We start from the raw sequence: 71,474 nt of genomic DNA on the forward strand, positions 1-71,474 counted from the left end.
GCATGTAGGTGTTTATGTGGCAACTGTGGAAAATAAACTCGACTGACGTGTTGGATGGAAACTTCTCTATGACACACGCATGACAGACTGTTTTCATCAGCCTCTTTTTTTGTGACTCAGAGAAGAAGGGAACTTATAAACCTGGAACGTACCAGGCAATCCTGGGTTTGGGCCATCCAGCCACGGTGCAGTGCAACTTGACATCCTTGCCCTCCCAAACAGTCTGTCCACGGGGCTTGACAATGAACTCTGGGCGGTGTGTCAGGCTGTCTGGGTTCATTTTCTTACGGAACTCCGACCATTCCTCCATCTGTAGCGGGAGTGTGTGATATGAAGCCCATCAACGCCTGTATGGGTCATGTGAAAATGGTTAAACCTTTGCATTCACAAAACTATGGAAAGGATTTACCGTCCTGCTCATTTCCAGGCGTTCAGCAGATTCCCTGACATGCTTTGACCTGGTTTTCTTCTCCACTTTCACCTCCATGGCCTCCCTGGCCTCCCTGACAAACAGGTTCCTCATGGCCACATAGTTGATGCCCTCCTCTGTGACCTCCTCCTCCTGGGCCTCCATTAAGCCCCGAACTACATCATGACTAGAACGATACAAACCAACCAAGATGTGAGAACAGAGAGGACACTATGAATCTCAGAAATTATACTGATTACTTGCTAAGAAATATCCACAAACTCAGATTGCATACTCACTTGGCTCTAAACACCGGAATAACATAGCCGATAACTTCTTTGTCCTTGTCCATTGCCAGGTAGGTGCGTTTGGCTCTCTTGGGTAGTGGGCTCAGTTTAACCACCTCCTGCCCCTTCTCTGTCTTCACAGAGATCTTCTTGCTAAGAGGTAAAAGGCATAATTGATCTTACTAAAGCAACAGTGTAGCTCCAAATAAATTGCATGATTATTTTTTTTATTATTATTATTTTATTAAATAATGATGTGCTGAGTGATTGTGGAAGATTCCTTGGCTTTTTTCAAAGAAAAAAATTTTTTTTTCATCTTCAGAAGAAATAAAATGCCAGTTAGCTGAGTGCCAGAGAAACAACCTGAGCCAGAATCAGACTTCTGCATCCGTTTGTTTTCTTGGAACAAACAAACAATAATAGTAAATGTGGTTCTCAGTCTTTTCTTCCAATCACACAAACTTTTATAAAGTTTTCTTTACCCAGTTACAACCAATGCAAAAATATTCTTGGTGGAAAATATTAAGAATCACATTACAATAGAAACACACCAGGATTTTGACAAAGACAGAAGGGCGATATTGTGCTTGTTTTTGATGTTTCTGATGTTTCACTCAAAACTAAACATTTAAATATTACATAAAGACATATTCAGCTGGTGCTATAGTCCAGTTACTCAGAGAGGAAGATGTATTCCGGTCCGCTCCCTAAGATCCTGACCCATTTACAGTCTGTTTCATTAGCCTCTTAGTCCTCGCTATTGTCAGAAGGCTTTGTTTTTAATGGAACTGGGACTGCTGTACATAAGACTTGTTTTAAAGCCTCACTCTCACTCATGATCTCTGCCAAGTCAGCGCTAGTCTATCCATTTGGCATGAAAAGGAAGCAGGAACGCGTGGCTTTGATGAAGTCTGTTATGTACTGGTGAAGCAGGACACAATCTGTGGAAGGTGCTCAATGCACAGCAGAGACAGACAGATGGAGTCTCACAAAAGATGCTGTAATGTCAGGACGTTATTTCTATTGCTGACTCACCAGGTGAGCTGAGAGGATGCCTGCTTCAGTGTGAAACAAAGTCAAAGGTAATAAAGTTTGATGGCTGAAAAAGAGCACTTCTTTTCCGACTGACAAGCTACAGAATGTCAGTCTGAAAATCAGAATCAGTAAAGTACAAATTGATTTATTTTTTTTAGTAAATAAACAAGACACAGATGCTTAAAATCAACAACAGCTATCCTGTACTACTGGCCCACGAGTTAATACCTATCAGACTACTGTGAAAGCCAGCCTGCAACCAGCTACAATATCATCACTTCTTTACAATGTCTTTACAGTTGGCTTATAGGCAACAAGCTCATGTCGCATCTTCAAAAATAGCTTGGCTGTCCAGGAATATAACTGGCAGCCCTTCACTACAGCTGAAATTCTTTCCTTGACCTCATTTAGAAAGTTATCCCAGCTCCAGCATGTACACTGAGCACCACAGCTTAAATGACAAAGAAATGCTAACCAATACTGCATGTTGGTACGGGAAGGTGCATGTTCATAAATTTCAGAGACAAAAGATAAACAAAAACAAGCCCAAGAAAAATCACTGGCTTAAAAATAGAACCTGACTGATATTTCTAATTAGGAGGAATACCGATACATTGGCTAATTCTTTTTTTTTCAGACACATGAAACATATGCAGATTTTCCAGTATTTGATAGGTGTAGTTATTTACGTAGGCTGGTTGTGTTTAAGGGATTTGAAAGACTTGCCTTAACAGAAGTTACAGAGTGCCCTCTGGTGGAGAAACACTGCAACATCAACACTCAAATATGGCTGAAGGGTGTTTCTCCAATCTTCTTTCCCTTTTTTAAATGTTTATTTGTCAGTCATTATAAATGGTGATGCTGACAGAGCAGCAGACAGTTATCATTGTCCAATAGTATCGACCTGTCAATAAATCAGTCAGGCTTTATTTAAATTCCTTACAATATTCACTAATGTGTAGTTTTAAAGATGTCAAGGTAAGGCTGTAAACCTTTTGCCATTATTAACCTTTTTGATCAAATTGAAATCCTTAAATTGCATATTTTATTCAGCTTGTGGCCTAATAACAATAATGTGCAATTTAACAGAACAGAAAACAAATGAACAGAAGAAAAGAAATTATTTCATTGAAGAAATAAATGTCTTAGCAATGTTGTTGTATTCTAATGCTGTTGTTGTATTGTTGCATTCACTGTTTTTCTGTATTACTTCAGTGGGTTAATAGATAAAAGTATGTCAATATATCAGCTCTAACACAGTGGAAATTATTTTATTTAAACATTACAGTCTGATCCAACATTGCAAACATTCTCCCACAATGTTTAACTTGCAAAAGTACATTTATTTGCTGGCAAAATGCCTCATGAAAGTCTAGCGCCAAAGCATCACAAATAAATAGTTTGTCCAAGTTAGATAGTGTGTGGGAGTCTGTGTCAAACATTGGATCAGTTTGTCCCTCTCCTATGCACCTGCCTCCTTAAATAGATGTTATAGCAACAAAACTCATGTATAAACACAAACACATGAGAAAAAGCCTTTGGATATGAACTTAGAAACATTACTTTAAGATATAGACTTTATAAGTGGATTACTCTCATATAACTGGACAATTTAGGAGGTTCGATATTGACATGTCTGCTTTGACACTTAGAGATGAGATTTAAAATAAAAGTCAGTTCACAAATCTGAGCTATAAAAAAACAAGGGAGAGTGGCTGTTGTTTTACATCTATCCTTCTGTTTACCTGGCAGCCATGTGTAATGGTCCCCATGCTATTACGCCAAGACTCCAGGCCCTGAACCCTATTGCTTTCTTGTACTTGTACTTACACACTTCTTCAGCTTTTTCCTATTTGAACAACTATTACAAAACATTTTTTCCTTCAGATTAAATGTCTAATTCCTGATTAAACCTACCGTATGTAGAGAAAGAGCTGGAAGGAAAATACGTTGTCACCCTCATGATTTACCATTTAATACACTTTAAAACTTTAAAGGCCATGCTACAACAGTATGTTAACATTAAAAAGTGCTATATTTTCTTTTTTAAAAATCTATTACCGTAAAAAAGAAAATCAATTAATAAATTATAGCATAAAAAAGCACCTGCTCTCGATGAAAACCCTTTTTGGTATGCACGCACTCTCCTTCCTGCTGCTAAACCCACTTCAGACCACAAGCACAATGCTGAATATTTGAAGGGGAACATTCATCATTTCTGAAGTACTAGGAGTGGCAGGTTACAACCTTGGACTCTGCAACCCCTTCACTCTAATCCTCTTACCGATGCCTGGTGGTCTTGAAAGTTGAGAATGACTGCTTGCTAACAGACGACTTGCTGCTCAGGTAATAGCTGCTCTCATAGAGATGCTGCTGCTGCTTCTCCTCATGTTGATGTTGATGCTGATGCTGCAGCTTCTGCGTCACTTGTAATGATGCTGACATCCTGACGGCCACTCCGCCAACTTATAATGACTGTCCTTTACTTTACCCGCTCTGTGAATCAATCTGACTGTTATTATTAAAGACTGGTTTCTCTACTGGAGGTTAGTCTAGTGCAGAGGCCGGTAATAAGGTAGTAGGAGCAGGGATTAAGGGATAAGAGAATTGGTTGCTTGTTAAAAATATGTTTTTAAACTTGTTATTGTGATTTTTTGTTTGTTTGTTTTGGGCAAGCAGCTTATGTGTTAGCTCTGGTTAAGATCTACTTTTGTGTTAAATGAAGCAGCAGGTGATAAACTGGTGGTTTTGATGATTTTTCAATTCAATTTAATTCAACTTTATTCACGTACTGTGAAATCACAGCAACAGTTGCTTCAAGGCAAAGTGAAGACCCTACAACAGAGAAAACCCCAACAATCATATTACCCCTTTGACCAAGTGCTTTGGCGACAGTGGGAAAGGAAAACTCCCTTTTAACAGGAAGAAACCTGTTAAAAGCCATCTGTCGTGACCGCTTAGGGTGGAGGGAGGAAGAAGACGGAAGGAAGTCTTGAACAATAATATGTAAATTTACAGTCAGATCATTTCCTGCAGTGGGCTTTTTAAATGTTTTGTGATGAACTGGACACCAAGCGTGGACAGATGGCAAGAACAAGTTAAAATATACTTACTGATTTTGCAGGTTTTGTGTAATTAAGCTACCAAATATCTATGTTCAGTACTTGCTTAATTGAGGGTTATTTAGTTATTCATATATCCGAGTTATAAAATGTCAGAATATTGTGACAATGGCAAATTCCTAAAGCCTAGATGGTTGTTTCTTCAAAATAAAAGTCCAACTTCAAAGGTTTTATGTTTATTGTAAGACAACATAAAGCAGATTGGAATGAATGAAATATTGATATTTTGTCTAATAATAATAATGATAATAATAATAATAATAATAATAATATCATCCAGCTGACCTTTCCCCATGTGAGGCCTCTTAAGTTATTTTAGATATGGCTCAGGTTAAAAAGAAGAGCAGCTCCAGCTGGGAGGCAGGCAACAGTAACTATATGATCTGCAGTTTCTCCCAAATTACACAAAACTATTTTCTCCTTTTTATGTGCTTGAGCAACATCTACTACAAGCAGACTAAGCCATCCAGAGTTACACACTGAACTGGACTGTAAGCCATGAAGGCACAGAATGCATTAAAAACATTTTAACAAGGCCAGGTCATAAAAACGTAAAGTTTTGTAAGGTAAGGCTGGTGTTAACTGGAAGATTAGGATGACACTTCACTACAATGACACATGCAGGCTAATATACCAGAGCACTAGTTCTCAAAATGAACAAAACCCTGTTAGTAGGCTATGTAATAAAACTGATTAATTAAAACACATTTATAAACAAACTAAGTAAAAAATAAATAATCATAATCATACAGTGGAAGCCGGCCTAGGGCCTTATGGAGTCATGGTTTTAAATGATAACCAGAGCACATAAGTACTTCAGCTTATTTAAGAAAATATGCACACTCACTCACCACAAATTAAAAATCCACAATCGCTGAAAATAAGAGAAAATGTGTGTTAATCCAGAAGTAGCTAAAGCAAGTTGAGATCCAGGCAAAGCAGCAGGGTGAGGGGCAGTGGACAGGGCGGCAGTCCACAGAACAAAAATAATGCTGCCACTCGGCAGAATGCGCAAGACACCGTCAGGACCTTTTAAGGCTGGGGCAGCTTTAAATTTAGACCATGAGACCATGAGACAGGCCAGCTGAGCTGAGGAGCTTCTTTTTGGCCTGGCCCTCCGCTGTGTACTGTACTTCAGGGGCATATGCAGGACTCCAGTGGTTTCACCCAGTTCACTGTAATAAAAGGCATATGAACTGCACCACAAACCGAAAAAAGAAGAAGAAAAAATGCCACTAATAAAAGAAAATACAATAGAGGACGGGTTCTCAGTCTTAAAAAACAAAAACCTGCTAACCTAGTACAATCATATCATCCATCGACCAAATTTAACACCAATGCTGTTAAGTTTTAAACTTCACTTTCCGTTAGATTATAGTTTAGGTTATTTGTTTGAAATCGATCCGTTATTATTCCGCTGCGCAAAAAAATATTTAGTGGTTCAACTTCCTTATTAAATATTGAAAACAAAGACTCATTAACCATTTTGGCTAATTCAAACAAACGTCTTGGACATGCAAGTAATTGCTGCCACCTAGTGGTGACATATGTTGACTACATTATTAGTCGTCCGGACAAATAAAAAACATGATTCAATTAAGGCTGTACTTATAATCGTATCAGTGTATAAATCATGGATTTATTATTACCACAAGCAGTACGTAGGTCATTTCATCCAAAACAAGAAGAGGAGAGGGACGTAAACAAACCCAAGGCGTGGAATATTCCAGACTGTTGGTTTCTTCCAACTTCACTCTCATTGGTCAGTTTAGGCAAGAGGAAATAAAACATTGATGTTCCTCTTCATCAGCTTGTGGATGCTGTGGTAGCTGTGTGTGCAGCTTTTTGGGCCTAGAAATTATACGTTTTTTCTAAGGTAGGCGATTTATTTTATGTTTATGAAGCTGCAGAGTTTGAGGACTAAGGACTCGTTTTTTTCTTGTGAATAAATCTCTGCTAGCTCGCTAAGGCTAGCCTGGTCAGTCAGTTATTTAGGTCAGCAAGGGGCTAGCTGGCAAAGCTGGCAAATAATTAAGGGGTTTTCTTCGCATTTTGTGTGATTCCTGCATTGCGCTATGTAGTGCGTGTGTGCTACAGCTCAAATATGAGTGATGTAAACAACATGTCAATACCTATATTTGCGTTATTGTTATGTTATTGCGTGACAGGTGAGCATAATTTGAAATTATATTGATCTAATAACATAAATATCCAGTAAACAAATGACAACTTAAGTGCTTTCGTATCACAAAACAAGTACCGAGTGCATATATCCGTTGTAAGTGATCATAGACTGAGCTAAACTCGTCAGACTCTTTAGTTAGGTTCACCCATTACTGGATTGGACCCCCTTTTGTCATAATTCGTTTAAATCTTCAAGGCATAAATTGAATAAGGAACTATATTTGACATTCCTAACCAAGTCTGCTTTGTTAAGAGACTGCACTGAGTTGGTGGCACATGATGTTCTTGTTGACTACGTACTTGTGTTAATGTAAAGTTGTACCTAACAAAGTGGCCACTGAGTGTATAATATTTAGCTGCTTTTTAAAAAAAGGCAAATTAGGAGGCTATATGACAATGTGATAGTAGTGTCAACCAAATTGACTTTAAATTGAATTACCAACATCTTGTAACCATGTTAATAAGTTTTCATTAGTATTAAATGCATTGCCTGAACTCACCTACATTAACCTTCCAGTTCATAGCTTGCACAGTAAATAATCTAAAGACACTTAATAGCCAGTGTAACCAAGGAACTTTCACCAGATGGAGAGCGTCAGTAATGAAGTCAAGATAAGAAAAAAATGTGAATGAATCTTTCATTTGAACGTGTTGCTTGATCCAAGCTGACAACTTTCATGCTCCTGTATTACAGGAGAGGGACTAACAACCTGCCAACATGTCAAGCAAAAGGGCCAAGGGAAAGAACACCAAAAAGCGTCCTCAGCGTGCCACCTCCAATGTGTTTGCCATGTTTGATCAGTCTCAAATCCAGGAGTTCAAAGAGGCTTTCAACATGATCGATCAAAACAGGGACGGCTTCATCGACAAAGAAGACCTTCATGACATGCTGGCCTCATTAGGTAAACTTGATTTATTTACACATATTTAGTTAGTGATAACGTCTTATGGAGTTAAAACTGCATTATTTGGGGCTCGTATTCAGAAGTTAAAAGATTTCAATCTTTTTCTAAAAACAAACCATTAAATGTGGTTAGCAGGTTAGAGTCACTCTGACCTTGAGCTTTTTCCCAGGTAAGAACCCCACAGATGAGTACCTGGAGGCCATGATGAATGAAGCACCTGGCCCAATCAACTTCACCATGTTCCTGACGATGTTCGGAGAGAAGCTGAACGGCACAGATCCAGAGGAAGTGATCCGTAACGCTTTCGCCTGTTTCGACGAGGAGGGCACAGGTGAGCTTATGTGTTCAACTGTTTAAGTTTCGCATCTTTTTATGTGAATTTGTCTCAGACTCTGGCATGTAGAGACATTGTTTTGTAGTAAGTGCTTAATTTGAAGATATCTGCTCAGTGCTAACATCAGGAAGCACCTGCAAGAGTGAAACTGTTTCTTCACACAGGTGTGATTCAGGAGGAGTGCCTGCGGGAGCTGCTCACCACTATGGGTGACAGGTTTACAGATGAAGAAGTGGACGAGCTCTTCCGCGAGGCGCCCATTGATAAAAAAGGAAATTTCAACTATGTAGCATTCACACGTATTCTGAAACACGGTGCAAAGGATAAGGATGACTAGTGGGTTCATTCTTTACTCCATGTCTATGTTTAATGAGTTTCCATTCAAGTTAGGAAAGCTATGTTCTGTAATTTGGCTCATGACAAAGCTTTACTGTGGTCTACTTTACTGAAGCTCATTTGTTTAAGCTGCTTTTTGGACCTCTGGGTCCCTCCAACCAATCCTACTTTGAAAGCTTGTTTGCACATCTGTCATAACACTACTAGGGGGTCTCTATAAGCTAGTGGAGATGTATAAAAAGACCCCCACGGATAAAGCTGGAAATAAACTGACACCAGATGTCTGTTATTGCAAATGAATCAGCTGTATTTTATAGAATAAGCGTGGAGATTAAAATGTATTCTGAGAAGAATCACCAGTGCTCTTTATTTTTTTTAAAGTTTTATTTTAAAACCAAAGAATTCGATGTGATGCATCAGTCTTAGCACAAGATTCAAAGATACATGAACACTCAGGATCAGCCACTGGATTTAGGTGCTTGATTTCTTAGGATTCTTGATGTTGAATATAGTACATGCGATTGCGATATATGGACACTCCTGCAGTACTAACCTTTTCTTTTTTTACTTGTAATTTTGCTGTTATTGCTCTGGGCCAATCAGTTTAAAACCCAAATAAATTTTGCTTATCACATATGATGAAGAAAATTTGCCAGTCTCACAAGTGCCAGACTCATATTGGAAAATCCACTCATCAGTTTTCTTAACCACTTTTCACAATTCATGGTCATGGGGGGTGGGAGGCAGGGTACGCCTTGTACAAGGTCGCTAGTTGATTGCTTGTTCTCAAAAGACAGCATGGCAGGTAAAAGCCAGGGAACAGTGACCCATTCAGACCCATAAGGGCAATAAATGTTTATCCCACAACATAATAAGCCTCTTGTGGCCCAATGGGAACAATCCACTATCCTGAGTGGATATTGCTTTTTGGAACTTCCCCAATTAAACAGTGTCTATATATTTCTGATCATAAATCATTCACTGCAGCTTGTGCACAATGAGGAACAAAACTCATTATGTTTTAGACATACAGGGCAACAAACGGGACATTTTAAGATATTTGGCATTGACAGCTCTTTTAGCTAATTAAAATGGCATGTGATCCATTTCCTGCAAGTTCATGGTCAAAGTTTCTCAGTCGGCACTTTGCATCTGTCTTGAACCAAGAGGATTTGCTTGTGTTATGTATCCAACATCGTTCCTGATAACCACCATCCTTCTTTCCACTTGATCATTTGCTTCACACCAGCAATAAATAAACCAGGATCTGCTTCACACGTGAAGCTTTCTGCACACTTTGCCATTGCTCACAGAGCAATGTATAGAATAAGTGACTAAAGAGACTGCACTATTCTGCCAAAGCCAGGTTTTTTGACTGGATCTTTGATAGATGGTCTGATATACAAGCCTCGATTTTGTCGCACTGGGCGAGGAAATCCTGTGGACATATGGTAAAGATCAGACTTATTTTGATTCTCAATAGTTTTCAAATAAAGCATGATTGTTTTGTCAGAGGGAAAAACAAACACTAACCTGCACTGTTTTTATTAGTCCTTTTTTCTTCATTCTGCAGTCATTGAAATTTTCTGGAACACTCTGTTAAAAGAGGAGCAATTTGATGGTTTGCTATACATGACACACACGATTAAAGCAGACACTCAAAACAGATGCTTACGCTTAAAATAGCATTACCATAGCATCTATCTCCTCCAAGATCTTCATGAACTGCTCAGCTGCTATTTTTACTCTGTGGTCTAGTTTACCCAAGGCCTCTGCCTGGAGATCTTTGGCGAGAAAGCCCTGTGATAGGATAGGATAGGGGTGACAATAATACATTAGAAGATGGGACAAAAGAGAGCTGTGTAATATTTATTTATTTTCCTATATATTATCAAAAAACAAAAAGACCTATGATTGCTTACATTTTTCAGTCCAGTCAACTCCCCGTCTACCTTCTCCAGCTTCTTGGCCATCTGCTCCACACATTTCTCAATGTCTTTGAGTTTCCTCAGTTCAGCTTCTTCCTCTGGGCTGTTCTGTTTAGAGATTATCATCAGTGTTTTGCAAATGCACATATTCAGGCACCAGAGATGTAGCACATGTATAAATGTGCTTTACCCTCTTTCCAATCATCATGAGTTTGCAGCCTTCTTTTATTCCATAGCTGGAAAGGCTCTCTTCCATGTCTTTCAGTGACTTCCCTAAAATTAAAAAAGACAACTTTAAAACCTGATATTTTACATTAGGCCTCATTTGAGTGTGTAAAAAAAGGAAGACTAAAAGTCTACCTTTAAAGATAAGTTTCTGAGAGGCAGGTGGGACTCCGGTGGCTTGAGCGAGAGCATCTGACAGGTCTTTAACAGTGGGTCCTTTTCCATCCTCATGTCCTGTTAGCGTGATGCTGTGCTTAGAGGATCCTGAAATAGGAAAATAAATAAATATTACACAGCTCTCAAGCTATTAAGGATTGGGAGTTATCATTGTCACCCTTTTGTCTTCTATCGGTGTTATTCAGAAAGTAAATGTCACCTACCAGGATTAAAAAAACAATAATAAAAAAAGTCTTTAAAAGTATTTGCACCCATCCAATTACAGAACATGCGGCATATCTCGGAAACTATCGCGCACGTTTGGTTCAGTTTTTAACGATGGGTTTCAAAATTTTGTTTCACTATCGTGTGAGGAAAAATAATTACAAAACATTTAACAAGCGATTGGCAACAATACAATTTCTCTCAGCAGCCCTCCTGTTTCCCAAATGTGCTGTAAAGTGTCTTCAAACGAAACTAATTACAACAGCTACACAATTCTTCATAAACGTGTTTAATAAATGCTGATATTTACAGTAGTTTATATATTTAATTTGTTATTGAAGAACAACACATAACCAGCGGGATTCAAGTAACATAACCACACAGTCTGTGGAGAAGAGCTACCGAAGCTGAGCCGTTTCTAGCTAGCTTTAGCCACAACGAAACCCAATTTTTACTTATATTTTGTGGTGATTAAGGTGTAGTTTAAAGCCGAAATCTTATTACCGTATGCGACTGTCATAGTTATCGTTTGCTCCGACATTTTGCTTCCCGGCGACCTTTAATCACAACATCAAACGCAAAGCTAACTGTTGCTTATTGCTAACTACTTCCGGTGTTACAGTTTAACTGGTGATCGCGTTAAGTGGTGTTATTCCATATGTTCCTCTCGCAGAGAATCCACGAAAAATAGCCCAGGGCTACCAGTGTGTGTAATGTTTGACTGGATTAAAAATGTGGCTTACCAAAAATAATTTATATGTAATAAGTTAATTAACAACAAATAAATAAAATCACCAGTTCATGCAGATACACACGCACATTGCTGTTCTAAATACATCTTTGGGGATCTGCCCGGGGTCATCAGGGATTTGGGGTCTTTCAATATCCTACACCCTCTCTCAGGTGACCAAGGCAAGATTATCTGCTAAAAAATGATTTCTGATATTTAAATTGTTGGCCTATAATCCATTCATGAGAGACATATCTCAAACACGTCTCTCATCAATGGTATCAAGTAATTTTGAGCCTGAAAGAACATTCCTGTCACAACAAAGAAGCTGTAAGTCACTTTTACATATTATTATTTATGCTGGAATAAAGTGTAATTGAGACTCCTAAATGTCTTTTTCAAGAGAAATATGGCCAAGAGTGCATCAGAAATTAATTGGATTAATTATATTCTACCACACAGAGTAGATACAACAATGAGAATATCTTGATGCATGCTCAGTCATCCAGGTAGGTAAATCCCCAAAAGCTTTTCAGTAGGAGAGCCGTTTCGTCACTCATCCAAGTGACTACTTTAGTCTCAGCTGACTTTAGGTTGATCAATGGTCATGAGAATTTACATATTAATGATCAATTAACTGACCTCCTAGCCCATTGTTCCTTCAGTGGTGCTAGTTTCAGTCATTATGCAAATGTACTGTTTATAAGATTGGGGAAACCTAAAATCAGTTGGGACTGAAGAAGTCACTTGGATGAGCGACCTTACAAAACTTTGGTCATTCAAACCTTTTACAACAAGAGGTGTCAATGTATGTGACGAATCTACGACTAGACATATCTGGACCTACTACTTTTGTGGTTCTTCACCGATCAGCACGACCACCAGTTAAGCTTGAACACCGGAAGTACCCCCTTTTTTTCTTTTCTTTCACTTTTTTAAATGCAATTTTACTTATTTAATATTGAATTTATTATTTAAATTATTTGACTTTTTAATTATTTACTTGTTTAAAAAAGCGGAACAGCAAATACAAACACAACAGCTGCACACAAAAGTGTAAAACGCGAGCCGAAGTCTACAGCACAACTTGAAACTCTTCGATGAAACTCTGCTGACAGAGGTAAATACATTTAGCTTAAGTGTGTAGAGTTTTCCTACAGTAAAGCTTTTTAAAGTCTGTATAATTGATGTCTGTATGTATAACATGTCAGGTCATGTTGCGCCAAGGGGGCTCTCCCAACCGGCTCTGTGGCGCAATGGATAGCGCATTGGACTTCTAGTCAAGCTCTTGAGAGGTGATTCAAAGGTTGTGGGTTCGAGTCCCACCAGAGTCGCATTTTTAACTTGACCATCTGTCCTCCGAATCCTCTCAATACCGTTACTAGTCTAAGTCACGGTTACTCGTTAATTGCTGATATCATGCTTACATGATGTTCCTGAATATGTCTTTGGTTATGTGCCCGAGCTCATCGGTGCTTTCGTGTCTTTCACATTATCTCATTCCAGTCTACCACATCTGAGGATCAAGGGCTAAAAACAAAAGTGTCATTGAGATTAAAAAACGTGATGACAGACGTGGCCAGTGGGGGAGCAGACATTGCAACAATTATAACATTACAAGTCTATAATGATTTTTTACATGGCCAAAATAGGTCTGAATTCATGATGTTAAACAACACAAAACAGATAAAATAACGCAGAGTCGTGATATGTTTAGCTGTTTCGCAAATGTAGTTTCTGTATCAGCGCTAACAAAGGTTGTAGGTTCGTGTCCCACAGAGCACATGTGTAACTCGATTGCTGGTAATACCAGGCTGTTTCCAAATCACTTCAATGATGTCCTTATAAGTGAAGAACAGTTACTTGTTAACTGTGATTATTTGTACCAGGGTGAAAATCCTTTGTAAGGCACTTTTAGGGATTTGCTTGAAGTGCTGAGGTTTAAAGTAACTATATAAGATATTTACAATTCAAGTCGATTTAGTTTTATTTACGCATCACTAAACCCAAACAACAGTCGCCTCAAGGCGCTTTATATTGTAAGATAGACCCAATAATACAAACATCCACTGGTCACTTATGTGGTATATATTAGGTATATTAGGCCATTGTTTGTGAATGCAAATATGTAGTCAGCCAATCAAATGGCAGTAATGCGAAAAATGGCCTCAATCTAAAAAAAAAGACTTCAATCTGAAACACAATTGGAAACATAAATACATTTTGGACCTTTAACTGTAATTTCTATTTACATGGCAGTTTGGGCAGAACATTTCCCATAATTAGATTTTTCTTTTTCTTTTTACAATTTAAGCCCAAAGAGTTGTGCTGACACATTTGCTTCATTATGTACAGCAGATTTTCTTTATCATGGAGAGAAAAACAAGACGCATTGTTTAAACTGCACTTCTTATACTGAGATATCTCAGAGAAGTTTAAGTAGTGCACTTAAACTACTTTATACCGAGAGAAAGGGGCGTTTCACTGGTATGGCCCTACTTAAGTAAATTTGAATGTGGTATGTTGTTGCTGCCAGACGGGCTAGTATGAGTATTTCAGAAACTGTTGATTCACTGGGATTTCTCCACACAACCATCAGGGTTTATAGAGAATGGTTCAAAAAAGAGAAAACATCCAGTGAGCGACAATTCTCCAGGTGGAAATTACTCAGTGATGCCAGAGGTCAGAGGAGAATGGCTACACTGATCATAGCATGGCAACAGAAAAAATGAAAGGTCCACTTCTTGCCATCCAGGTATGGCCAAGAGCTCTCAAGCCTGAAGCAGATGGGTTACAGTAACAGAACACCACACCTGGTACCATTCCATGTCACCTAAGAACAGGATAACAAGATATTTTCTTGACACACTTATCGTTTAAACACCTCAGCCTACCTGAGTATTGTTGCTGACCAAATCCATCCCTTTATGACCACACCCACAGAAAAGCATCCATCCTTTGATAGCTGTTTCTCACAAATCATCTCAAACTAGTTTCCTGAACATGACAGCAAGTTCGCTGTACTCAAATGGACTCCAGATGTGGTGGAGCAGGAGACTCACATCATGGATGAACCACATCTTTGAGGAATGTTTCCAGCACCTTGTTCAATCTATGCCATGGAGAATTAAAACAGGCTGACGGCAACGTGGTACTAGCAATGTCTACTTAAGAGCTAAAAACAAGATAGAGGAGGATGAACAAATACGCCATAAATTAAGAACTCACAGCTGATTTAAAACAAACATTTTTATTTTGCATGTTTCAAATAACCCTGCAGATATTTTAAACAGCCCAAGTGTGAATAACCTCCACTTTTGAGAATGCAGACATGATCTTAGTGACTAAAAATCACACAAAATTAATAACAAACAGAAATAAATAAACACTAAGGAACACTAATGAACGACACAGACAAGCTGTTGATGATGAAAGAAAGAGAAGATGAAGGGAATTATGTTAAAAAAAAAAGGTTTAGTATGTTACAAGGCCACATGCCAGCACGGTAGAAGTAACAATACACAACCTGAAACCAGAACAGCCTCCAAATTGTAGTGTTCTCACATCAAATGGTTTTGCATGTATAAATGTTACTCTACATATAAAAGTGTTTTCAGTTCGAGTGCAGCTGTTTTTATTTGCTTCTTGTTTATGTGGCAGGAATCTGAGGGAGGCCGAACTCATCCACGAGCACACCATCCTGAACACAAAAGAAGAAAAAAACATCAGCCACGAGCAAAACACTTACATTTCAAGTGTTACTCACTTAGCAGGTTTGTGTTTAAACAATAGAGTGGACTGGAAAAAACTTAGTTTTGCACATTATAGTTAATCTACCAAACACATACACAGGATTAGAAACTGGCACCAGAATTCGTGGCAGGTTTAATAGTTTGCTTACATACACAGTCACACCCCAAAGGTCCATTTTGAAGTAGGAAAAATTCTTTGTGATTACTTTTTATTTTACTTTCATGTATTTTCCACAACCCTGCCCTTCATGTCATGAAAACTGAGCTCTGTAGACTGTCACCTTATTTGTCTTGCTGTCACTGGGGATTCCCTCAGGGATAGACGGGGCAGCTGAGGCCTCATCCAGGTAAGAGGTGTCATCATCCAGCAGCAGCTCATCACCCAGTGCATCCAGCTCTGAAACCACAGTGGTACTGTCACTGTAATACTCCAGATCATTGCTCAAATTACACACTAGCAAAGAGGTCTTAGCTTCAATAAAAAGAGATCCAAGCTGTCCTGGAAGCTCCACATCGTGGATGCTGAAATCTGAGAAAGAGCCCCAGGAGGCAAAGAAGGCAGAGAATGAGTGTGATATAAAACAGAATTCAAACAACAGTGCCAGTGTATCTCCTGAAAAAGAGATTTTATGTGCCTAAATACAGGATCATAAAATATTGCCTTCCCAGAATGTAACTAAAAGGCATTTTAGATAGGTTCTAGCAACCCTCAAGTGGAAGGAGTTGAATGAATGGGACAATAGAGGAACCCATGGATCCAGAAAGTCCAGACTTTGTTTCCTCTTTTTTCCTTTATATAAGGGAAACTCAGTCCACATAAGCTCCTCAGAGTCACAGAGGAGTCAGATTTCACAACAAGTGACACAGGACAACCATTCACATGTGGCACAATGGCTCGCACATTGGCCTTCTAAGAATACACTTAAGGAGTGATTCAAAGGTTGTGGGTTCAAGTCCCACCAGAGTTGAATCTTTAACTTTCCCTCACTATAGAAGTTAGATGCATCTAACGAAAAGGCATTTTAGTTACTGGGTTAAGCCTCAAATAACAAGTCGGCATAGACAAGGCATGTCTATGCAATAGCTAGCACTTTTAGTAGATTTTTAAATTACTTTAGTCACTATTTACCACATTTTTAATGGACGGATCACAATTGACAAAAAATGGCACAGGGCATCTTCTCGCACCTGGCAATGGGCAGTGCATTGAACTTCTAAGCATACACTTCAGGAGCGATTCAAAGGTTGTGGGTGTGAGTCCCACCAAAGTCAACACTTTTAACCTCTTCTTAATGTAAAAGTTATGTAATTCTTAAGAACGGAACTACAAGGCAACTTCTAACTCAAATAAGAAGTCCTCATCACTATACATGGAAGCTAATAACTTAGCATTGAGCTCTGGGATTTTAGCATACAAGAAGGGATTTCCACTCTCCAGTTGCTTAAAAACCAAATAAGAGATAAGACAGTTTACATGTACATGTTTACATGGGTGCTTGTATGTGGTTGACTGTATCTCTGTGATAAACTGGTGACAGATCCGAGGTGTACCCTGTGTCTTCCCCTATCACAGCTGGGCTAGGTTCTAGCAACAATCCAGAAAGTCTAAACTATATTCCCTCTTTTTTTTATAAGGGAAAATTATGGAGGAGCTGCTTCAAATTGACAGAGGAATTAGATTTATGAACATATGACACAGTACAACCTTTCACATCTGGACCGTGCATTGGACTTCGAAACAAGCACTTCAGGAGTGATTCAAAGGTTGTGGGTTTGAGTCCCACCAGAGTTGAACGTTTAAATTCTTAATGTAGAAGTTACATGCATCATCAGAAAGTAGTATTGGCTTTTTAGGCCCAATATAAGGAGTCTGAATATATAAGGTGTGTCATTGACAAGCCAACACTTTTAGTAGATATTTACATTACATTAGTTACTATTTCATTTAGAGATGGCACGATACCACTTTTTTATGTCCGATACCGATACCGATATCATAAATTTGGATATCTGCCGATACCGATATGAATCCGATATAGTGTTTTTTAATCAACAAAACTGTTTTTTAAAATATCTTGCTGCATTTTGTATAAGTTCATACTCAAGTTTAAAACAACAACTACACTAAAGCTATTCTGTTATACCTGTATGCAAAAAAAAATATTTCATAGTTCAGCAATACTGATCAATCTAATAAACTTAAACCTACACCATCCTCCCTATTCTGGTATTTTAAAGAGTACTTAGCATAAATATTAAGCAACCTAACTAATAGGGTTCCAACTCCCAGCAACAACAAAAATAAATAAATAAAAAATAGGGAACCACCCCTCACGCTCCACCTCATGATGCTTAATCGACGTAATCAACCTTAATTTGATGCAGTGTGAAAAAAATGCACAGAAATCAATTATTTTTTTCAATATATTAAAATATTAAATAGATTCAACATCTTTCTTCAACAAAATTGCAGACTGCACAGATGGTACCTTCCCAAAGGAAAAAGTACTATAGCTTTCTAGGGTATATTAGACTTAATAGTCACTATATACAGTAATTGACTTCTATTCATTTTACATCAAATTAAAACTTTGGGTGTCAGATAATTATTTATTAAAAGCTCGACATTTTAAATGAGAATAAGAAAGAAAAGTATGTCTTTGTGCCCCTTTTCCCTGTTAATGCCCTATCGGCCCCCCTGGCTAAACTTTGCTAGATCCGCCCCTGCACAGTTACCAGCGTCAGCTACGTAGAAAAAGATCCTCGAGTAGAAAGTAATATTAAATAAATTCTAACAGCAGCTGATCAAGCTTAAACGTGCTGCTGTTGTTCAACCGCTGGTTTGCTCTTTCTGGTGCAAAGTGGGCCAAAAACAAACAAGAGAGACGGACTCGCGACAGAAAAGCCGATCAGCTGATCATTAAGCAGTTTCATGATTGAAGTAGCAGCAAGAAGAGGCAGTCGCTCCATATATCGCTTGTTAAGCTTAACGCAGGAATGCTTTACAAACATTCAGAGATGGACTTACACACTTGCTTTACTTCTCTCGGGATAACTTTGTCGGAGATGAAATGCCGGGTTGCTAGCGAAGCTCCAAATGCTATCCAGACCACCGACAGGTCCCGCATGCCACAGCCGCTCTATCACGTGATGCATACTGCTCCGACGTGCTAACGTTCTGAGGCGAGTTACGGCGTGTTGCAAGTTTTGTGAGGTGCTTTCGTGATATTTAATGGATCGGATTACATTTTTTATTTTTCTCCGATATCCGATCCAGTAATTTAGGTCAGTATCGGACCGATACCGATACGTAATATCGGATCGGTCCATCTCTAATTTCATTAGCGTATTAGAAGCACTGAAGCATCAAAACGAACCAAATAGTTTGTTGATACAAACTTGGGTAGATAGATCATGATGTGCATAAACATCAAATGTTTGAAATGGCGTGCACCAAATTGTCTAACTTCCTAGAAATAGTAGAAGAAGAAACTGTTTTGTTTGATGGAAATAAATGCCACTGTCTGGATTTCTCAGAATCTTCCAACTGGTGTGTTTACATGAAGCATTTTTCTTGAGGTTGGGCTTTTAAATCGGTTACTGTAGTTCATGTTAAGATTGCTATTGTTATCTCATAGTAAAAAGGCTCTGAATTCCACTCCAGCCTGTGGCCTTTCTGTGAGGAGCACTCCCTGTGTCAGCGTGGGTTCTACCACAGTCCCAAGTCGCACATGGGGTGACAGATTGGTGACCTGTTGCTGACCAGGGGTAGAACCTGCCTCTCACCCCATGACAGCTGGGATAGGCACCAGTGCCCCCAGCGACCCTGAATCAGATAAATAGAAGAAGTTGGATGGATGGCTGACAACTATGGAGGAATCAATGGATCTTCAAAGTCCAGATTTTCCTTTATTCAAGGGAAACTCAGTCCATAGGAGCCACTTCAACATACATTTTAACATACCACTTTTTTTAAATGGTCAGATCACATCTGACAAAAAGTAAAACAGGTGAAACCATATCTGGCTCTGTGGCGCAATGGATAGCGCATTGGACTTCTAAGCAAGCACTTCAGCTGTGATTCAAAGGTTGTGGGTTCGAGTCCCACCAGAGTCAAACCTTTAACTTCTTAATGTAGAAGCTACATGTTTGTTCGTAACTTTAAAGTCATGTACATCTTAGTACTGAAGCTACTACACAGGACAAGGGCACACATCTGGCTCTGTAGCGCAATGGCTAGCGCATTGGACTTCTAAGCAAGCACTTCAGCAGTGATTCAAAAGTTGTGGATTTGAGTCCCACCAGAGTCTAACCCTTGACTTCTTAATGTAGAAGTTACATGTGTTTTCTTAATGTTAAAGTCATGTACATCTTAATACTGAAACTACAAGAAAATTTTCTGTCTCAAATAACAAATCTGTATAGACACCACTATCCATGGAAGCTAATCACTCAGATGTGATGTCATCACATAATCTGAGACTTTAGCATCCAAGAGGGAATTTCCACTCTCCAGAACCAAAAATAAGAGATGACTGTGGGATTACCTGGAGCATCCAGGTATTCTGCAAGTTAGGTTAATTAGTGTGAAAGGTTAATTGCATTTCTGTGATAGACTGGTGAGAGAGAAGTGGAAGAACCTGAATGGACGTGTGAAAACAGGAGGCAATTATGGATCCAGAAAGTCCAGACTTTGTTCCGTCATTATTCCTTTATTCAAGGGAAACTCTGAACACAGAAGCTGCTTCAAAGTCATAGAGGAATCTAATTTGTCAACAAGTGACACAGGACAAGGTCACACATCTGGCTCTGTGGCGCAATGGATAGCGCATTGGACTTCTAAGCATACACTTAAGGAGTGATTCAAAGGTTGTGGGTTCGAGTCCCACTAGAGTCAAAAGTTTAACTTTTCCTCACTATGGAAGTCAGATGCATCTAAAGAGTTGACATCTCTGTGGTGTAGTGCAGTGGCAGGGTGGTTAGCATCATTGTCTTATACCACAAATGTCCTGTGATAAACTGGTAACATATCCAGGATAGATCCTGCCTCTTGCCCTATAACAGCTGGGCTGGGCTTACCGTGTCTTGGTGGTTAACATCATTGCCTCACAGCAAGAGGGTCCTGGGTTTGAATCAGCTGGCCTTCCTGTGTGGAGTTTGCATGTTCTCTGGATGGATGCTGATACCATAGGGAACGGCTATATTTTCATTACATGGCTATATTTGAAGTTCGTCGCTCTAGCTATAGGTAATACATCAGTCTGTTCCACAAAAACCAAACAAAAAAATGTCTGGTCACAATGGCTCCACCCACAAAATATGTCACTGGACATATTTATGTGTCACAACCAGAGATGGGCAGTAAGGCGTTACAAGTAACGCGTTACTGTAATCCGATTACTTTTTTCAAGTAACGAGTAAAGTAAGGGATTACTATTGCAAAAAAGGTAATTAGATTACTGTTACTTTCCCGTAAGCACGCTGCGTTACTAAAACCATGATTTTAGTAACACAGAGAGTATGAGTGTGCAGCGTTTAAAGTGTGGAAGTACTGACCTTACTTTGAGTTTGATTCCGTAAAAAGTCACAAAAACATTAGCGTTCACTGCGTGGGAAGAAAACGTCTTTTTACAGCGAAAAAACCCATAAACTTCCGAGCAAGCACCGAGTACGCTGCAACGGAATGGAAAATTCACAGACAAACTCGCGGATTCTTCCACTAACTGCTGTGGCACACCTGCACCAGGGCAAACATCCACCTGCTATACAGGTGAAAATAGAGCAACAGGACTGCTGAGTCTTTGATTTTATTTATTTTCTGCTGTTTCACTTGGATTTATTTGAAAGAGTGAGTGTAAACACAAAAAATATTTTATTTTATGTGCTGGAATATGCAGAAAATAGGTTTAAATGTTAAACAAATTTCTTCCAGTCAGAGAATGGTGCGTATAATTTAATTTTTGCTTGATGCATAAAGTTAAAAGATTAAAACTAATAAAACGAGTTTTAAAAAGATACTTTTCCATTTGATTACGTTTTATATAATGTATTATGCAGAAAAAGTAGAATTGGGCTGAAAGATCTATTGCTTTATCACCTATTCAGGTTGTAAATTGTGTTTTTAAAAAGTAACTAATTAATTACTTTTGAAAATAAGTAATCAGTAATGTAACAGGATTACTTTTTGGGGAAGTAATCAGTAATTAGTTACTGCTTACTTTTTTCAAGTAACTTGACCAACACTGGTCACTGCGACTGTTCACTTTAATGCACCCTAAATGAAAAACTGCCAACAAAATGTACATTTACCTGCTTCAAGATCCTCCTCATCGATGTCTGGAGTGCCATAGCTGCGGCTCAGGGCTTCTTGTACCTCATTGGCTTCATCCATCATGTCCTCCAGCTGGTCCTGTAAATCCTGGAAGTCCAAATACTTGTGTTCACTTTTAATGCCTCAACTGTGAGATTTTAACTTTTATCTTGCATGTAAAATCATAATTTTAATTTCATCAGTTTTTAATCGACTGCTGCACAAATAGGAAGAGAGAATCACATAACAGCAGGGGGCACTGAAAATAAATGAGACCTATTAAGTGTGTTGATTAGAACTCATTTAAACAAAACTATTAACTCATTTTGTTACTGCAGGGTTCTGAAATCAGAGCAAGTTTAATTATACAGTAAGAGCTGATAAATTGCTGAATCTGGCTGCTGCTAAGAGTACAGTGTAAGTGTTGCAGAAATGTGATGTAATGTGAGGTGATTTTTCTTACAATTGATGCTTCGCATGCAGTAAGCAATTCTCCTGGCCTCAAGTATCTCCCCATTTTTGGCTAATGACTGCATTCATAGTTTAGACCAGTGGTTCCCAAACCTTTTTTGCTAGGCCCCCCTTTGTTTTACAAGAAAAATGTTCACCCCCCCCCACATCCTCCAACCACACACGCCCATATTTTGCTCCATTGTGGTTTATTTCACACCTCAAACATTTAGTAAACAATTAAGCAAATACAAGTAATCTGGAATAAATGACAGGTAGTAATAAAATAACGCTACGTCCACACCTACACGGGTATTTTTGAAAGCGCAGCTGTTTCGTCCACACGTAAAAGGCGTTTCGAATCACCGAAAACTGAGATTTTTTAAAACTCCTTTTTTGCGTTTATGTGTGGACGAGGAATGCAGAGTTCGTCACGCAACGTCAAAGGTGTGTGCCTTTTTCTGACTATCTGCAGGTTTTACACGCTTACATACACACACACGCAGTTACTGTCCCTCCATTTAGAAAGGCAGAGGCGTCACGGTGTGATTATTTTACGTGTAGTTGTTTTTTTCCTGTGTAATAATATTCAAATCAAGAACGTAGGATCCTGTTTGTCCGTGATTTGAACAGCCCAGCGCTGCTCCCGACGAAGGGAAAACCAATTCTGCAGGGAGACCTACCTCGGCACTTGTGCAGGTGAAACCAAAGGGAAGATATGCTTCACCATATTTTTTAGTCATTGGCTTAGAATGAAGTTGGTTTGGAAACATATTCAGCTATGCTTCATCTCTTGCTTTGCGTTTGTGTGGGCGCCCCATGCTAGCAGTGTCCAAGCGTTTTGTTTTTTTTCCCCTTTTCATACCGCACCCCCCCTGCAATGGCTCTGCAGGGTCCCACACTTTGGGAAGCTCTGGTTTAGACAAACATACATCAATCTGATCAAGTCTGACGTCCTTGTAAGCCTTTTTCATATCCTTGGCACCAATCTTCATGGCCTCCACCTGGGGACAAAAAATACATGTGGATTTAGTCGCTGACAACATTTTCTCATCAGGTACAGACAATCTGAACACATCCACTACCACAACCAGGGAACTTTCTAATGAGATTTGTTTAATGAATGGACAAAATCAAAAGCTTAGCGATACAATATAGTATGTCAGAAATCTAGATGTTTGGTACGTATGAAAGCTGTGATTTGGAAAAAAGTGCTTAACAGCAACTAAAAGGTTGGAGTCTTGGAGTCATGCTGTGTGACTCTTACTGTTGTTTTGGTGTCCTTTAATGTCTGGATCGTGTAGTTTGCCTGCTCCATGTTAAAGGATTGTTGAGCCAGCTGCTCCCTTTGACCTTCATACCTATGTAAAAACAATACAGATGCTTTAATACATTTGAGTCTTTACATACATTATTACACTCCTATGTTACCGTAAAATCAAGAGCTTTTCACACCCCAGCCATCTGCAAAGGGTTGGTGCGACAGAGTAGGGTGAGACAGTCGGCTGCAAACTGCCCCAGTGCGAACTGGAGGTCATCGCTTGACAAAGACAACAGAACCACATCATCTGCAAAAAGGATAGATTGCATCTGCAGATGGACCTAATGCCCTTGACTTCTTAGCTGCACCAAGAAATTTTGTTTGTGAAAGTTATGAACAAAACTGGTGACAAAGGACAAAACTGGCCAAGTGAAACACCACTGGGAACAAGTCTGCCTTAATGGAAGCAATGTGACCAAGCTGCCACTAAAATAAGCTGCTGCTTTTTGAGATAATTTGGTTCTGTTAGTTTCATCGAATGACGATCTTCAACTTGCTTACACTCTTTGTTGCATTCAGTGTTAGCAAGCTTGTTTGCTCTGAGGTACTGTGGCGGTGAGCCTGATTGTTTAATATGACATGTGAGCTGTTATGAAATTTTACAGCTCCAATTAGAGAGCCAAAAATATTTAGCCCTAGGTTTGACATCTATGATGTTAATAATCAACAGTTACAGCCCTAAACAAAGCAGTTTTTATTATTACGATAGATATATGACACAATAATTCGTGTGTGAGACATTTAAATAGTTGACTTCATTTGTCTCTCCACATTTGCCTGATTTAGTTCACTTGCTCACTCCTTATATAAGAACTCACTTTTACTACCTCCTCACGATGCTTTGGGTTGGCAGATCTGGTAGGAGGAGAGTCGTGTTTTGTTTTCTTTCAGATTCAACACTTCATGCATTGATGTTTTCGTCTTTACCTGTAACGGCTTCTTCTTCTTTCAGATGCTCCCTTTAGCGGATCATCTGCCTCTATCTCACCCTACTCTGTCACACCAACCCTTTGCAGGTTCTCTTTCATTAAATCTATAAACCTCCTCTGTGGTCGTCCTGTTTAACTCCTTCCTGGAAGCTCCATATTCAACATCCTTTGTCCAATATATTCAACTGGACCTCCTTTGGACATCACTCAACTATTGCAACCTTGACGCTTTAATTTCACCTCCAAACTGCTCAACCTGAGCTGTCCCTGTGGTTACTTCCAATACAAACCCTCAAAATCTTTAACTCTGCCACCTCCAGCTTGACCTCTTGTGCCACGATCTCCAAACCACACATCATAGCGGGTCTTACAACCATCTTATAAACATTCCCTTTCACTATTGCTGTTATCTTTCTGTCACAAATCAGTACCTGCAATTCACTTAAATCGTATGGTGAAATAAACCTTTGTTTAGATGATTTTAGTTTACAGGCTTAATTTTTTGTTCAACCTAATCTCCAAAATATTAACATATTAAAACTTTCCTCTTATTTGCCAACATCCACACTATGTCTATCTATCTATCTATCTATCTATCTATCTATCTATCTATGTGTGTGTATGTATCAGAGAGGCTATCGTGCTCACATCTTTGAGATAAAGCATACAGATGTTTGCACAGTGAAGGACTCACATTCTCTTCTGCTTCAGGACTCTCATTGCCTTCTGCTTCACCATGTTCTGCAATTGAAAGCAAAAATAAATAAATAAGATCGATGTATTTGTCTTCTAGCCTTTTAAACACCCAAAGTTAACATCATGTGTCCTACCTTCGAGGGCCCATCTCTCATCTTTTTCAGCTGATCCTTGTACTTCAAGAGTTCCGCATCTAGCCTGCCAATTTTCTTTTCAATGGACTCAGCCCTCGCATCCACCTGGAGCGAGGAAGAGATCAATTAGAGGTAATGATTTCCAGCGTCCTGGCAAACAAAACACTGTGCTAAAACGCCATGCCTGTATGTGGGTGCATTAGAAGAAAAAAATTAGAGAGGTAAAAGCTTGGAACATAATTGAGAGCTGTGGTTAACAAACACATCCCTACTTCACAGTCCAACCGAGGCTGAATGTCTTTTATTCTAGCCCAAAGTGCTGACTAACTGTAGCCTCTGAGCTAGTTGGCACGGATGCTGTTTTGACAAGCCTTTTGTAACCATGCTAGCTATGCACCGCTACCGTTAGGTCGCACAATATGGACATAAACAACAAAAGCTCACAGGCTGACAGTACTCACAGTGCCGATACAGTCCGACAGGTTCGCAGGAGGCGCTTTGGGTTTTCCTCGTCCGAATATTCGGTTCATTTTCTAAACGTCAGCCTTTAGCTTACCTTAGAAAACACAAAAAGCATCAAATGCAAAGAGATTTTTTCATTGAAGACACCCGGAAGCAACGGTTCAGACGCAAAATATTTCCATTGGTTGGTGCAAACGCTTGTGACCAATGAGATTTTAGACGCGCTATTGCCACTTAGCGGTGAGCAGAGGCACTGCAGCTTCCAGGGAGAACCTTTTGTCCCCACAGATTGCATCCACCATCAGGCTTTGTTACTCCCCCACTGCAAATAAAATGGCAACAAATGTAGGTTTTACTTAGATTTTAGATTTTATCTTTTAATCTGGTTCTTTCAAGAGCATGTTATTATTTATTGATTTTAATGTATAATCCCCAAAGACTAAAAACTGCTCTCTACGGAGTAAAATTCCATTGAAATGAGTAGTTATAGAAAGGTTGGTACTGCGTTATAATATGGCATCTTTTATTCAGGATTTGTAAGTTGTAAATTTCATTGCTAATGCTTTGCATATCTATTCTCAGAGGTAGAAGTATTTAGGTCCTGCATTCCAGTCCATGTAGAGAAAAGGTGGAAGTCATGCAAATTAATTCCTCCTGGTTCCTGTAATAGTTTTTAGACTTTTACATGTTTAAAAATTCTTTCAAAGAATGGGCCATATGTAACTTTTTATAGAGTCATTACTCCAGACAGAGCAGCATGCTGGTGCACTTATTAGCAATGCCTACCCAGAGCAAGAATTTGAACCTGCTAGTCAGCTGTAGTCACTGCATGTTTACATTTTCTCCATGTGCCTGAGTGGGTTTTCCTGGGGTGCTCTGGTTTCCCCATACAATACACAGACATGCATGTCAGGTTAACTGGCTGTATAGCTGTGATGGACAATCCAATCTGTTCCCAGTGTCATCTGAGGAGGATTAGGGCTTAAAAAGATGAATGGATGAATGGTGACTCCAATGGACAAGGCAAATCTGAGGGATTCTGAGATGTCTTTTCTTTTTTGATTAATTTAATGATTTAACTCTGGGGTGTCAAACACAATGTGACGGAGGCTAAATGCTGTTTTGGGTCGGCAGGTTTTGAAAAATGTCTCTAGTTATATTTATCATGGATCAGCACGCATGACACTTGCTTTGACATTTTGGCTCCTTCCTTCCTCAAAAACTCCTCCCCAGCACTCCATTTACCTTTCATAACATCCCAAAACCAGTCTTCATGTAGTAAGATATCTATATCTATGTCCTCACTGGGTTCTATTTTAAACAGTTGTTAATAGCCTGTTAATATGACATAATTACATATAATCTAATACACATAATTCTGTTTTCCCAGCACTTTCATTTTTAGTATATGGCTTATGAGGCAAGCAATGAGTAGGCACCTGTTCAATCCTTATTAGAAGGCAGAGCTTATTACTGAACCTGGCTAAATGTAATGGCTTGCAAATGCACTTGCACCTTGGGAGACAGTGAGTAGAAAAATGCAGTAATCTTTGTAATTATAGCTGTCAGCTTCAACAATCCACGTAAGGACCGACTGATTTAATTTGCCTCTAAAATCCTTCAGAATCCCTTTTATCTGTGCACCATTATATTTGTCAGCTGCTGTAAGGAGGGGCACCTCATCTGGAAGCCTTTCACAAATGGCAACTGTAGAAATAATGAAAAAACAAACAAACAGTCCTTTTGTAATAAAAAGTAAATAAAAACCTGCACAGCCGATGATAGTGTTTGAAAAATAAAGTGGCTCATTCTTGGCTGTGTGGTGGCTGCAGTTGGGGAGCTGCCTTTGTCGCTCCAAGCTCATTCTCAGTGTATTTAAGTTTTCCTTTTTAGCTACGAGACAATTTTCTTATCTCTCATCAGCAGGATAACATTTTTCATTTGTGTCTATCCAGTGTTCCAAATATTCTTTATTTTTTTCTCATCTGTTGCAATTATTGATTATGATTTGCATTACAAAGCATTACAAAGTTATATATTGTTGAATCAACAACATCCATCCCAACCTCTTAACTGTCACAGAATATCTGACTTTATAAGAGCAACATAAACAGTTTTCACATTAGGCAACATTTTATTTCAACTACCATAAATAAACAGCGAGTGGATAGTTAAATTGTAGTAGAAATGGCTTTAAGCCAACTTTTAACAACTTAGTATAATTAAATAGAATATTGTTAACAATTTAAAAACAAATCAAAAAACCCAAAATATTGGTTTGTTCTTTTCCCCACACCTTCAGATAGTAATAACCCCGTCTTAATCACAAGCTCAAACACAAATCAAGACAAATCAACAAGATAAATAAAAAGATAGGAAGGTCACAGCAGTGCCAACATATCATTAAAGTCCTCACACAGGGGCTGAACTTACAGTCAGTGCAGATTCTTCCACGAGGCCGACTACACAAAGTGCCATACAATTAGCACAACAAGCATGGACCTCTGCCTCTCCCTCAGTGTGTTCACCATGGAAACATTAACATTGTATCTGAATTGAATTTACTTAATAATACCTTGAAAAATAGAAGCACTGAGGAGGTGGGCTATACAGTCTTCCTACCACTTTTTTGACAAATAAGCTTTAAAAAAAAAAAAAACTTCCTTGTGCCCACGCTGATATAACTGAAGACTGAACTGAAGCTCTCCTTTGTATTCACCTTGAATCTCACATTTCTCAGCTTTATTGTGACTTAGTTGTGCATGTGTGAAACATGTTTTTGACATCCAAAGCTCAAAGATACATCAAAATATGTCCAAACATCCACAGCAGCAGCAGCATTAGACATTAATGAGCTGATATTGTGCTGCATCAAATAATGTAATAGCATTAGAGGAATAATTAAGAGAAACATATCATAACAACACATATCCTCTGTAAGATGTTAATCCTCTTACATAATGCTACAGCTACTAAGCTCATATGGGATAAACTGTACTTTAAGAATAACAAGTCTTAAACTGTAAGTGCTAAAATCTACCTGCTATTTTATTTTAAACAAGCATAACAGCTGAACTCTGGTGCAGAAGATAAGGCACACAAACAAGGCACAAAACACAACTTCTGCTATAACACTATATCTTTATCAGATTTAAACAGGTAAATATATTACATTACATTTAAGAGTTTATTTGATTAAATCTGGGTGACCTGATGGCTACTAGAACAGCTACAATAATAAGTTCAGCAAACAAGGACGAGTCAGTAAATCGTTTTACAAAGATGAAAGAAAGACTTATCATAGACCATTACGAAGCACTTTGAACCATCTAAAATGGAAGGAATTTAACACACCATAAAAAAAAAACTTTCAGTATTTGTGTGCAGTGAAAGAGCGATGGCCATAATAACAAACTGTTTCATACAGAATGTCTGCGGCTGATGAAAAATGTATGTAAAGCTGAAAGAGCCGATGTGTTGCCATTAGAATATAATGCTCCGTGTCACATTTCAGCACATAAACTCACAAACACACATTTACCAAGCCCAGACTATGGTGACAGGTTGAGAGGAAATTTACAGTATAGACATTAAATTGCACTAAATGCTGAAAGCACTGTTGTGTAGATACAATACACTGTTGTCCTGATGGCGGTTGCCTTAAAGCCCTCTGCCCATTTTTTTCCTTTTACATGCGGTTCTAGTTTCAGAGTAGATGAGAAAAGGCGGACACTGTGTCCTGTTATCTCAAAGAGACTGCAGCATCACAGCTCTAAATGTTCAAAGATGCAGTTAATACAGTTCAGCTTCAAACTGAGCCTACAACCGAAGAACAATACCTACTGATGTTTTGACAACGAAGCCGTCGTCAAAGTCAAGCAGCGGGTCAAGGAGAAAATACTTTGATTCGCTCTCTTCAGCGTTTTAAGTCGTGAATATCAGAGGATTACTCCCTGAGAGGCTATTAAATATTCTACATTAGTTAACTGTCAGAGTGAAAGGACTATTCACACACTTTTAACACCAAAGCACCAAACTGCAATGCACATCTATAAAACAATGACACACAGTAATGCACATTGTTCCCAACATCATCAGGGATAGTCCCTTTTTTTTTAAATCCAGTTTCTTAAAGAGCTTTGATCTTATTCATGTTAATATGAAAGCCCAGACAGTTTACAGGTCTAGTTAAAAAACGTGTTTATCTTCTTTAAACATCTGGCTTCATCTTTGCAGTGTTGCCATCAACAATGTGAAAAGGTGCAAAAATTGCATTTCCTCAATTGGCCACTCGAGGCAGTCTCCAAAAGCGAGTAGTTCTCCACAGACTGCGGTGTCAAAATACCTGACTTTAATGTCTTGATGCATGCATCAAGTTACTAAATCCCAACAGGTTGATTCACTGGGCTAGTTTCAGTCATTGTGCAAATGTACTGTTTATTAGGTTGGGGAAACCTAAAGTCAGCTGAGACTGAAGAAGTCTCTTGGATGAGTGACGAAATGTTTCTCCCACTGAAAACGCTGCGTCCAGATGAACAGAATCAACCTTTTGGGACTCGACTTTAATGTTTGCAGTAAAAATAATGATTTCAATTTCTGTAGCTAATTTCCACATTCACAGCAACTAGACAGGGATGGGTTTTTGTCTTAGTTGTTATCCTGTTTGTAACTAACTCATTTTATTTTTGCATTAAGGCTTAAGGATACAAGGAGTACTGCAAATCCACTTCACAGACCTGGACTTCTTGAGTGTGTTTGTGGGGTCAGTGTTATATTTTTGATGCAATTTTCTGGCAAATAATATGGCTTTCTGAAAAGACTTCTGATTAATGTAGTATTTTGCCTGTATACGTCTTATCACTATTTAGCATGGGCATAATGATGATGCATCCCACTATCCTTTGAATATGATTTCTTTTTAAAAAGAAGATTAAAAAAACACAATAAAAAAGTAACATCACGCTTATAATGATAAACTTGCGAGTGGGACTTTAAACTCTTTTATACTTAAATATCAAAACCACCAACAGGTTCATCTTTCTGTCAAGAATTTTTTTTACATAACTTGAACTGAAGCCTATTCATGTCTGTGCATCTTTTAAAAATTTAAGTCGTCTCTGTGTACTATTACATACAGTTCATTCTTTTAAGGCTTAATTATCTGTGTTCTGTGGTCTCCAACACGACTGAAGTCTATTCCTTGGTGACTATTTTTAGTGAGGAATTAATACTTTTTAGCGACTTTAGTGACTCATTCATTGCAGCAGAGTAGCGTACAGAAAATTAGAAGCTCCAATCTTTGTTGGTTGTGGCCTTTTCATGGGATTTGTGTAGTAAGAATAAAACATAGATTAGCACCAGGCTAATCTTTTAAGTGAACATGTTTTTGGCTTATTTGACCAACGTGCTGGATACAGAGCTAAAAATCTGGCCCTGACTCTGGCTTTTATCTCAGATAGCTGTAGTGATTTGAGTTAAGCCCAGCTCATTGGAGTCCTCCCAGCTCTGATAGGGCATAGAGGACATGTCCATGGCTAGTCATACGGGCCTGGCTTGCTTTACGCCTCCCCGAGCTTCTGCAGGGCAAGAATGATCCCGCAGAGTGCTTCTCACACGGCTCACTCCATGACAGTCACCTTGTCCTTGTGTTCTGGGACAGCAAAAGTCTCTGAAGCATCTCTTGAAGTTCTCATCCAGGAAAGCATAGAGGATGGGGTTAAGGCTGCTGTTGGTGTAGCCCAGCGCCACGCAGAAGAAGTAGGCGGCCATAACAGCCGTGGTCTCGGGGACATTTGTTGACAGCGTCTTGACCAAGATGAAGATGTGAATGGGTGTCCAGCACACCACAAAGACGGCGACCACCACCAGCACCAGACGGGTGATGCGACGCAGGTTGCGGTCCTTCTCGCGTGAGCCTGACAGCAGCCGCACGCTCTTCAGCCTCATGACCATCAGAGTGTAGCAGACAGTTATAATGATGACCGGTGCCACAAATGCAAAGATGAAGACACAGATCTTCATCAGCGTGTCCCAGTAGATGTAGGGATCAGGGAACTGTAAAGCACACTCTGTAGTCCCTGTTAGTTACAGAAGAATGCAGTTATAGGAACACACAGCAGGAAATGCTCAAAATGACACGCTAATGTCAGATTGACATGTTCAAAGTTACATGTCAAATTGACATCTTTAAAATTGCATAGAGATGTTTAGTGAATGGTTTTCTTGTGTTTATTAGCATGAAGGTGATGGATATGAAGGAAGTGTTACTCTCAGGGCATTAATAGCAGTAAAAAAAACATATGACTTAACCCTGTAACTCCAAATGCATTATATCTGACACATGAGTTATTGTGAGTTTTTGAGACCTCCATCGTCAGTGCGATTTCTTTTCCCCCCTGAACACCTAATGCATTTCACAAAAATGCTGGATGTAGTGAATATGATTAAAAGTCATATATGCAAATAGGTATGTAAAGTCTTTTTTTTTTCTTTTTAATTGTCAGAAGGCTCTAAACACTCCAGTTTAAAAAACAAATTGAATTTTTCTGGAAATTATTTCCCTGTTCTGGCTTTACTGGGTTAAAATTTAACCGACCCGATTTAGGTCAGTTAAACTGTTTGTAAACATTAAAGTCTGGCTATAAAACACTAAAATACATTCATAAACACCATGAAAAACTGTTTAGTTTCTCAGACATTTTACATTCACAAGCCACTTGTTTGGATAGAGCTGTTTATCTCTTTGTTAATGTAAATATATAATCAGCTGATCACCATTTAGACATGCAGACAAGTGACTTTAAACATGCTGTTTCATTGAGAATTTCAAGGACAACCATGGCTTGTTTTATGAGAAAATATCTCATAAATATTTTTGCAACACATTGGAGAAAATATCCAATGTGTTGCAATTCTCTGGGTGAAAATGCTTTTTGATGTCAGAGGTCAGAGGACAAAGAAAAGACTGCTTTGATCTGATGAGACAGTAATTCAAATGACCACCGATGCAACCACTCCTGCAAGCTAAGACCAGGTAACTGAGGTGACAATATGCAGGAAACTAGCAGACTGAAAAAACTGGTGAGTCTGGTGGGTCAGAGTTTGGTATAAATGACATGAAAGCATAATCCTGCCTTGTATCAACGTTTCAGGCTACTGGTGGGGTATTGAGGTGAGAGATATATTCTTGGCACACTTTGGGCTCCTTAGCACAAACTGAGCATTGTTTAAACACCTCAGTCTACCTTATTATTGTTCCTGAACAACTGTCCCTTTATAACCAACGGTGTAGTCATTAACAAATTTCCCACATGTGGGACTAATAATGGTTATCTTATCTTATCTTATCTTATCTTATCTTATCTTATCTTATCTTATCTTATCTTATCTTATCTTATCTTATCTTATCTTCTGATGGTTGCCTCCAGGAGGATAACACACAATACCATCATCCCAAACTGATTTCTTGTGTTCGCTGTGCTCAAATGGCCAGCAGCAACTGCCTAGTGCTATCATGTCAAGATGGACCAAAATCTCTGAATGTTTCCAGCGTATTTTTGAATCTGTGCCACTAAGAATTCAGGCAACTATGAAGGCAAGGTGTACCTAATAAAGTGGTGTGTATTATGTTCTCAGTAGACATAGTTTGAAAAAAAATTTCATGCTATTTTATCCTTCGTTCTGTATTTGATTATGATTATGATCCTTTTGGGCTCCTTTAAATTCCTGTCCTGCCACCAGCATGGCTTAGAAATGACAATGTGAGAGAGATCCTGTGATGCATAAAAGTTGTCAATTGAGGAAACTAAAGTCCAGAATTAGATTCATGAGCAAGTCTTTGGATAAAGTGTCTTGTACTCAATAGAATTTCATTGTAAAGCTGAATTTCAGACATTTGCTGAAAGAAAATATGTTCTTCTATTATAACCTTTCTAAAGGAAGACCCATTTTCTCTGTCATAGCTTCAGCAAATCAAGTAGCTAATAGGCTGTCATCAGACCTATAGAACACCCTGTTCATTGAATGTGAAGTAGCCAATTGAGATAATTCTCAGCTGTAAATTATATAGAGCTTTTAGCATGAAATCGCATATTAGTCTCCTTAGTACAGAACAAGGTAATTTGTCTCTACAGCAGACAGACTATAAATAAACTGAAATATAACCAAAAAAAAAAAAACATATAAAAATTAGATAAAGAACAGAGGTAGGGTCATACCAGTGCATGAAATGGTCATACCGTTATTAGTATTGGTGCTGCCCAGTATCATGGCAGGGATCCCAGCAGCCGACGACAGCACCCAGATGATAACATTGATGATCTTGGCCTTGACGGGGGTCCGGAAATCCAAGGCCTTAACAGGGTGACACACAGCTACGTATCGGTCCACGCTCATCATGGTCAAGGTGAAGATGCTGGTGAACATGTTGTAGTAATCGATGGAGATGAAAACTTTGCACGCTATCTCGCCAAACGGCCAGGAGCTGAGCAGGTAGTCGGTGCTCTGGAAGGGCATGGTGGTGGTGACCAGGGCGTCAGCCACGGCCAGGTTAAAGATGTAGATGTTGGTGGCTGTTTTCATTTTTGTGTATCTGGGGGGGAGGAGTGGGGAGAGTAGAAGTAAACACGATTCTCTTTGATTTTCTTTCATCTGGGGGGAAGCGAGAGTGATTAAATCATGTGTTCAGTATAATAAAGGGAAGCAACATGGGGGAAAACCCTATCTATCTATCTATCTATCTATCTATCTATCTATCTATCTATCTATCTATCTATCTATCTATCTATCTATCTATCTATCTATCTATCTATCTATCTCTGTGTGTGTATGTGTGTGTGTGTTTGAAACAAGAAAACACACTATATGCATGCACTATACAGTTGCAGAAACGACAAAAATCCAACATTTGCTTCATTTTAAACCTCATTTCTGTTGATGTATGTCCCAGACCCGAGTAGAGGTGATACCAAACTTAATGCTTTTCTGAAAACACATGAGCAAACACACTGCAAAGGACTTGATCAGTGCGCACCGAATTCCCATTTTATGAGCTACTCCTGCAGATACGCACTCGGTTTCAAGCTGATGATCATGCTCTTTCACACAACAGATAACACGATTTCAAAGCTGATAGCTCACCTTATGATGACATACATCACCAAACAATTGCCGACTAAGCCCACCACGAACACTATGGAGTAAACGGCGACTATGATGGGGATGATGGGCGACATTGGCTCGGGTTCAGCATCCCAGGTGGCGTTGGCAGTGTAGTTGAAAATATCCGAAGGTTGCCAGGTAAAGTTTGGGATGCACTCCCCCGGCTGGCCCGAGGGACACCGGTCCTCTTTGAAGATGTGCACCACGTTGCTCTCCATGGTGCTGAAAGCTGCCGCCGCCGCTGCTGTTGCTGCTGCTGCTGCTGCTGCTGTTGGGCGTAAACTGACCGTTCAACTTAATTTGGTGCAGACCAAGACAGCAGAATATCTGGCGACTGTTTAAAAAAAAACAGGGCAGTTTTTTCCATTAGCACATACTGTGGGATCTGTGTGAGAGAACAAGAGCCAACACAACGCGCTCAAGGACATAATTACACAAGTGTGACACCACCTTACCTGCTTTCCCGCTTCCAAAAAAGTTCATTGGAATAAACCCAGGCGGATGAGCAGAAGTGCAAACACGGACTGAAATCCGGATGCGAGGAAAAACGTGAGAAACAAAAGGTTTCCGGGTAGTTGGCGAACGCACAGCACAATCCACTGGCTGTGCCACTGCTGCGTCCCCGAAGGTGCGCACTGGAAGCCCGCACTGCTCATTCAGTGACATCAGAGGTAGCGCCAACAGATATGACAGAGTATCCAGCCAGAATAAGGACTCTTACCACAGGAATAACAGCTAGATAGAAACACAGTCCGTTTATCACTCTTTTATCTAAATTTGGACCATTTTTGTTTTATTTCTGGTACTTGCATTACTAGTGACTAACGCACTTTGACCGTTAAACCACCCTTTAAGCTACACAAAATAACGAAAATAATCTTTAAAATGTATTTTTTTCCTCTGTGTGTTCAAACATAATGTTATGAATTCCTGTTTTTGCGGCCAACTGACGTGAGAGCTACCACCGCAGTGCAAAAAATACAGAGTCCTGGTTGCTGAAGGTTATAAGACATTTTAACGCAGACGTCAGGCGATCTAACCAAAAAATTATATATATGAATGCAATGCATATGAAACAGCCTGAGCGGAAACGAGCGATAACAAAGGACGCTACTTTGCGCGGCTTCACGGGAAAAAAGAGGGGGGAAAGTGATCGTCACCTCATCAACATTCTTGTTTCCAATTTTAACCGGAATTAGTTTTGCTGCAACAGTAGAGAAGTCTCATTTTTCAGCTTTGCCTTTAATCTCCGTAAAAACATTTTCCTTGCGCATTGTCTCTTTTATTGATTTAACTTTACCCGAAAACATGGATCTACTCGTCCACCCCACAATAACACAAAATGTAAAAACACTGAGATGTCAAACTAACGAATCACTACCATCGCAAATAAAGAAAGCACCAGTCCCGATATTACAGGCTATTCCCATGTAACCTGTCTCCCCCTTTCTCCCCCAACAGTCAGCAGACAGATTCCAACCAGCATGTAATTAAGCGTGTGCTGTTTCCTTTCCTTCGTTTCATGCATTGACAGTTGTTGCTTAGAGACCCATCATGGCCAGGTGTAACTTGAGTGACAAGGCCTTTTTGTAGGTATGTTTCTATTGTCAAGGACGGACTTGACTTTGTGAGATGTCCTGTGTTGTTGTTGTTGCTTTTTTTGTACAAATATTTGATGCAAATCCCACTTGAACCTTGAGAATCGCATCGTTTTCCTCTGCGAGTGAAGGAAGGAGGCAGTTACAGTGTTTACCCTCAGTCTTATAAGTGCAGTGCCAAAGGTCTGTTTGCACATAGATGCAATCTGCTACTGTTCCTCTGGCACTTGAAACAGTTTTATATATATATATATGCATTTGCGTTCCAGAGGAAGAGAGGAAATGTTTGTTATGTAACTTCCTGTAGATGAGGTCAAGAGGGAATTCCTTTTCGCATTTTCCTCCACTTTGCATAGTGAGCCCAAGACCCTATCTCTTCAGTAAGATGCTTCACTTTAACGATGAAACAACTTTCAGTGAAACAACCTAATTTCACTTTTTGTTGGGGATTTCCCAAATGATCTATTTAAAAAAAATAATTCTTTCAAGAGCTCTTCACCTGCTGATTAGTGTCGCATTTTGAAATTTTCCATTTATTTAGCTCCATTTGAAAACTGTCCTTCCATATGCAGTATTAGTTTCCACTTTAGCATTCACTGAAAGATTGCACCAACAGAAAAAAGATAGCTACGGTTTGCGTGCAGCTTTTGGAGATTAAAAAAAAAAGCACAATGTGCTTCCCAGACACAACCTCTTCCCAACAACAAAGTAATACTTCTTTAATCCTACAACTATATTATTGATTAATCTTCAAAATATCTGCCTTCCCACCCACTCTCGGTTACACAGAGGAAAAACTGCCGCTTGCAGAGCACATATTCACCTGGTTTAAAGCCTTAAGGTTACTGTGTTGTTTCAGCAGTTCAGCAAAACAGTTAAGAGTAAGTAAGAGGTCAGTTTAAAAGGTTTCTTCTGTAATCCAACATGACGTATTTTTGTTAAACACATCTGTCTGCCTGAAGCTGATGAGTGAAGCTACTGTATTTAAAAAAAATATGGTGAAAGATGCTAAAATTTTCCACAGAGCTGCGGGATATTGTAGAGCCAGGTGATAAATCTCTGTGGGTAAATAAATCTTACACAATACACCAAGTGACATCACCATCATTATATTATACAAAATGGTCTTATGAAATGTGAAATCCTGTGAATTCAGTTTAATTTGATTTTATTTATTTATTTATTTTTAACACTCTTTAACAGTATTCAGTACCTTGCATGTGACTAGAAGAACTTTAAATTTAACTGTTGATTTAACAGGGAGCTAGTTAAGAGAAGCTAATAGGCACAATAGGGTCTCTCGTTTTTGTCCCTGTTAGTAGTCGCACTGCATCATCATGGATCGATTGAAGGCTTTCAGGGAACTTATTTTTTAAACAACTTGATAGCAATGAATTAAATTCAGCCTCAGAGTAACACATGCACAAACTAGTTTTTCACTGTCACTGTCACAGAGATGAAAGAAATAAATTCTACATATTTGTTTATTGTGCACACTGAAGGACATATCCTGGCCAAAAGTAACTCCCAGGTTCCTCAGTGTTATGGAGGGAAAGATAATGCCAGACAGAAAAATGGTCTTTCAACCCATTTCCAGCATTTTGCACAATTTTGTGAATAATAATTTAATGTTAAAAAATATTCTACATGCTCTATTTTGCACCACTATATACTCCTCTGAAATTGTCACTAGTTGTTTTTTGCAATGTGGAGTTTCTTTAGTAGTGTGTAGTCAAATATGAGACTTTTTTTTGTATTTTAAAGAGCCAGTACTCAAACATTTTTTGATGCATCTGTCCCAAATTACAGCTCCTGATTCAATTTAATGGTAGGAAAGGCAGGTGAAAATATCATGCTTTTATCTTTAATAGTTTTTCATGTTCATCATTGCCTCAGATTTCAAAGTGAAAGAAAAAAGGCTTGGAAGTGGGAGAACAGTGCTTTTTAAAAGTATCAATATCTAGAAAAGTATTCGATATAAACTAAAAAATCACAGGAATCATTATACATGTCTGGACTTTAGAGCATAATGTTTTTAGGCAAATCAGAGACGGTCAAGTAATGAATGTTTTAAAAATGTCCTGTTTCGAGATGGAATGTACCACTCGTTCATAGTTTAAGTGATTTGTGTTATTTGGCTTAATAACGGTCTGTGGCCAGGTATCCGCTATATAGCAAAGAAAAAAAAATACAGTATTTTCAAATAATGTTGGCTACGGGAAATAAAAAGATAATGGTCCCTGTACAGAACCCTGTGGAACTCCATGACTAATGTAGTAAAATGATTAGTAGTATGGAATGCTGCAACTCTTAAAATAAACAGTTCCTTTGCACATGATTACCAAGCTGTTTTATAACTACCGTATTTTTCAGACTATAAGGCACACTTAAAATCCTTTAATTTTCTTAAAAATCAACAGTGTGCCTTATAATCCGGTGCGCCTTATGTATGAATTCTGGTTGTGCTTACTGATCTTGAACCGATTTTATGTGGTACACGGCATTCAAAAATCTGTCAAAAAATGTTTTAGTACGACTTTAGTAAGATACGAAGCCATACTGCTTGATGGATTGTCGGAGCATTATGACTACTGTGTCTTTCATCTTTAATAAAATGATCAGCATTGCTGCTTTATCAGGTGTAACAATTAAGTTTAACATCCAGGCATCCATGAAAACAGAACATATACAATTTAACGGAGTTAGAAGTTAGCTCGCTAGTTTCCACCTAAACATGATATACCATGTTCTGACTGAGAGATTTCTGAAAAATTAAAACAGACAGCTCTGCTATCACTTCCAACATAAACGAAGACAGAATAGTAAACAGCAGTGACTTTTGTAGGGTTAATGAAGTTGGGCTAGCTGGTATATAATGATGTGCTACGTGAAAGCTAGCGACACAGGTATGTTAGCATAACATAAATTATGTTATGCTAACACCTTATAATCCGTGTCCCTTCTGGTATGAAAAATACGGTACTCTTTCAAGATTTTTTTTTTTTTAATTAAGGACGGTTAGAAATCAGTATCTAATCATTTATAAGGCGATTTTCAGCAGTGTTAATTAATAGAGATAAAATGATCAACTAAAATTAAAATTGAAGCATTAATTAATTTTAAGACTTGTTTGAACAGCCTTGTAAGACTGGGCTTTAAAGGGGGAAATAATTAAACATGAAGGACTTAATAAAAACAATAATAAAAGCTTTTAAAGGAAATTGCAAATCCACAATAACAATTTTCATTTTCCAAATATGTATGTTTAGTGTTTTGGTTTTGGCTGCTTCCTTTTCCTAAAGAAAACTGAACAATGAAACCATCACATCGAAGTGGGTGCTATTGTTACCACAGCTAAAATCACAAAGCAGCATCCACATGTCCATGATAATACAGCACTGGCAGGGGTGGAGGTGTGGAGTTAACTGTTTTCTTTTTAATTTGCAAAGTACAGATGCTTAGCTTAATATTAACTGCTGACTCATTGAAAATAAGACTTATAATTTAGACTGTCAGGATTTAGTATTTTCGCAGCAGCTTTCTTTAAAAAAAGAAACGGTCACAGTTTAAATATCCAAATGCAGCATTATTACCTTGCTAAATAAATGCAATGTGCATAAAAAAGAGCAAAAGTTTGAAATACTTTTTAAGCCTTTATATTCTAGATGATTCTAATCTGTTGTTTTGCTATTTGTCTCACAATCATTATTCCACTTTAGGCACAGTAGATAGAAACAGGTTACATGTTAAGCAGCAGAAGACCCATTAGGACAGCTGTTTTCTTCAGAGCCATTCAATAAAAGCCAGATGTTAAAACGTATTTTGGTTTACAAAATATATTTTAAATACGGAATACTAGAGACCATTTAAATTGTGAGATGACAAGGATACATATGCTGTACATTCCCACATGAAGAGAGATATTTGGTTACCACAACCAACTAAAAAAGCACGTTTCTAGAACTTTTTAGGTATTAATAATAACTAATGATTAAACACGGAGTAGTATATAAACACATTTGGAATTCAATTTTGGATTTAACAGGCAGCCAATACAGAGATAATAATGATAATAATAATAATAATGGATTGGATTTATATAGCGCTTTTCAAGGCACCCAAAGCGCTTTACAATGCCACTATTCATTCACTCTCGCATTCACACACTGGTGGAGGCAAGCTACGGTTGTAGCCACAGCTGCCCTGGGGCAGACTGACAGAAGCGAGGCTGCCATATCGCGCCATCGGCCCCTCTGGTCGATGGCGCGATCAGATGCAAATAGTGAAGAAATATCTCTCCTTCTATTCCCTGTCAGTACTCTTGCTGCAGTATTTTGGATCAACTGAAGGCATTTCAGGGAGTTTTTAGGACATGCTGATAATTATCACTTACAAGTCTAGCCTAGAAGTATCTAATGCATGAACTAGTTTTGGACTTTTACCCAAAGAGCTCAGTTTTTATTTAATAAATCCTGAATATGTTTTCCCTTGTACTTTTAGAGTCCATTAACTGCTGTTTGACAAACTTCAGGCAGGATGTCATGTGTATTTTACTCAGAGTGCCTTCTGTCTAACCACTCTACTACAAGTGCCTAATGGAAGAATTGCTGCTGATAATCTTCTAGCAGGTCAACCAGCCCCTTGCAAAAGACTTATGAAGCTCTGTTTGTGTGACTGTTGGGTTCGCCTTGTAATCGGAAGGTTGCCGGTTCGAGCCCCGGCTTGGACAGTCTCGGTTGTTGTGTCCTTGGGCAAGACACTTCACCCGTTGCCTACTGGTGGTGGTCAGAGGGCCCGGTGGCGCCAGTGTCCGGCAGCCTCGCCTCTGTCAGTGCTCCCCAGGGTGGCTGTGGCTACAATGTAGCTTGCCATCACCAGTGTGTGAATGGGTGGATGACTGGATATGTAAAGCGCTTTGGGGTCCTTAGGGACTAGTAAAGCGCTATATAAATACAGGCCATTTACCATTTACCATTCTCTGTTACAGGGCCAACATGCTTTCTTACACACAGTGGGCTCTAGCAGGAGTGTTGTGGATTTGTTCATATATATATATATATATATATACATACATACATACATACACACACACTGGAGTGTTTATTTAATGGAATCACTGTGATAAGCATTTAACCTATATGTGTAACATCACAAGACCCACATATGTTGGTCAAATATTATCCACAATTATATATAAGTTTGTGCCACTTGTTGTATATGAGCATATGTGATCAATACTGTCTGAAATAAGTAATAGTAATTAGGATCAATAACTTACCTTTGATTGTGTTATGGCCAACGGTGACGTCCAAACAAAGGGTTAAATACACTTGGCCCTGCTAAGATGCACCTGGGACACCTTTTGCCCATCTCTGTTGCCCAAAGTTGGGAAACCCCCTTTTTGAACGGATATAGTAGCATACCCCTGGCAGCAAACTCGACAAAGTTCTCGGGAGGATTAATTGTTTTCTCTCTGCAGTCTGTTTAATATCTGTAGTTTTGCAGACTTTTGGACTCACTCTGGTCAAAGGGACCCAATTAAAAATGGTGGACGCTGGGAACAGTGCTTGGAAAGCTATGGAGTAGTGCCAGAAAGTTATGTAACACTAGTGTCGGAGATTAAAGAAGGAAAAAAGTGCAAATTGACAAGTGATTGGGGGAAAGTATTGACAAAAAAATTACATTTATAATTGGGGGTGAGACAATAATTATTAGTTTAAATTTAACACTGATCAAGCAAAAAAGAAGGAATGGAAAAATACCCAACAGCAGGATGAGGAGGGCTGATATGGCCCAGGATGCTTTTTTCCTGTCTGTCATTTCGTGTGTCTGTGCTGTTTGTGCTTAAACCCCGGGGTTCACATCGCTTTGCTTTTTTGCTATTATTTTGCTGTAAAATGTACTGTTTTTCTGTTCTGTGTATTAAACTCTGTTCCAAGAATTCTACTCTTTTGCACAGGATCTTTTTGAGTGATTTGATTTTGATTGGATCTGAAAAGCTGGACCTCCACATCGTTGGCATAATAAGGTTATCATATTGGCTTCAGAATTTGCGACTCAACAAGAGCCTTGTTAATTTTAACAATTTCACAATTACAGAGGCCACTGTGCCTTTAAGAACACTCTAGGCTATTTGCTGTCCATCACCTTACCATAGGTGGGCTCCACTAAAGTTTAAAACACACTTCAGTGAATATTAAATCAAACGGGATACATCTGACCACAGTATGAAGCATCACAGCAAAGGTTTACGACTTTTGCAAGAGAGAAATTTCCAAGAGAATTATTTTTAATAAATGAAGGTAAAATTGTATTAATTATTGAGTGTTTTGAGATGCCAAAAAAGTCTGTTTCTTTTCTTTGATATTAAACACAATAAAGTGTGCAAGCACCGAAGGGGTCTTAACACCTAAAGTTACTGTTCATGCTCAAGATCCTACTCTGATAGTGAATAATCTCAATTTATAGAAGTACTTTATGGGTTTTTAGCACTCTCCTCTCTTTTCCACTCTGGCCCTGGGGCTCAGCAGTCTCTTCCTATTGATGAAATGGGGTGTCATTTCCAAAACTACAGATTACTGCCATCAAGATCAATTTGTAATCACAGAGGAACTCATAATAATGTGTCATCACCCCAGGATTTATTCTCATTACAGCACATTGAAATCTCCTGAGAAAAACAAAGAAAAGCAAGCTGAAATGGCTTTTTGTTCACTGCTGTCCAGTCAATGTTGAATTTCTGCCAAATGTCCTTCTTTTTAACAGCATTCAATTTGATTTTGAAAACTTTAGATGAAAACAATTTAGAGATACAGGAAGATACAGATAGCCTGTTAATGATCTTGAACCTGAATGTGGTTTCTTGCCATCGCCAGCTCTTTTTTCTGCAACAATCACGTAATCATTGATTACATAGCAAACCTGCTGCTGGCTTTCTCATTTGCCAGTGTGTCAGTTCCAAACTATCCAGCCAATTATGAAGACCATTGTATGAAGGCGACAGTCAGAACTTTATATGCAGACCATGTCTCGCAAAGATCATCACCTGCATATCCAGATATCCAGATGGTGTGGTCCCTTCAGGTCTGCTCTGGATGAAAGTGACTTACTTTGTAATGATGTGATTGACGTGCACTGTGTTTGAGCATTTACCTGCAGTTTGAGGTGTTCTGGTTGTACTTTCGAAATGTAAATGTGTGGTTATTGGACAAAAAGTAGTTGCAGTGTCATCAGAAAAATGTTAAAAGAACATCACACAATTTCCTCAGATTGAGTCAATCTTACATGCCTGTTTGACTCTTTCTCTGACTTGCCACCGTGATCTTAAATCTTGTCATGTAATGCTGTGAAAATGCAGTGTTATGGCTGAAATATGTTTTGGGAACATTTTGTCCGTAAAGATGAAAGAATCTGGAGGGACTTTTATTCGATGAATAGAAGGAAGAAGCTACCAAAGGGCCTTGATAACTCAGTGACATGAGGAGACCTGTTCCTACTTCAAAGGGAATGGGTGCTCACACCAAATATTGTGGCTTTTCTGTAAACTGCACCCTAAAGTGAAGAAAACTCACCCACAGTATGGAAAATATGCAGTCAACACATTGTTTGGAGATGTAGCTGAGATATTTGAAACTTGTTCGATCAGTGTTACTGACTTTGATATTTTCAGAGATGAACACTGAACAATTTTGGGATATTTTCTACAGTTTCTAGTGCTTCAGATGTGCCCACACTTGTGGAAAAGAGCATACAGGAGGCAGCCCATCTAAGCTGGCAGGTTAAAGACCTTTAATGTCCAGTCATCGCCTCAGATATTTGAGGTCCTGCACACGTCTGCTGGGTAAATCATAGAAATGGTCCATAGTGCATGTTTACAATAAATAAATAAATAAGTCTTGAGACTGTGCTGTAAAACACTGCAAATCTTCCGGAAATGGCACGTATTGCTGTGCCATTGTGGAGAAGTTGGATGACATGTGCAACCTTTAAGTAGTCTAGGTATCATCTCATGTTACGAGCAGTGACAATGGCCCAAGCTAAATGCAAAAACAGTTAGAAAAGTTGAGGAGAGAAAAAATATCAGCAAATGTGTCTTATCATTAAAACCAAATTGGGTTTGTTGTCTGTTTGGGAAAGGTGTGTATTTCTATGTGTGTGGGGGGTTCTTGCTAGGGTTCAGGGGGTTAAAGGTCTACACAATCCATTCTTCAATAATAAAGATTGATTCGGGAATGCGAAAGGTTAATAGGTTTTGGTAAATAATGTAGGTTCATACTTCACACTGTGCAATAACAGCATACACCATGCTGCCATCAATCAGCATTAAGTATGGCCTAAGTGCTATATAACTACTGTTAGGTAGTTATTTACCAAAATGATTCGGAAAATAGCGTGACTTCACGCAGCTCACGTAGCTCACACAGCGCAGCAGGAAAATGATTACAGTGCACCTGCACTCAGTCAATGATATGAAGTTCGGAAAACGTCAGGAATGGGTAATTGCAGTGTCCATACAACAGCATGAGATAGAAGACGCACGCAGCTTAACACAGCACACGTTATCGTCAGGCTTTAAGGGTGAGCTCACATAAGCATAAGCCTACTCTTGTATTTGTGATTCTCCTTCGATGGAGCCTTAAATTGAGCTTCACGCTGCATGCCTGTCGGCAGAGTCTTGTTTTGATTGTCACTATGGGAACGGACAGTCTCTGACCCATGGTTACAAGAGCAAAGGGATTTGATCGATGAAGCAAAGCAACAGTACCCTCCTCTGTGCGAGCTGATCTAACAATCTGACAGGCTGAGCAGATAAAGATGTCAAACACAAACTATTTAGAAGCACAAATTGGAAAACTTGTCCTTATTTTCCCTTCTTGTGTGTTAAACACACAAATATTCTGGAAATATTCAAACACTTTCCAGATAGAGTGGAAATAAAACTAATTGAGAGGTCAAGACAAGACATTGCCTCAGGGGACTTTCATGAATAAACCGAGGCTCAGCGGATGGCAGTGAATGCAGAGAGCCAGTTTTGCACTTTGCTTCGACCCTGTACAGCAAATGTGGGTAGCATAATAATACAAATAAAAGCCAGGGGAAAGAAACTCTCTCTTTTTAGGGTCCAGAGTTCACTCAGTTGTTGCAGGTGAGCCTGCATAGGGACCACAGTGTGCCAGCTGCTGTAAATAGTGCTTGGGGAGCATAACGGGGTCAGACAACTGCAGCCAGAGGCAGTGAGCCTCTACATAAATATTGACTCTGCATACATCCCAGCTCACCACACCTGTTAGAGGCTAAAACACAAAGGATCAGTGCATCAAGCTGGAGCGAGAGAATGAGACAGAGAAACCTGATTTGAATGCTTCCTAACAAAAAAATTAAGGGATGTTTACATGCTCAAGAGGCTGTAGGTGTTGCTGTTGAATGCTGCTCATTATTTACTAAAGTTAAATCCCACCACACAGGAGACTCACAAGTAGTCTAAGACTTTAGTTCTGATTAGACTACCAATCTGAGCCCGATAGCTTGATTTCTGCAGAGGATTCAGAGCTGAAGAACATCCATATTTTCCTCGTGGAGTTTAACTGCAGCACTGAAGCGAACTGGAAGCAGATTTCCCATGAGCACTATGCTCCATAAAAGCACCAGACAGTGACGGTTGTAAATATTACTTAAGTTGTACAAAAGTGTTCATGTACCCCCAGGCAAGTGTCACATTTTGTAGATTTCTTGAAGCGGAAAACAACAAGATTGAAAATGATCACCACTTCACGTGTCAAGGCACCACTACCTTTATATTTCTTGAAATGAATGAAGTGAGAGAAATAATAATAATAACAACAATAATTTTAAGCTGAAAAGGTTTTTACTTGTAAAATTTCAGAACTTTATCACATGTCTCGGCCATCTGTAATATGTATACGTTATCGGTCATAAATGAGCAAACGCGTTGTCCAGTTTTGCGCGCAGTTCATCCAAGTGTCGCTGTACATCAGCAGAAGCCATTTCTTAATCTCTATCACTGTCAGCAATCCGTGAAAGAAACACGAAACACTCGAATACTAAATAAAGCACAGTTATATTCTGATTCTCTTTGTGCAAAGTTAATGAGGGATGATCCCTCAGTGCAGCTGACTGCCTCTGCATTAGTGGTGATGTTAAATGTAACTCCTAATGTCCAACCACACATTTAATTTGTATTTTATTCAGTATACTGGGATCTTCATAATAACTCATATAGTCTTCACCCAGATAACAGATTAGCTAGAGGAGTCGCCCCCTGCTGGCTATTAAAATGAATGCAGGTTTAGGGCACTTCTTTCTGTCAAAAATCATCCCTCACACTCACCTCCACCCACTCCACCCTGCCTGCACTGTCTTCTTCACCTCTCTTGTGCACTGTCCGTTGCTTTGGACGATATTTAAACTCATTTACCTTCACTACCTTGAGCCCGTCTGTCGCCCCTACTCCACACCTCACCAGTATCTCGATGTCCACGTACACGTCCCACAGCAGTCTTACGTACTTCTTTCCCACGCACTTAGTTCCTGAATTAGTACCACAGTTCCTCTCTTGGCACCCTATCACATGCTTTCTCTGGACCCACAAAGACAAGACCTTCCTTAAACCTCTCCATCAACACGCCACAAGCTCTTACTCAACATTAATAACCACAATGCGGCTCACTGATCTTCACTTCTCTTCTTAATCTAGTTTCAACAGTTCTTTCCCATATCTTCATGGCATGGCTCATCAATTTTATCTCTCTGTTGTTAATATAGCTCTGCACATGACATTTGCTCTTGAAAACTGACACTCCTACATTCCTCTCACTCTCTAGGATTGTGTTAAAAAGTCCAATATCTTCTTGTAGACATCTCCATACAGGTATGTCATTTAGACCAACTGCCTTTCCATTCTTCGTTCTCCTCATAGCTTCATAGCTGCCCTCACTTCATCCATATTGTCTCTGCACTCCCTGATGGAGATCTGGAGGCAGGAGTAGATGAAGGTATAAAATTGAGCATTTAACAACAAAACATCTTAAAGGAAACTAAATACAACAAATAAAAGAAAACTACATGAGAGGAAATGAATCAAACTCCAGTCTCACAGCAAGCTGCCACCTCTCCTCTCCTCTACTACTCATACATATGTTTTCCCAGCATCACCTGCATGGACTGCACACATATCCATGACCCCGCCTGTTCATTTATGTCCTCTATAATGGACATTTGTTTTTGGTTCATATCTTTTGACTTATTTGAGGGACCCAACTAAGTTCTGATGTGCTCAATAGAAAACACGTCGCCCTTCTAGTGATATCTAATGTGTTTGTGTGGCCAATCTTAGCTCCGAAGAGGCAGCAAATCGCAGAAAAAGTTGAACTGAAAGACACTTTTTTTCCTCGGTTCTCATGACGATATGTCCGGGTAAGGCATCCACATACATAAACACAAGGTTTCTAATATTACTGCTAACAAAACCTTTGCATATGGTTGCCTATTATTTATGTAGGTGTTGAAAGAATGTCAAATAACCATAGAGAGTCTCCTGCTCTCCCCTACAGGTGTCCCACAAAAGCCATCAGGAAGACAATCAAAACACTGAAATCAATCTGGTGGGCAAGCCAGTTTCAAAAATATACACTAAAGACTCACAATGACATACCACACTAATGATATCAGTGAAGTGGGCAAACAAAGACACATTTTTTTCATCAGATTTTTGTATATTGCACTTGTTTTTAACTTTTTACGCCAATCGTTTTTTGATTTTGGCAGTTTTCAGTCCTCCATGGAAATTTATGTAGCGAGTGCTTCCGTCTATTTTACATTCATATAGTGCAGTGGAACGCTTCTTGCTTATGATGGATGGCATTATTAGTGTTTGAGTAAAGTGTAAACATTTATTAAATTCAGCTTTGAATCAGTGATTGTCATTGGAAGTGAGAGGGAAGGCGACTGTGGCATTCATTAGGTTTCTGAGCAGCCATAGAGAAGACGGAAGGTAAGCAGCCAGTAGACATAAATATGAATTCATCATACTTCAGATTGACCTTTATAGTATATGATTATATCCAAGTGTCTGATCGTATGTCTTAGTGGTTTACAATAGAGACCAGAGTTTTGTCAAGAAACCAAGTGTTTGAGAAAATGAATGCAGCCTAATGATAATTACATCCATAAAAACACGACATTGATAGAAGTGTGCTGTCCTTCGGGGATTTATCAAAGAGAAAACGAAACACGGTGCTTGATGTGGCTGATGTAAAAAGCAGTCTTGGTTACTGTTTCTTAGTTACTTATGTAAAAAAAAGAGAGAAAAAATCAACACTTCGTATTATGGAAGACCTTCAAGCAGTGGTCTCTTTGAATCTGTTGCTATGTAAACTTGAAAGCTGATGCTTGCAGTTACTGTGTGTGAGCTAAATGAACAGAAAATAACAAAGGAAGAGATGTGAAGAGCACATGTACAGTGAAGGTCAGATTAAAACAGGTCAGCCAGCTCAGATTTCATTTCAATTCTACGGGGGGCACTCCACCAACTCAAAGTAGCATTTGAAACCTATGTTACAGGTAGAAAATTGTTTTCCCCCCCTAAGAGCCACTCATCCACGACAAATAGGCTATGGTAATTTAAAGGGGGAGATTGTGGACAGAAGCAATGAGCGTACACAACAGGAAGCAGAGTCCAACCTTAATAAAGTCCACAAGACAACGTTCAACTGTGGATTTGGATTCGCTGTCATGCTGTTAGCAGCACAGTGTGATGTTTGTAGTGAGCGTGACTGGAAGGCTAGGTTGGATTATCCAATGGGCATTCTGGGCACGCGCCTGGGGACCTACGCGCTGTTGGAGGCCCACAAAACAAGCAAATAAAACTAAAAAAACTAAAAACTTTACATTTTGCAACCATACATTATCAAAACTTGGATGGATATTTTATTAGAACAAAATGATTTTGTGGCTCGTCTGTCTCTTTCACCCACATAATACTGAGGTTTGTAGTCTCTGAGAGAAGCAGAGAAGTGGCACTGGAAAGAGGTGCTGAAAGGAAGAAAGGGATGAGATCGCCAACTATCACATTATGATAGCTGGCTTTCATTTTCTTTGTCAGGTAGTCTCCATTTAGATCTATTCTGTGTACATGTACGCACACATTCCCGTATGTTTAGTCACCGAAGACAGAAAAAGCTGATTATCGAAACAAAGTTCTGTAACTCGATGATCCAGGAATACTGGAAAGTGTCATCGGTTGGTGAAGGATCGGCCAAAGATAATGACTAGAAAAAGCTCAAGGTGAATATTCACGTTACAATTGCAGATATTTACATAAAGGAGCAAAAATGGCCAATCACAATTTCAGGAGTTTTTTTTTTCATTCTGGTAATCAATCGAGAAAAAATGTAGAACATGAAAGAAAACAGATTAAACATGGCACAAAGATTTATTTTATTTCTTTTAATTCTTGTGAGGATGAGTTAGAAATACGCTCACACTTGATGGCCGCTTTATAAGGTACATCTTGCTTGTACTATGATGGACTGTTTTTTTTAATAAACAGTTTTTTAAAAATTTATTTTGCATTCATTTCTTAACATCTCTCAGAGACTGTGGTCCATACTGGGATACTGATCACAGCAGAAACTGACTCAGTTTCACACCAGGCAATGTTTTTCCAGTCTTGGTAAGCCCATGTGAATTGTAGTCTAAGTTTCCTGTTCCTTGACTGGGAGGAGCTCTCAGTGTGGTCTTCTGTTACTGAAGCCCATTAAAGTTGGACATTTTTAATGTTTAGTGATGCCTTTCTACATACCTTACTTGTAACAAGTGTGTATTTCCTCTGACATCATCAATTCATTTTCACCACATAACCACCGCTCACTGGATATTTTGCTCTTTGAACCATTCGCTGTAAATCATACAGATAGTTGTGTGAAAAATCCCACATCAGTAGTTTGTGAAATACTCCCGTATTTCCTGTCTTTGATCAACAACCACCAGTACTGTCTTGATCACGTCTACGTGCCTGAATGCACTGACAGCTCCCATGCAGTTGGCTAATCAGATACAATGAGTTGTTGTATCTAATAAAGTGGCCGGTGAGTGTTTTCACTAAAGAGCACTCTAATTATTACAATTAATTCCACAAGCCACTTTAACTTCCTAACACATCTGTTTCCCTTCAAAGGCAGGAGCTAGTGAAGATGACCTCAAATAAATAAATAAATATTTCATTAGCCACCCTGCTGCCACTGCTGGGGAGCCAATTGCATATGGGCTGATAAGAAAGCTCAATAATGCTGTCACGTCTGAAAATCTCTTTGTTATTCAGCTTTCGTTTCTCATCAACCTCTCAGTAAAAGGATGTGCAGGACAGGAATGTCACAGATAAGTATTTTTATTGGTATTCATATGTTTTACAGACTTAAGACTTAAATAACTTGCAGTTTTGTACATCATCACAGACACACAAAGTGCGGCTTTAATCAAGCATTACTTATCTTGGAGTCACAACACGAAGCACGACAGAACATCAAGGAAATCGAGGAACATCGAGGATCATTTGGGGTGCGTGTAGAAGCGGAAATCGCACCGTTTGATTTTTCAAGTCATTACACAAAAACAAAGAGCTGATCATTACAATTGCCAATCTGCGTACAGTTCACACTCGTCCACAAAATGAGACACAAACACACATGACCATTCAGTGTTCAGCTTCGAGCAGCCACCGCTGGAGCCTGCTGCTGATCAGTGGACTGCAGTTGTCTTCCAAGGTACTCCCTGTGAAAGAGAAACAGTTTGTTTGTTTGTTTTTACAGACTGAAAAAGCAAGAAACACTAAACATGCTGTCAAATAAGGCCATACCTCCTGTTACAAGGAACAAAGAAATATTTTGGAAGGCATGCTTATTGTATATTTTCCTTATTTGTTTGGTGACAGTAAGACGAGAAAATCAAGAATACTTCAATTTTAAATACTTCAAGAAAAAAACACTTCATGTTTTTCAATAACAGTACATATTTTTCCTTAAATCAAAACATAACCGGTAAGCATTTGAAGTTCTGATAAATGGAGGATAATATCCACCCCGATCACCACCTGCCTGAATGTTTTCACTTCAATCTATTCTCTGATTGGGTGGATTCTGGATCTTTTATATCCTTTAATGTGAAAACAGGTTTTTAATGAAGCTTCTCATTTTAACAATATGAGCTTCTCCCAGGTATCCTGACCCTGACATGATGTAATGCTGAAATATAGACCCATTATATATTACTTTGAAAGGTCACAGTTCGGCTTCATGTTTCTTCTTGGCAGTAACATTTTTAGATATGCTTCATGACACTCAAATTATCAGCAGCAGAAATATCAAATGCCTCTCAATAGTCTAAAAATGGGAATGGTGAATACTCATAACGACAGAGAATATTTTCTCCTTAAAAATATGCACGCTTAGACTCATCACTATTCTCCTTTTCTACAAAGCAACAGCACCGTAAGGATGTCTTTATGAAACCACTGTACACTTCTATTTTTGAAGGAGGTTATTATTTTTTTTATTTGCCCTATTATGAGAATGAATCACAGCAGTGAGATAAAACAGTACAATATGCATCCAACGCAGAAGCAGCAAAAAGCTTTTTCCAAACAACAGCACAGTACTTTCATGTGTTCGTCTCATACCTCTCTTACTGAAAATACCAAATACCTCTTTGTTAAATATTGACCAAACAACCAGGCTGGTAAAACCACAAGCTGCTATAGATCAACTCAAATATATCCAAGACATATAAGAGCTTTTAAGCCTTTGATCTTTAGCTAACCCTCCTCTAACCCCCATCCACAGGCTTGTACAGAACTTCACATACACTCATCATGGGTGACATGGATGACTTTAAAAAACAGACCTGGGTGCATGAGCTTGACTTTATTTTGGATTTTCTCTAATTCATGCAGGGTCAAAGCACGGCACACCAACTGCTGGAGCTGTCAGAGATAACCTTCAGCCCATTCTCAAAAATCAGTTACAGTACGCTGATTTAGAGCACTGCCAGTGAGATTACAAAAAAAAAGGCAAATAGCAATAATTGGTAGGATGACTGATGAAGTTAGTGTCCCGCAGCCAAGGCACCTTTTCATATGTCTCTGTTGTAAGACACAGTGAAATGAGTCTTGGACATGAAACACTGCATGATATTAAGAAGTATTAGCCACAGTAAAATCAGCGGACACTCAAAGTTAGTTTTTACTGTCAAGATGTTATCTAATATTTCATTTTGCAGACAGCTGTCCAAAGTGAACTACAATAAATCTAATGTGCCACCTTTTGTTTATTCTATAAATTCTTGTTTAAACTTGTCTCTCCTTTTATTTTATTTTTTATATTTTTGCTTTTAAAATTGGCTATACAACCACACGTGCCATGCCTCTACTTAAGAAATGACAAATGAAATGGCAGTAAGTGCTTGCCCGTGGTGCTGAGGTGAAAGACACATACAGCTGATCAAAAATAGATTTTCTTTTCACACAGTTTCTGCTACACGACCGTTTCACAAGAACGGCAGCTTGTTCGACTGTTTACAAAAATCCTGCACCCACCGTGCAGCTGTGTTACAATTTTCATTAATGCAGTAATGTAACACGCCACAGTAATTATATTACAGTTACAATTATTTTGTTACTTTTGTTACAAAAGTTCTTCAGTAATCTTTTCACTGCCGAAAAAATTCAAACAAACAAACATACATGTTTTTTCTTCCTGTGCACTTGCACAACAATCAGCTCAAGTCAAAGTTGTAGATCAAAAAGAGATCTACGACTTTTTAGGAGTGTAGATATGGACATACTTTTATAGCACAAAAGGAAGAGAACGTGATGCTAAAGTGGACAAAACCAGTAACAATCTGAGTGAATGCTGACCCCAGCACAGCAGCCAGGTCCTGATCTTTAATGGGTAACAAACTGACGGGCAGTCAGACTTGCAGCCTACGTTTCTACCTGTTCATACTTCTATAGTAGAATCGCTATGGCGATCACTCTGAAGTCTCTTTGTGCTGGTTTTCATATGTAAAAAAAGATTGCATGTGTGTAACGAGTATGTGTGTAACGTGTGTAATGACTTTCTCCAGCAGGAAATGTACTGAATTACTTTAAAGAAAAATACAGAATAATGTGTAATACATTACTTTTTTGAGTAATAACCCTAGGACTAAATACAGCATTGTGGTTTTCAGGAAAGTAAACACTGGTGCTAAGACTTATTCAACATAAGCTGATTCTTTTGTCGTATTGTTTTAAATTTGCACTGCATTATAAAACAAACAGCATCTCTCTTTGCTCCGAGCGGCCTTTGGGGAGTGACTATACATGTAAACACCATCTGTGTACATTCAGTAAAGGTAGCGTGTCTGTATTTGTTACAGTATTTGACAGAAACACCTGAATCTATAATAATGTTAGAATACAAACAAGAATATGGGAAATCATCAATCAAATTTAAAAAAGGAGACAGTTCACAGTGACTCGGAGCACAGATTTGAGTTTGTTTGGCAAAAAAAGCCAGGCTACTGTATGAAAGGCAAACCAATACTATATCATGAACATGTCAAATGTCAGTAGAGAGGACTGACTGTAACTGAGACAAGCACAGCATAAAGGTGGCTGGACCAGCGATAGCTTAAGGCTTAAACGACAACCGTGGAGTTATGGAGCTTATTGGCAAAAACACCATTCAGTCAAAGCTTGCTGGAGATTTAGAAACACGTCAAAAACAATGACCAGATAACAGTTTGCGCACATTCAAGCATGCTGTTGTCATGACATCAGGGGCCTCAGAAAGGTAGGAACAAGAAAATGTTATATTAGAAACAACAAGTCAACCCACTCAAGGTGACAGCGGGTAAGGGAAGCGGCTTTGAAAAACTCTTCATTGTAATTAAAAAAAAAAAAAGAAAAAAAAAAGTTCTCATCTCATTCACACACCTCTGTTTTCACGCAGGCAATGAGTGTAGGCAGCAGATTCTTCAGTATGACGAAAAAACCTTGAGAAATAGCTCACCCCCTCACATTAGGAGGTCGTGTTATGAGGACTGAAACTAGTAACAAAGTGTTCATCTTAATGGAGAAATATGGCATGAGCAACATTCCTTTCTTTAATTATTATGTTTTATTTTACAAAAAAACCACCAACGTTGCTCAACATGCCCTACACAAGAGGTAGGTGTGGATGGAGGGTGTCTTATAAGAACTACCTGCATAAATGAGGACAGGTGAATGTCTTTAAATGTGATTTATGTGCTGGGCATTAAAATTATGAGCTGCTGCTTTCAAAAGCTACAAGGGAAGAATAAAAAAAAAAAAGCTGTCAAACAAAATGTCAATTTCCATATAAAATTTAATTTACTTAGTCTTGTATTCAGGCGTGTGCAGAAGTTTTGCATCCATTTTAAACCAGACTTCATACACAGTTGTAATCCCTGCTTTTCATTTTTCGAAGTAAAACATTCGTATGCAGCCTTCAGGTTTTTTCTCCTCCTGTTTTAATACTCAATTCTTCCACCTTCATTTGAACTTAACATTCTTTAACTTCACTCTGACTCTTTCATTTTTATTCCCCACGTAAAAACAGGAGAATCTCAAACAAGATACGGAAGCTAATTTATGGCATGCAGTAAATGCAGAGGTGATGCTTATATACGATTCTACGTTCTACTTCATTTCATTTATATTTTGCTTCTACGTAGCCACACATTCATGCATTTTTCATACATTTTCATGCTTAATCCTTGTACTTGATCATATTCAGAAAAAAATATTTTTTGTTGATTTTAGTTTGTCTTATTTGTTTCTTGCTTGTTGAACAACTTAGCACTGACTTTTGAATAATTAAAGCATAAGAAAGTTTTCTTTAGTTGAATGAAAATACCAAAGATACAACAATTTTACAGGCATAAAAAAGTATTTTTGTACCAACAAGGTGGTTTTCAAAGAGTTACTCAAAGCATGGCACATTTTAGCATGGTGTTCAGTGTGTCCTCAAAAAGAAACAAGAAAACTGGAAAGTAGAGGAGAACAGAAGAACTAGCAGGCATTAAAAAAAAAAACTATGTGCAGGATATGAACAGTATCTGAAAGTCCTGCCCCTAAGAAAGAAAGAAAAATCCATCAAAGTCCTGATAGAAGACCTGAGAGATGCATTTGACCTTTCAGCTGAATTGTGTACTGTTTGCAAAAGTCTCATCAGAAATGGTCTCAGTGAAAGTGTGGCTGTCAACAAACCATTTTTAAGGAAGGGAAACGGGGAGATAAGGCTGAGGTATGCCAAATTATACAAGAATTGGAGTGATAATCACCGGCAACAGGTCTTATAGAGTGATGATGCCAGATTTGACATTATTGGTTCAATTTTTCATCAGTACAGATAATTACAGAGGATGTCAGGAGAGAGTTACAACAGTGAGCGTCTAAAGCCATCTGTAAAACACAGTGGACACTCTCTAAAAGCTTTGGGCTACATGTCAGTGAGTTTTGTTGGTGATCTTGTCAAAATTGATGGAATTATTAACACAAATTGGAACCTTCAGATTTTGATCCACCATGCAATACCATCAGAAAAGCTTCTGATTGGCAACGCTATTTTTCAGCCTGATAGTGATCCTAAAGACACTGCCAAGGCAGTAAAAGAATACCTGGATAAATAAGTGCATACTATCAGTCATGGATTGGCCTCCCCAGAGCCCAGACATCAGTAGTACTAAAGCTTTGCAGGACAATCGTAAAAGAGAACGGAACAAAAAGGAAACCAGCATCCAAAGAACAGATCTGAATGTCCTGCAAGAAGCCAGGAGAATTATTCCTGAAGACGTTCCGGCTTTGTAAAAGAAAAACGTGGTCGCACCAAATATTGACTTTCAAGCTCGTTAGAATTGTACAAACTTTATTTTTGCCATATATTTTGAAATTCCATTTATAGTTGCTGTACCTGTTACATATACAGTACTGTAAACAGTGTGGGGCAAGTTACTTTGAAAAAGTAATTAATTATAGTTATTAGTTACTTCTTCAAAAAAGTAACTGAGTTAGTAACTGAGTTACAATAGTCTAAAAGTAATTAATTACTTGAAAAGTAACTATTGCGTTACTTTAAAAAAAAGAAAAGAAAAAAGTTTAACCCTCTGGGGTCCAGGGTATAATTGGCCATTTTTAACTACTTTTGATTTTCCCTCCACATTTCACCTTTAAAAACTATTTACTTTGCCTTGTTTGGTATCATCCTTTTCAGCCCAACCTCACATGTCTGAATTTACAGTTATGTTTTCATTTTTACATACTGTATTAACACAATTGATCTAAAATCAGACAAAAAACATAAAATCAGAGTAGAAAAAGTTATATTTTTTACTGTAACAACCACAAACATGTTTAACGAATCATATTTCATAACTTTAAATGCAAATATAAATTGTCAATTTTAAAATCCTATGTACAAGTTTTGCAAACAAAGTTATTTGCATCCATTTACCTTTTATCTTGATTTTTTAAATAACCATTTCAAACTATTTACAGAACAATCAGCTGTTCTGCATTCAATAAGATGCCACACAAATTATTTGTGCCACAAAAATTTTTTTTCTGTCCACTATGAAGGAGAACATCACAGCCTGATACCTGCAGGTGTGACAGCAGCAGGAGTATCACTCCTGTTTCTACCTGGAGACAGCAGTCACCTCATTGTTCTGACACACAACACAAAACTATCCACAACACTACACACTGACTACACAAGACAACACATTAACTACACACTCCAAACAAGCTAAACGTCACAAATCTCTCACATCTCAAAACTCGCTCTCTCTCCTTTTCTGCTGTCTTTCTCTCTCTCTCGCTCTCTCTCTCTCACACTCCTAAAACTTCCCCTTGGGGGGGTCATAAGCAGAGAGTGCTTGCTAGCGCTGTCCTTACGTGACGAAACTATTGAGGAAAAAACGCCGCGTATATATATTGGCCTATCAACACAATTTAAAAACTGGTATCTATCACCTTGTTGCTTTGTCTTTAAGTGGTCATGTGATTGGCTTACCACGAATACTTTATTCTTCCTCAGTCAAACAGCAGGACTCATGCGATCGTTTTGCCCTCTTAGCTCCAGGTGTCGTGCTAGACAGTGATCGTGATTATCGTCCGCGGGAGCGCGCGCAGCTGCTTAAAGCTGTAGCGTCCAGATTACTTACGTAGGCAGCTACTTCCGTGCAACTGATATAAGATGCCGTAAGCTGAACACAGCTTCAACCGTCTGTTTGTTGAAAAATAGTAACGGACCGCATTTTCTTGTTAGTAACTGTAACGGCGTTGTAACGATAGGAATAGTAATTAGTTAGATTACTCGTTACTGAAAAAAGTAACGGCGTTACTTGCAACGCCGTTACTTGCAACGCCGTTATTCCCATCACTGACTGTAAATGATCTTTGAGCTTTCTGGAAATTTCAAGTCACTGAACCCAATGTTCTTCCTCCCTTTCTGTAACTCTTAGTGGTATTTCAAACAAATAAACTTCTGTCCACGCATGACTGATCACATTGCCCACTTGGAACATCACTGTAATATTAATCATAATACCTCCATCCAGAGTTGCTCAGGAAACTGAAAGTGTGTGTTTTAGATAGTGGCAGCAAAAACAAACATATTCCCACTTAATGCTAGTTGGCTTTCATTTTTATTGTTTCCAAGAAATCCAGTACACAGAAGACACACACAAAGACGGGGAGGTGAAGTGGATGTCCGGAAAATGTTGCTAGTGGTGACTTAACCTAAGTAAAATCAAGCATGACGAGTTTATAATGGTGCTTGCAATGGGTCTAAAGAGCCTAAGAATAAAAAATAAAAAAAAGACAAAAGTTAGCCATACAGTTTGCAAATTTTGGCTATGAAGATAAATATGCATCACAAAGTGTGAGAACTCCAAAGGTGGGCATGAACCCCAGCAGATGGAAGTGTCAAACAAAATATTTGGAATTTCAACAGAGAAGCAGCAGAAGCTTGTTTGCATAATATTTTAATCCAGCTGTTAGTGGTAATTATAACTGTGCAACTGATAATGAGATATGGAAGAAAAGAGCAGAGTAATTGCAGCAAAATGCTGTAGCCAACAATTCAGTGGGTGTTATCATCTTACAGTCTGTATCAGACACAAGTGTATTCAATCCATGATGCACAAGTGGGGTTGTGATCCCCCTAAAAGGTTGCTGCAATCTCAGTCTGCAGGTTAAGAATATGAATGATAGATATGTACATGATACACTAAATTAAGGTGCCATAGCACCACTGTAGCATTTTCTAACTGATCTTTCTTGATGCTGTAATTACCAGCTGAAATTTACTTGAACACATTTATGCCAGCCACAAGTTGCAAAATAGTGTGAACAATCATCTAAATCAATCTACTTTTGGCAAATAAGATCATTCAAGTTATTTTCTGTAAGACTGAGAAGCAGAGGAAAGACACTATCTATGTAAAGTTCACTCTGGGTAAATTCGTGACATGAGAAACATACAGCCCAGCACATTTGACATTTTGTGGAACATCCTAGTCTGTCAATATTTTGAACCTAAGTCATGCACATCTTGATCTGACCCCAGCGCAGCCCTGCTGTCCACACAGTTATTTTGCCTCATTACACTTGCTTTCAGGCCAGTGAGGACACGTTCCGACCATAATTCAAGTAAATGTAAACAAAAATTCAGACAACCGGCTCTCACCCTGCATTAGCCTGATTAGCCAACAGCACATCAAACGCACAAAGGCAGAATCCTAAAAACGCCTCTCCAGTCACGTTTTAGGATATAAAAGTGCTTTTTTTCTCTCATATGTCTGAGGCAAATTTGAGAGATTGCATGGCCTCTTCCTCCTTAAATGAAAGTTACAAAATCTAACCATATTTAAACATTTTTATTCAAGATGCTGCATGCAGGACACAGATACAATGTGTAAAAATGTGATTTTCAGTGTATACATCACACTTGTGCTAACTCACATTTTCCATTATTGGCTTTACATCTACATTATTTTAATTATGGGTTTAAATAAAGTTTAAATAAGTGAAACATATCAATCTCCCTAGCTATGATGACTAAATGCTCAAAAATGAAATTTTCATTGACCATCCAATATAGTCTTACATGACTAACTTTTTTAGATTGTTTTAGGTCAACAACTAATTTGCCTCTTTCTGATCATTTTTGCATCTTCAGCATTCTCATCAGTATGACTGTTCACTGACCTTGTGTCATTTTCAACCAATCTCCGCTCACGTTAACCTTAGCGGATGTCTAATCAGCCAGAGTAAATCATAATATGCATGAGGGTGTGCATGGTCTTTAATCACTAGCGTGTAGCTGTAGCTGATTGGTTTTTTTTCATGTCAGGAAAGTTCAGCTAATGCTTTAAGGTTAAGTTCATGTGAGTGAGTTACATCAAACAGAAGCTATAAAAAGTGCTCATACCAGTTGTGGACCATCAGCTTCTGCACAGCCAACAGGGCGTTGTACCGGACTAGCTGGTCCTCATGGTGCATATGATTCATCACAAGCTGTTTTCCACCGAGCTGCTCAATTACTCTGAAATGGGAGTGTTATAGGGAATAATGGGACAGAGGTTTTATACACAGTAAACAGGTACTATTTTCGTATTTTAGGTCATTCAGTGAGCCATCATGTAATCTAATCCAGCCTTGGTGAAATTTTCTGTGTATCTAATACAGGGTCACTGGCCTTTGTGAAAGGATAAAACACAGTGAAAAGGAAACCAGATGTAATGCTTGTAATATTAACGCAAAAGGTTTGATCAAAGAAAAAGTAGGTGCTAGCACTGATACTATTACGCATTTCCATTGGGTGAACTTATTCCATCCAGGTGCATGATATTCTGAATGAATTGCAGTGTATATATATTACTGAACTGCCAGTTTGTCTTCACAGCACTGACCCTGAAGTTCACTTTGTTAGAGGATCACTGGGTTCATACTGAAGACCCTGGATCAAATTCCCCCACTGAATCATCCTCTCAAATGGCACTTAAATTCGACAAGGCACATAAATTGGGTAAATAAACTATTTTGGTTGTTTAGGCCTGTGCTGACTTGTGATTAAATGAGGAGTTCTGCTAGTCAGGTAGAGCTTCTGCTGCTCCACATTAAACCAACTGTCTGAGTTCTGTTCGGGATCTCCACCAAACTACCCACCCTGAGCTCTCCCTCTGATATACTCACATCTAATCCTGACATTCTGCTCATTCCCAATGACAATCCAAACATCTGCCACCTCAAGCTCAGCCTCCTGTCTTTTTGTCAGTGCCCTAGTCTCCAAACCATAGTAGCAGGTGACAATAACATATTGTAAACTTTCCCTTTCACTCTTTTTTCACAAATCATGCCTCACACTGTGTTTGTGCCAGGAAAGATAGTGACTGAACCTCGTCAAGTCCAGCCAGACTTGTCTCTATTTGAACTCATATAACTAATATTTGCTATCCTTACTGTTTCACCTATCTCCCTCTCATCCACAAACATATTCTTTCTTGCCTCTGCTCACTTTGCTTCCTTCCTCCAGCACTTACCTCAATCTCTCCAAACTTACTTTGGTTTGGCATAAATTGTTAGTCACAATTGACACATTTTGGGTACCTTTAAGTTTGAGTAGATTTGATTTATTAAAAAAAAAAAAAAGACTATTTAAGTATCACTGAAGTATGTTAAATAATATTACTGGCAGGTGAGATGGCTGTAATGAGATGTTTGCCAGTGACCATTAAACAACAAACAGATGAACAGAACATTACTACGTAACACCCGACTGGCACAATCTGCATGGAGCAGTCAGATTAGATGTGACTGTATAAAACGAGAAACACACAAAGCCTTAAATGATTACCACTGCCAAAAATCTGGTGTCAAGGGCAAACTGTGCTAGGCAAAGCCAGCATAAAACAACTCCGTTACAACGATGGGCTGTCATTTGAGGCAGGGTGTGTGGGAGGTGATCTTCAAAAAAAATCTTTAATAGATTTTAGTGAATATCTAATAGTATTTATGCTTAACATCTCACCTTTTACCACGTGGATAATGCCGCACATACTCTCCAATGTCATGAGCTGCCACTGCTATAACCTGAGGATCATCGGACACTTCCAACAGCCTCGTCAAAATCCTTTCAAAGAAACACAGTGAAAATAAAACATTAAAATGCAGAGGTCTGTTTGCATAAAAAAGATTCAATCACTTAATTCTTACTGATCTCAATCACATATCTTTAAAGACGCTTCTAGGCAAAGATTTTTCTGAGAAAGCTTCAAGAAAAATATAAGAGCTGAGATTACTTTCTTTAAAGCAGTTTTCTAAGTAGAAACGCTCTTATTCTCACTAAGCCAAGGTTAGTGCTACTTTAAAACTGGAAATCCCAAACACTAAACTCTGAAGCCAAGGATATTAGATGTAAGGCATGCAGTGAAAAAGTGGCTTCTTCAACATGGAATAAAGCCTTCGTGAGATTTAAGGGTAAATACTAAAAAAACAGAAGGCTAATTTAAGCCGAGGTGATGGCTGAGCTGATTACAGAGAGGGGACAGCGATGAGACAATGAGGATTTTTACAGAATGTCAATAGCACAACAGTGTGTGACCCGAATAATGAAGAACACACACACACCAACGGATGTTTTATCTCTGGCGATCTGAGTCCTTAGATCAGAAACACAGACACATGATGTTGGGAGTGTAACTCATAGCTGATAAAAGTAAGGCATTGGGAAGGCATCTCGAAAGAACTGATTGTGAGTCAAGTATAAAACTGGATTTTTCCATAGCAGCATCTAGTCACGCCATGAAAGGCTGCATGCTGTCCAAGTGTTGTATATATGTGTGTGTGTGTGTGTGTATGTATATGTGTGTATATATGTGTATACATATACATCCTCTTGTGGCGAAAGTAGATAAGAAGTGACAAATCACAGTCTTTGTGCCCTTCAATATCGGAACAAGGTGCACTTTGAGAAGCTTTGTCCTTCTGCTCTTACTGAAGTGTCAAGGTAATAATAAATCATGTTTTAAAAGGCAATGGAGAAAATGAGTAATCTCATGACAGCAGATGCTTCAGCTTACTTGAGGAGCTCATAGTTCTTCTCGTTCAGGCGGACAGCGTTCTCACGCCAGAACTTCTCTGACTTGTGTACAGGACTCCACTCCAAGCGGCCAGACTTGAGTTCAGAGCTGTACTCATCAAATGAGCTGTTGATCAAAAATAAACATCATTACCTCAGACAAAAACAAAAACTACTTTAACTGATGATGTGAAGAAGAATGATTTGCGCTGCACAGTTAAAGTACAGAAATATCATATGGACATGTTAATGGTAGCTGTATGAAAAGGATTGCACAAAGACACTTGACTTTTTATTCAAGCTCCATTTTTTAAAGAAATAATGGTTTAGTAAACTAACTATGAATACATGTTATTCATAAATAATCTTAATTAGGTACCTGAGATCCTGCACACTCTCTCCGAGCCTTTCAAGCAGGAACTTAATGTCCTCAGTGATGTCCTCATCATCATATTTCTGCTGCTCAAGGTTCTCGAGCTGCTTCAGCACCTTGCACTGAATCATAGCTAGTGCATACTCCTGACGAGTCTCCCTCTCCACCGATTTCTCCAGGAGATTCTGTCAAAGAAAAGATCATTATTAATTCGCTAATTGATGAGAAACTTAGCTGAGGTCTGAATCAGAAAGCAGAAATGACTCAATGAACGAACAGGCTAATAAATCATACTTAACTATTAGTCAATGAAAAAAAAAATACTCAACATTCATGATGAACTGTTTAAGTAATTTATTGAGCTAAACCTCAAACATCTGCCTGTTGCACCTTTTTTGTTTTTGCCTGTAACAACTTATGAAAGATGAGAATTTATTTATAAATATACACTGTTACTGTCAGAAATGTTGCTATACGATCTATACTGTGTTGCTGTAATATTCCTTTGTTTTAAATCACAATACAGAAATCAATGAGCAGGAGACCTCTGCAGCATCATTATGCATTTATTTATGTGTTCATCATGATTTTATGACTGAATCACTGTGATGACTAGACTGATATTTGAGAAATCGGTTGTGCGTGTTTGGTCATTTTATTCAGGTCCATTTTGCAGTTGATTTGTTTTCTATATTTTCATGTATTTCTCATTGTAGTATCGTAACATTGTCAACTCCTGATGTTAAACAACTTTATTAAAAGGTATAAAATCTGTCCAATGGAGCTAATGGTTTTCATAATACCCATCCTTAACTAGGATTCAAATTCAGGTGTTGTGAGTGAGTGTGAAGAGAAAGAAAAGTAGAGTTGCCCAGCAACAAGAACACAATGTTCAAGTATTATAAAAGCTATTTCTGACGTAAAATCTGCAAACAAAGTTCTCGGAGCCTGGCCTCAGGCTTTAATGGAGAGAAAATTGTGGTGGCAACACTTGGAGTGACTCAAAAGAGAAGTGGCTTCTGCACTGGAACTGAGATAGAAGAAATCACTCCATACCTTGATTGGCCCCTACAGCTAACACTTAGGGAAAAGCTATGACTAGGTCAAGGTCAAAGTCAAATGTATTTATATCGAATATTTCCAACAGCTTCCGAAGTGCTTTACAAACTAAAAAGCAACTAAACAAGGAAAATGCACAACAATGACAATAAAAATAAAAATATGAAGAAGAAAGAACAATACAATAAGAAAAAAACTAAGAACAACAATGACTGAGGCTGTTAAAACAAGTGTCTAGTGTCTTCACTATTAAAAAAGTTCCAGCATTTGTGCAGCTTTAATATATAGCAGCAGACTATTCCAGAGTGTGGGACCTGCCACAGAGAAGGCACTGTCACTGCGAGACTTAAGTTTAAGCCTTGGAATGATAACATTAGTTTTGAACTAGACCTCATGGTTCTTTCTGGAGCATGAATAGATAGGAGCTAAGATGGGTAAGAATAGACTCGCCCATTTAATGATTTAAAAACAAAAGGTAAAATTTTAAATCAGATCATATAAGTAACAGGAAGCCAGTGTAAAGAGGCAGATGAGCTGGAGGCGACTGGTACAAACTGAAATAAAGAGAGTTGTAGACGTCCAATCTGCAAGTAATGAAGAGATGAATAATGTGTTCAAAGGCATTAGCTGGAAGGTGTTACCTTGGCTAGCTGTCTCAGATGGAAAAAGCTATATTGGTGCACTCACCTGCCTACACAATTTAAACGAACCATCAAGGTACACGGCATGGGTTTAACATTTGTCTTACAATGAGTGGATAAAGTAACAGAGTTGCCAAACATTCATTTAGGTTCAAAAAATTTAAGGACATCCACTGTTTAACATCTCAAAAGGCAACACAATAACAGCTGAAATGAGTCTATCCCTGCTTTTAAAGGCAACAGATCTGCAAGTCATCTGCAAAACACGGAAATGAAAGGCTATACCGTGAAAAAATAGACCCCAGTGTCAACATATACAGTGCAAACAAGGCTGGATCTAAAATTGGGCCTTGAGGTACACCATAATAAAGAGGGGCTATGTTCAAGCTGTAGGGGGCCATGTTACATAAAAGGTCCTCCTAGATCAGTGAGATCAAAACCACTGAAGAACAGATTCTTTCAGGCTACAATGTGATAGGAGGATATCATGGTTAACCATGTCGAAGGCTGCTGTAAGGCCCAACAACAACAGGGTAGCAGGGCTGCCAGAATCCAGAGTTAAAAGAATATAATTAAAACCCCTTAAACGTGCTGTCTCAGTGCTATGTAATGACTTAAAACCAGACTGAAACTTTTCAGACTATGAGTAGACCACTTTCTCTAAAACTTTTGAAAGAAAGGGAAGCTTTGAAATGGACCTGTAATTAGCCTGAGCAGCTGGGTCCAGTATGTGTTTTTTTTAAGAAGAGGATTTTAAAAAGAGCCCATTTAAAACATGATGGGACACAGCCTGTAATAAAAGAAGTGTTAATTAATCTCTGTATAAAGCTGAGCACACAGGGGTCTGAGGCGGTGGGTGATGAGAGGGGGCCTAATAGCTGAAACTGTGTCGCTCAAAATTGCCTAAAAATCATCATACATACTTGGTGAAGGTACAGCACCAAATTATTACATGGACTAATAATATGATTAAAAACATTAAAAAGTAGACACTAAAACTATAGAATTAGTATTTAAGAGTGTTTACAGTAAACACTTTACTGTAAACACTCTTGGTAAACAGAGATACCGTCCTTAAATACCTGTAAAGAAACATACGACCTATTGTTTTCCCATCTCCTCTCAGCACGGCTGCATTTATGTCTAAGGGTGTGTGTATATTCATTCAAACAGGGTTCTGAAAATGGCTTAGAGCGCTTAGTCCTGAGTGGTGCGACTAAGTCCAAGATATCAGTGCAGGTGGAATTAAAACTATCAGAATTGTCCTCGACACTTTCACAGACTGAATTTATTATCCTATAATGAAGAAATGTGATACTAGATTGAGGGGCTATTAGATGATTGCGCGCTTGTCTTTTATGTGCTAGAGTGCATGACTTATCTAAAGAGCAGCGCAACGTTATAGTGAATATCGCAGGAAAATGACCAGAGAGACACAATTCAGATATTTCTGTCATGTACACACCAAACCTCTGTGATAGCACTAAGTCCAGTGTGTGACCTTTTTTATGAGGGGGGCCAGTGACCCACTGTGTCAGGTTAAAAGAGTCCAGAACATTTAGAATGTCCTTGACCAGAGGTTTAGACTCACAGCAGACATGATTGATGTTTGTTTGAGTGTTTGGTGGCAATGAAAACGGATGTTGAACACTGTACATATACCTCCACCCATACCCGAGGTCCAAGGGAGGCTGAAGAATGTGAAGTCTGGAGGAAGAAGTTCAGAAAAAGCTACAGACTCACCACAGTTTCTGTCAAAAACAGAAAACCAAGCTGCTGAGACTTTGTCATTAAGAAGTTGCTTAATACAAATGTCTTGTTTGATGGTGATCTATTATTTAATAAAGCTATTTGAAGAGTGCAGATTTTGACATCTGAAGCACAAGCATAGGCAAGGCTGCAAAGATTTGTGAGATCCATGCTACATCCACAGGACCGAGGCCGCTTAGGAAAACAGGGAACCAGAAGAAGCTGATCCAATGTTATGGGATCTCCAGGGACAACATGCAGGATCCATCTAAAGGTGTACTCCACTGGTCCTGTAGTTGCATGAGAAGCACAGAGGTAAGCCCAGACTCTGATGAGTGTACCAGCCCGTTTTCCCTGTTTCCTTGGGAGCTTCTTCCAGGGTGTGGCATTAGGGAGTTGGCACAGGTATGTCAAAAGGTGGTAAAGCTTGTCCTTGCGCAGTTTGTTTCAGAACTAGACCATAAGATGCTTTGATCTCTAAAGGCAACTGGTGATCACACACGTAGTACTAAGACATTTAGAGATATTATAGAAAGGAAGAGAACTAACATTAATCAAGACAAAAACTGACAGACACCTTGCCATGTGTTCTGCTGGCACCATCTTTTCTGGCACCAGCAAATGTGACTAATATATCACAAATGTCTTTTAAGAGTAACCTGCAATGTCTTCACAAAGATCAAACAGTCAAGTCACTCCAAATATTTAGAGCCTAGTTACCACCTAAGGAGTTGTGGCTACAAGAAGGTTCAACATTTTTAGGCCTTAACAGAGTAGTCAAAACAAAAGTTTTAGAGTCACAGTTAAACTAATGCTAACACATCACAAACGCAGCAGTTCTGCCTTTGAGGATGTGTTCAAGGACTTCCAGATGGTCTGGATAATAAGTCACTTTCCTCATCCCATGTGGTGAGCAGAATCATTTGCATAATTAGGACATTTGGGACAAATAGCAACATGCAGAAAAGCGCTGAATATTTTTGTAAAATAATCTCAAAATAATCTCAGCCTTCCCCTTGTTGACACCCAGAACCCCTGGGTGTCAACAAAGAAATACCCCATTTGTTGGTGAAAAACAATGTCTTGTAGCTCTCAAACGCACACACCATACAGCAAGTTGACACACTCATAAGAAAACCCGCTTAACGTAAAGATGTATCCATGCACCACTGCTTTTAATTAAGTGTAATGTAGTGAAGTTCCAATGAAGAAAACAAAGCCCCTATCTTTCACGGGTGCATTTACCAAAACCTTCATGTGACATCTCTACTGGCAGGAGTGTGATGAAAAAGCTGTGGGCTGAAATTAAAACCAGAAACAGATGCAGCGATTGAGAGCACGCATAAAACAGGACATAAATTTGGTGTCAAATAAGTTTCTTTCAGCATAAATGAAAAAAAAAAATAAAACAATAAAAACATTGTAATACTGACTCAGATTACAATGACATCAGTGAATACCTTCCTCAACTTTAGGTTCTAAAATCAGCTCTGAGCTCATGTTTCAATCATGTAATCAATGCCATTTATAACACCATTGTGCTCTGAGCAAGGTCACTGAAGCTGTCTGGGTTGAAAAAAATGAAAGCAACGCTATCACTGAAAAGTTTTATTTAAAGATCCATATTTCCCTTTAGACATTTCACAGAGTAGAAAAGATTTTTTGTTTAGTATTCAAGATGATGTGTGCTGAGGGTGGTCAGGTACTGCAGGCTATCAGTTATACTAATGTGTTAAGCAGAGGATCCTTACAGTCTGTGTCATTAGTATGCTGTCTGTCTTTTACAGAAAAAACAAATCATCTGCATAATATGTGTAATCATTCAGGACTACGTAATTATTTCTATACTTTTCCCAAGAACAGTAGCGAGCTTGATGAAGACCTGAAAGCTACTCCACTGAGTGCATTTCCTATATGTTCCAGACTTGCACTGGTACCCTGTCAGAATTATTAACTCTGTGCAGTTAAAAATTACATTAACATTAGCTAAAAAATGAGGCCTATGCCATTAATTCAGTTTTGTCAGTAGCACACTATAGGGATTTCATTACCTGGCATAAACAAAAAACAACAAAGTCCAGAACACAGCTCTTAGGACTACATTAAATATTCAGTAGATGTTTTGAACAATCACAGCAGGGAGCTGAAAGGGGAGCATAGTCATAAATTGCATTTATGTATCATTTATGGCCCTGCTTCTTTATAGGCAGCCCCATCTGTTGATTTAGAGTTGCCATTTTCGTTTCCTCTTCTTTGATAAAGAGCAGAATCCAATTAGATGCAAATATGCTGTGCCAGAGTCTGAGAAAACGCATGCTCTATATCAGAATTAAAGTGCTGGTAAGAACTATGTGTTAACAAACGCTTTTCCATTTACTCATCCAACAGTTACACAGTCATGTTTCAGGCCACCTGATGAACCTGTAGTCCAGCCTTTTAGTTCTGTTTTAGGTCTCCACTGACTTGAGGAAAGTATATGTGTCTTCAGCTGCTACACACTCCACTACGCTTTCCAGCTAGTTGCTGTTTGGTGTTTATCATGTAGGCTAAAGTGCTTTGTTTTGTTTCCTGACAAACAGCAGTCAGCTGTAACAGGGTGACAGGGTGAGACGGGTGAGAATCGACCAAACATTAAAATTGGGAAAAGCTGCAGATTTATATTTCTGTTTGGGTTTGTGATCACCACAAGAGAACCCTTTCACTGTGATGCATTGTTATTTAATATATTCTAACTAATTGTAGCCACTCCACATACTTGATAGCTCTAGGTTTTCCCCAAAACAGAGGACAAAGGACAAAGACAAAGCACAGAGAAAATGCAGATGCAGTTGTATCAGTGGGAAACATACAATGAGTGAAAAATTCTCCACCAACCCTGAAGGCAGCCAGAATGATTCGGGTGACCTTCTCCTTGACAGACTCCTGGAGGATGTCGGACAGGGCAGGCACTACGTTGTAACGTCTCAACTGTTCACAGAGCTGAGGACTGAAGGCCAGGAGCCAAACACAGAAGATCATCTGGTACTGGAGCTGGAAGCCACACTTGTTGCTCAGCACTGCTGTGATGCTTAAGCAGAAAAACAATATAAATAAATAAAAAGTAAAATGGATCAAAAAAAGTGAAAAGGGAAAAAGACCAACGTTTATCACTGCTAGCTGTTTACTAATAGGAGAGCTTTCACAGCTGTGTCCCTACACGCTGCTCTTCCATTATCTGTGATGATGGCTGAGAATGAGATGTTCAGTCTTTAAATAACAGAAGAGTTGTTCAAATGGAGAGTATGGTACTAATGATTACAAGTAGACAGAGTGTCATACATTTGCAGAAATAGCTGTAAAATGCAGAGATGTGGATCTCACAGATGTGCGATAATTATGTGATACAGATTAAGCAATGAGGCATTGGTGAAAGATGATGGTAAATCATGCATAATTTTTACATTAAATTTTGAACCTTTCATGTTCTGTCTCACTCAGTTTTAGTAAGCATGAACCTGCAAAGTTCTCGATTGTTTGAATGGCAATTGTACAGTAATATCTGAGGGGGACTCTTCAGCACTTTGCTTATTTTTGGTCAGTTACAGACTAATTTGTAACAAATATGACGAATATGGTTAAAAGTACATGTGAAATTGTGTGGCTCTGAATTTTGTTTTGTTTTGTTTACATATCAAGTTTCATTTATTTTCGTCAGGGCAGAGATTGCACCTTCTTCACAGCAGCACCAAAAGCTACATCAGATCTTTTTTAAACAAAATATAAACTTGGTATAGAGTCAGTAGTTAATTTTTCATACTGCTTTGTGCTGTCTGGACTAAATTTTTCACCTTATAGTGTGTCTCTTATATAAATTAAGTCAAATGCAGATGATTAACAGCCAGGCTTTATACTACAGCCTTACTTATGTTTGGGTAAAAGGTAAGTCAGAGGTTTGCCCTACTGTGACTGGCTGTTAGGTTATTAGCTTATCTAACCATCAGACAGGCAAAGAGTCCTATCAAGAGAATAATTTTACATTGAAACAGTGGATGAAGTGGATATAGAAATATAGCTGAAAAGCCAGTAAAATGTCAAAATTTCATGGCTCCTGCTCCTTCAAATAGGTGAATTTTCTGCTTCTCCTTTTAGTCCTTTTGTTCACCTAGAGATGTGGCTTGTTGTCAGCCAAAACGGGCATTGTGATGCTGTTATCTTGAGCTCTATTTCCTGATTTTTTATCTTTCAGTGGTTTTTGAAACTTACTTGATCGGAAGAAAAGTAGTGTGAAAACAAACAAACAATAAACCAGCTGCTGCACAACCTTTTCACATGTTTATATCATTAATTGCCTAACAGAGAAAAAGACATTTAGAAGACCAGAGAGGTTCTACTAATCGACTCAATCAGGAACCAAACCTCGATTATCGCATACAGGAAACTGAAGTGAAATGGGAACTTCAAAAACAATTATGCCATTATAAAAAAAAATTCCCATGGTACAGAGCCTTTATCAAAATATGTCTGTGCCAACTATCCATCATTACTCAATTTTTAAATATTTTTTAGCAACTTTAAAGAACAACCTTTTCCATAAGCTCTTAGTCTTTACAAGATATTTAAGTCTCACAGTACAGCAGAAGCAAGATGATCACTGGTGACTCAAGGAAAAGCAGAGCAGACATGTATGAATCAGGAGGACAGCTGAGATTAAAACTATATTTTTGAAAAGAGCAAACAAAGTTACGATGCTTTAGCAGCAGCTGCACTGTGTCATGACATCCTGACAGAGACACTCTACAATACTACTTTACATGATGTGACTGTCAC

The 71,474-nt window shown here is 38.7% G+C and overlaps 6 protein-coding genes across 10 annotated transcripts in view; 1 reads left to right on the forward strand and 5 right to left on the reverse strand.

Moving 5' to 3' along the window:
• Positions 1-6,590, reverse strand: part of myom1a (myomesin 1a (skelemin)) — a 28,986-nt gene extending 22,396 nt beyond the window's left edge. Inside the window, exons 1-5 of one of the 4 annotated variants that reach the window (XM_082513424.1) lie at positions 6,503-6,578; positions 5,705-6,028; positions 709-849; positions 410-596; positions 153-310 (exon numbers count right to left, since the gene is read on the reverse strand). In XM_082513424.1, the coding sequence (XP_082369550.1) occupies positions 153-310; positions 410-596; positions 709-849; positions 5,705-5,997 (779 nt within the window). In that variant the 5' untranslated portion in view covers positions 5,998-6,028; positions 6,503-6,578. Of the gene's footprint in view, positions 1-152; positions 311-409; positions 597-708; positions 850-4,015; positions 4,228-5,704; positions 6,414-6,502 lie in introns of those variants that run through there. The other 3 variants (XM_082513426.1, XM_082513427.1, XM_082513425.1) reach the window with 3 other exon arrangements.
• Positions 6,591-6,620: 30 nt separating this feature from the next.
• On the forward strand, positions 6,621-8,965 carry myl12.2 (myosin, light chain 12-2). Its single transcript, XM_082513431.1, has 4 exons — positions 6,621-6,729; positions 7,732-7,939; positions 8,112-8,273; positions 8,441-8,965. Exons 2-4 carry the CDS (start codon positions 7,756-7,758, stop codon positions 8,611-8,613), a joined length of 519 nt encoding a protein of 172 aa, XP_082369557.1. The 5' UTR covers positions 6,621-6,729; positions 7,732-7,755; the 3' UTR covers positions 8,614-8,965.
• A 12-nt stretch (positions 8,966-8,977) lies between these two features.
• bag1 (BCL2 associated athanogene 1) lies at positions 8,978-11,785 on the reverse strand. Its single transcript, XM_082513430.1, has 7 exons — positions 11,651-11,785; positions 10,901-11,029; positions 10,731-10,813; positions 10,535-10,648; positions 10,305-10,412; positions 10,146-10,208; positions 8,978-10,050 (listed from the first exon to the last, which is right to left on the reverse strand). Exons 1-7 carry the CDS (start codon positions 11,685-11,687, stop codon positions 9,961-9,963), a joined length of 624 nt encoding a protein of 207 aa, XP_082369556.1. The 5' UTR covers positions 11,688-11,785; the 3' UTR covers positions 8,978-9,960.
• Positions 11,786-15,107: 3,322 nt separating this feature from the next.
• Positions 15,108-26,128, reverse strand: chmp5a (charged multivesicular body protein 5a). The gene is made up of 8 exons (XM_082513429.1): positions 25,930-26,128; positions 25,469-25,573; positions 25,333-25,379; positions 23,656-23,749; positions 23,321-23,392; positions 21,938-22,046; positions 15,910-16,025; positions 15,108-15,576 (listed from the first exon to the last, which is right to left on the reverse strand). Exons 1-8 carry the CDS (start codon positions 25,996-25,998, stop codon positions 15,526-15,528), a joined length of 663 nt encoding a protein of 220 aa, XP_082369555.1. The 5' UTR covers positions 25,999-26,128; the 3' UTR covers positions 15,108-15,525.
• A 3,013-nt stretch (positions 26,129-29,141) lies between these two features.
• oprk1 (opioid receptor, kappa 1) lies at positions 29,142-35,799 on the reverse strand. Its single transcript, XM_082513428.1, has 3 exons — positions 35,069-35,799; positions 34,168-34,520; positions 29,142-32,007 (listed from the first exon to the last, which is right to left on the reverse strand). The coding sequence occupies exons 1-3, from the start codon at positions 35,305-35,307 to the stop codon at positions 31,469-31,471; spliced, it is 1,131 nt and encodes a 376-aa protein (XP_082369554.1). The 5' UTR covers positions 35,308-35,799; the 3' UTR covers positions 29,142-31,468.
• A 15,276-nt stretch (positions 35,800-51,075) lies between these two features.
• atp6v1h (ATPase H+ transporting V1 subunit H) overlaps positions 51,076-71,474 on the reverse strand; it is a 36,208-nt gene continuing 15,809 nt past the window's right edge. For both annotated transcript variants that reach the window (XM_082513865.1, XM_082513864.1), the window contains 6 exons: positions 69,543-69,735; positions 63,226-63,404; positions 62,848-62,973; positions 61,797-61,898; positions 60,198-60,311; positions 51,076-51,474 (listed from right to left, as the gene is read on the reverse strand). In XM_082513865.1, coding sequence (XP_082369991.1) covers positions 51,405-51,474; positions 60,198-60,311; positions 61,797-61,898; positions 62,848-62,973; positions 63,226-63,404; positions 69,543-69,735 — 784 coding nt within the window. In that variant the 3' untranslated portion in view covers positions 51,076-51,404. The remainder of the gene's footprint in view (positions 51,475-60,197; positions 60,312-61,796; positions 61,899-62,847; positions 62,974-63,225; positions 63,405-69,542; positions 69,736-71,474) is intronic.

This window comes from Aulonocara stuartgranti (assembly GCF_965226115.1).
Source record: "Aulonocara stuartgranti genome assembly, chromosome: 18".
NCBI lineage: Eukaryota > Metazoa > Chordata > Actinopteri > Cichliformes > Cichlidae > Aulonocara > Aulonocara stuartgranti.

Coding starts and splice junctions, on each gene's coding strand:
- bag1 (XM_082513430.1), bottom strand. CDS start 11,687: ATGTCGGAGCAAACGATAACTATGACAGTCGCATACG. Junction 10,814..10,900: donor TCAGAAACTTATCTTTAAAG/GTAGACTTTTAG, acceptor TTTTAATTTTAG/GGAAGTCACTGAAAGACATG. Junction 10,413..10,534: donor AGTTGACTGGACTGAAAAAT/GTAAGCAATCAT, acceptor ATCCTATCACAG/GGCTTTCTCGCCAAAGATCT.
- chmp5a (XM_082513429.1), bottom strand. CDS start 25,998: ATGAACCGAATATTCGGACGAGGAAAACCCAAAGCGCCTCCTGCGAAC. Junction 23,393..23,655: donor TAAAGGACACCAAAACAACA/GTAAGAGTCACA, acceptor TTTTGTCCCCAG/GTGGAGGCCATGAAGATTGG. Junction 16,026..21,937: donor TGAGGAGGATCTTGAAGCAG/GTAAATGTACAT, acceptor CTGTGGTTTCAG/AGCTGGATGCACTGGGTGAT.
- oprk1 (XM_082513428.1), bottom strand. CDS start 35,307: ATGGAGAGCAACGTGGTGCACATCTTCAAAGAGGACCGGTGTCCCTCG. Junction 34,521..35,068: donor GTGATGTATGTCATCATAAG/GTGAGCTATCAG, acceptor CCTCCCCCCCAG/ATACACAAAAATGAAAACAG. Junction 32,008..34,167: donor CAGCACCAATACTAATAACG/GTATGACCATTT, acceptor TGTAACTAACAG/GGACTACAGAGTGTGCTTTA.
- myl12.2 (XM_082513431.1), top strand. CDS start 7,756: ATGTCAAGCAAAAGGGCCAAGGGAAAGAACACCAAAAAGCGTCCTCAG. Junction 7,940..8,111: donor TGACATGCTGGCCTCATTAG/GTAAACTTGATT, acceptor GCTTTTTCCCAG/GTAAGAACCCCACAGATGAG. Junction 8,274..8,440: donor TTTCGACGAGGAGGGCACAG/GTGAGCTTATGT, acceptor TTCTTCACACAG/GTGTGATTCAGGAGGAGTGC.